The sequence below is a fragment of the Symphalangus syndactylus genome, chromosome 3, assembly GCF_028878055.3.
Source record: "Symphalangus syndactylus isolate Jambi chromosome 3, NHGRI_mSymSyn1-v2.1_pri, whole genome shotgun sequence".
NCBI classification, from domain to species: domain Eukaryota; kingdom Metazoa; phylum Chordata; class Mammalia; order Primates; family Hylobatidae; genus Symphalangus; species Symphalangus syndactylus.
Window position 1 is genome coordinate 131,409,374 of NC_072425.2, and position 70,466 is coordinate 131,479,839.

The window sequence follows — 70,466 nt, forward strand, 5'->3', positions numbered from 1 at the left end:
TCATGGGTCTGACCATCATTACAGAGGAAAGAGAGATGATTTCTTCTATGAAGATAGGAATCATGATGGCTGGAGCCATGACTATGATAACAGAAGAGACAGTAGTAGAGATGGGAAATGGCGCTCATCTCGACACTAACACGTGTTCAAAGGACATTGTGTTCATAGGGTCATTTTAGGCCCTTTGACTAAGTTGATATGGAAATATTTTGTTGAAAAACTGTACAGAGCAGAGCAGCTTTACAAGTCGTCACATTTCTTTATACATTTTTTTAAAGCTACAGTTTAATACAGAATGAATTGTGGTTTTATTACATTAATAACCTTTCACCTCAGGGTTTTATGAAGAGGAAAGGGTTTTATGCAAAAGAAAGTGCTACAATTCCTAATCATTTGAGACACTTTAGGAGGGTGTGAAGTTGTATGATAAAGCAGATATTTTAATTATTTGTTATCTTTTTGTATTGCAAGAAATTTCTTGCTAGTGAATCAAGAAAACATCCAGGTTGACAGTCTAAAATGGCTACTGGTATTTTAGTTAATTCAAAAATGAAACTTTTCAGTGATTCACTTTACTAACATTCTATTTGAGAAGGCTGATTGGTAAAGTTTGGGGATAAAGGCATTGCTTAACATATAATTTAGGTATAAATTCTGTGACATGCTCTTGAGCTTTACCCTAGTTGAACATACATGTGTAGCTCTTACACATACTGTTTCATTCTGAAATTTAGAAATTGTTCATTAAATCACATTTGAGGTATAAGTCACTCAGGAAGTTAAAATATCTCTACACGTATATTTTTACATTAAAAATACAGTGTTAGCATATATCCCCTTTTCAGGAAGAACAAAAATGTCAGTGCATAGTTAGATAAAATGGTAAAATGTTTTACTGAAAGCATACTTTTTTTGGAAAAAAGATTCATGAAGCCTTTAAGTGCTGCTTCTGTCAGTCGAACGTTAAAAACTTTAACATTTTCAAAGTGCCCAGAATGTGTACAAAGACACATGTAATGGAGATTGTACAGGTTGTTTTTTTTGTTTGAACCTTTGAAAGAATTTAATCGTTTTCTAATTTTAAAATCTTGTTTAACAAAAACTTGTATTAAGATACTGTTTTCATTTCATTACAGAATTGTTTATAAAAGTTCATTTGTTGAAAAATAAGAATCCTTTTTAATACCACAGCATTTGTACTGTTCCTTTTTAATATACTGAAAATATAAAAGGAAGGGTGTGTGTTATTTTTTTTATGTCACTGACTTCAGAGACATTGTACACAAGAGTTACTTTTATTCACTGATTGCCTACTGTTTAGAATGTCAGTTCTTTAATTTTGAGCATCCTGAAATATATCTTTTGTACATACAGAGCATGATGTTTCACAATCAGATTTTCAGTGACCCCTCGATTATAGTTTGGAGTACTTTAGTTACCCTCAGTGGTCTCTAGGAGTTAAAGTACACTTAGATTTCCTGTTTATAAATGAATTCAGTTTTTCTGTATCTAAGTAAATGGAGCTATTCAACTACTCACTAGAGAATTAAACAATTTGTTTGCTTAAGCATTTTCACAGAATTTGTTTTCAATGAGATTATTATTTTTGGGTATCTTATCCATATGAAAACTTAGTAGGTTTGTAGATGTTAACAAAGATTAATACTGCATGTTTGTTTTTGTTTGTTTGTTTGTTTGTTTTTTTGAGACAGAGTCTTGCTACGACACCCAGGCTAGAGTGCAATGGCAGGATCTCAGCTCACTGCAACCTCCATATCCCGGGTTCAAGTGATTCTCCTGCCTTAGCCTCCCGAGTAGCTGGGATTACAGGCACCCACCACCACACCCGGCTAGTTTTTGTATTTTTAGTAGAGATGGGGTTTCACCACATTGGCCAGGCTGGTCTCAAACCCCTGACCTCAAGTGATCCACCTACCTTGGCCTCCCGATGTGCTGTACTTAACAGGTGTGAGCCACCATGCCCAGCCTAATACTGCTTTATTACAACGTTATCTGTGGGTCAGATCCTTTCATATTGGTTAACAGATGACCCTGACTCAGAATAATCTTTTTCAACGGCTTTTTGAGGGAAGCTTGTGAAGTTCTGGTGAATCTTCTTTTTCACTTCACTTTCAGTGAGCTGAAAGTAACCAAATTAAATACATGTATTGTGTAAAGGGACAGGACAAGGCAGCCTTAAAAAATGGAATATAGTTGGTGAGACAACTCGGAAGTACAGGTTAAGCATCCCTTATTCAAAATGCTTGGGCAGTGTTTTGGGTTCTGGAATATTTGCATTAATGCCTGCCGGTTGAGCATCCCAAGTCTGGAAATCCAGAGTGCTCCAATGAGCATTTCCCTTGAGTGTCACATCTGTGTTGGCACTCAAAAAGTTTCATATTTTGGAGCATTTCAGATTTCAGATTTGGGATGCTCCGTCTATATTGACAGCTGCAAGAACAGAAAGGAAGAAGAGATTATTTTTGTGGGAGAAGTTTCTCCCATAGTGTTTCCTGCGGAACGCTAGTGTCTCATAAGGTGTTCTAAAAAAAAAAAAAAAAAATCAAATGTTTGGAAGCCATTGTGTGTTATTGTGTGACTTTCTTTTACTCAAAAACAGCACCATAAAATTTCTGACAAGTACTATAGGTGAAGAAACCCCTTTATACTTAACCTAGTATTTTCTACCTTTCCCCATCTAAAATAAAATTTTTTATACCACTTTCTAATTATCTTGTGTGTGCCCACTTTCCCCATACCCACTGCTACCATCTTAGAGTAGGCAATTTTCTCAAGAGGATTATTCCAAGAACACCCTAATGTTTTCCTGCTTCCAGTCTTCTTTCCTCAAATTCATTCCACACTCTTAAGAATTGAAGATGTAAATCTGTCACTCGCCTGAATAAAGCTTCAGTGGCCTCTGACTTAAGTACAAAATTCTCAACTTAATATGACCCCTACTTGGCATCTGCTACTTCAGTCTCCTCTGATGGCTTCACCACTTTAGTTCTCATAGTAACTGTCCTTCACTGCTGAATCTATGCACTACTTCCTTTAGAAAGCCTTTCCAGAGCTCTGAAATCCAGATTCAGTGTCAAGTTATGTATTCCCCAAATATCTTTTTCTCTTATCGTAGCCTTTAGACTGTATTATAATTTTCTTTTTACTTGTCTGTCCCTATAGACAGCTCCATGAAGACAGACCTTATCTTATTCATCACTGCATTCCCAGGATCCAGTGCCTGGCATATATTTAACATTGAAACTTTTTGATGAAAGGAAGAACGTCTGTTAATTGAATAAGGAAAAGGAGGATTCAACACATAAAACTTTGAATAGCCTCTCTAAACCTAAAACATTGCATCCTGAGAATTACATGTCACAGTACATGTATTCTAGAATTCTATTCGTTCATTTTGTCAAACTTCAAAAAGTTTTGGATCTGTATTCATGAATAATGTGTGATTTTGTTTTTATTTTAATTTATTTATGGCAGAGCCTCACTGTCACCCAGGCTGGAGTGGAGTGGCACAATCTCAGCTCACTGCAACCTCCGCCTCCCGGGTTCCAGCGATTCTCTCACCTCAGCCTCCCGAGCAGCTGGAATTACAGGCACCCACCACCATGCCTGGCTAATTTTTGTATTTGTAATAGAGACAGGTTTTCCCCATGTTGGCCAGGCTGGTCTTGAACTCCCAACCTCAGGTGATCTGCCCAACTTGGCCTCCCAAAGTGCTGGGATTACAGGCGTGAGCCACTGCACCTGGCCTGATTTTGTTTTTTAATTGTGTTATCTTAGTTTGGTTTAGGGGTATGGTTCTGCTAGCCTTATAAAATAAATTGGCAAGCTTATCATTTTCTATGCCCCCCGAAAATTTGAATAATAAAGGAATTAGCTGTTTCTTCAAGATTTGTTGAACTCATTTATACAACTATCTGGGTTTGCTTTAGACATAGCTCTTTGATTCCTTTATCAATTTCCTTTATAGTTATCTTTTCAGGTTTGCTACTTTCTCAGGAAACAATTTGGATAATTTATACTTTTCAAGAAAATCAACCATTCCTTTTTTCTGAATATATTGCTACAGAGTTGTACATAGTATTTCTTATAATTTTTGTAAAACTCCCAATATCTCTGGTTACAGTGCAGTTTTAGTTCCTGACAATATATTTTACCTTCCCTCTTATCCTCAGATGAGACTGGCTGTGCTGTTTCGGCATACATTTTACATTTATATATGTTATAAGCCCCACACTACCTTGTTTTTGTTAAAATAGGCAGATTCTTAAATAATAGAAAATTATATATAGTAAGAAAAAATAGGAAAAAAAAATCTTACTATTTACCCACATAGTTACCATTTCTGGAGCTCCTCGTTAGATCCGTTTATCTATCTGGTGTTATTATTCTGCTTGACAGATTTCATGTGGTATTTCCCATAGGGCAGCTTTGCAGGTGATGAAATCTTTTAGCTTTTGTGTATCTAAAAAAGTCTCTTTCACCGTTTTGAAATATATTTTGAAGAATATTTTGAAATATATATTTAAATACATTCTAGATATAGAATTCTAAATTGATGAGGTTCTTTTCTTTCAATTCATAAAAATAGTTGGTCCATTGTTCTCTCGATTATTTCCCATAAGGAAATCTTATACATAATGCGTCATTTTTCTCTAGCTGGTTTTGAGCAATTGATTACTATATGCCTTGACATAGTTTTCTTCGTGTTTCTTGTGCTTCGGGTGCATTGAGCTGCATGAATCTTTGGAGTTTTCGCCTGATTTGAAAACAAATTTAGACATTTCAATTTTTTAATACCAATTTTCCTCTCCTTTGGAAACTCCAATGCATTTATATGAGGCTGCGTGATGTTGTTATATAGCTCTCTGGTAAGTATAAAATGTTATTTTATTTATCTTTTGAAATTTCATTTATTTATAGATAAGGTCTCAACTCTGTCACCCAGGCTGAGTGCAGTGGTGTGATCACAGCTCACTGCAGCTTCAACCTCCTGGGCTCAAGTGATCCTCCCACCTCGGCCTCCCGAGTAGCTGGGACTACAGGCACATACCACCATGCCTGGCTAATTTTTTATTTTTTGCAGTGTAGAGATGGGGTCTTGCTATGTCACCCAGGCTGGTTTTGAACTCCTGGACTCACACAAGCAATGTGATCCACCTCAGCCTCCCAGTGTTGGGATTACAAGCGTGAGCCACCACAACTAGCTTATTTATCTTTTTCTTAGAGACAGGATCTCCCTCTGTTGCCAGGCTGAAGTGCAGTGGCACAATCATAGCTCACTGCGGCCTCAAACACCTGGGCTTAAGTGATCCTGCTGCCGCAGCCTCCCCAGTTGCTAGGACTACAGGAACACACCATCATTCCTGGCTAATTTTTTCTAAAAAAAATTTGTTGCCTGGCTGGTCACTAACTCCTGGCCTAAAAGTGATTCTCTTGATTCTCTTGATTCCCAGAGAGCTGGGATTGTGGGCATGAGCCATCTTGCCCAGCCTAGTACAAAGTTTCTAGAATTATTTTTTCTCTTTTTGTTCATTGTGAATAGTTTCTAATGCTATGACTTCAACTTTACTAATCTTTTCTTTTGCAATGTCTAATTAGCGATTTTCAATATAATCTTCATTTTAGACATTGTAGTATTCCTCATAACTTTTTTGGGAAGATCTTTTTAATGTCTTTTTTCTTTTTTCCTTTTTTTAAATTTCAAGTTATTTACCTGATCATGGATCTTTTTTCATATCTTTGTTGTCTCTACCTACATTTTGAACATTTAAAATATACTTTATAGTAATTTTTAATGTCCTTATCTGCTAATTCTAGTATCTTTGTTGGTTCTGGGTTGGTGTCCCACCCTCCTCATTAGTAGATGTGTTTTTGTTCTCTTTATATGCTTTATAATTTTAATTGTATGCTGGGCATTCTGAATTTTACCAATAAAGTAAAATTATTATAGTATTTGTATTTCTATAAATAATCATGAGTTTTGTTCTGGGACACAGTTAAGTTACTTAAAAACAATTGTGTCCCTTCAGGACTTGCTTTTAAGGTTTGTTAGGTGGCATGTGACAAGTATTTAGTCTTGGGTTAATTCACGCCATTAGTGAGGCAAGTCTCTTGAATACTCTAATAGGTAGATGCCTCATGAGTTATGAAATGTCCCATTCTGGCTAGTGGGAACAGACGCTGATTCTGGTCACATGTGAGTGCTGAGAAGTATTCCCTCTAGTTCTTTTGAGACATCCTTTCTCCATCTTTAGGTAGTTTCTTCAAACCTGTATACTGATCAGCTCTCTCATGAATACGGGAGAAAACCTGCAGGTCTCCGGGAGTTGTCTCCCTGTGCAACTTACTGCTTTTCAGTGCTGTGTACCAGCCATTCCAGCTGCCTTTGTTTCGCTGGACTCTGAGTCATGTCTTCTGAACTCAGTTTGCCAGGCTCTGCCTGCCCTGTCCCCCAACCCCACACACTGCAGCCTAAACATTCCCTCAAGGTAGCACGCAAGGCAATCATGCAACTCACTTCCTTTGTTTTCTGTTCCTCTGGGATCACTGTCCTTTGTTCCTGATGTCCATGGTCTTGTTTTACGTATTTTGCCTTTGTATTGGGTGGTTCAGGCAGGAGGGTAAATCTAATCCCTGTTACTCCATCTTGGGCAGAAGTTGAAGTTAACCTATGGATTTTGATTTGTAATGCACTTACTCTTCTTCATTTTTAATAGTCTGTATTTTTAGTTTTGATTTTTCTCTTTTAACTTTAGATATTCAGAGGAGTCTTTATTTCTAAATGACCCTTTTTCTCCATTCTTCTGCTGTGATTTCTAATTTCATAGCTTTGTAGACAGAGAATGTAACCTGTGTGATAAAAACCCGTAAAGAGACAAACCAGATTGCTGACTGGTTGATAACAGGATTTTTCTAGGTTGCCTGGCAATGAGTTAGCTAGGCTGAACCGCTGCTCAAGCACACCTCTCCAGAAGATGCCAAGAGACTCTAGGCCCACATCCAACCTCCCTGGCTGAGTCTGCCATGCGCTATGTGACTCTAGCGTGGCATCACATTAGTTGCACGGTATTTGCTTCATGATTTCTTTTCCTGACTTCTATAATGGTTTCATGGATGTTTGAAAAAGATTTGTTTTCTGTGTGTCAAAATTTTATCTTTACAAAATGCTCTCTTATCTGATAAGATTTGTAAACGCAAAAGTCAGACTGAGGGGTCATTTAAAAAATAAAACATTTCTATGCATTTTATTTTAATGTAATACACAAAAATATACATTCAGTTGTCTTTTGATGCAGGGCCAGGACCTTTTTTTAGTCTTTAAAAAAAAATCTTGAGTACACTGATTGGAGTTCAGTCTGCTTTCTTGTATAAATCACTACCAGACTGCATTGCCTATGATTTCTAATTTGGGTTTCTTTATGGTGCAAGGCAAATGTAGAGAAACTGGTGGAGTGTTCAAGTTTTCCAAGATTCTCACTCAAATCATTTTATAGTTGTCTTATGCATACCTCTCTGACAACAAATTTCAAAACGATCCATCTTTATTGAATGTTTACAAAGTATTCAACTAGTTTTCTAGAAAGAACTATTTTTTACCTTCATATTTTATTAGTTTACATAATATTTAAAAATAACATTAATAAGATCTGACATTAGAAGATCTGGAATAACTTGACTGGTGAGAGAAAAAGTGGGTGAATATATGAAAGTGGCTAACTCCTCTAGCCTTCGCATGTCAAGGGCATTGGCATTTGTTATAGAAAGAATACAGAACATCAGTTAATCCAATGAATCAGGTATGTGGCATTAAAAGAGCTTCCAATATGATAGATAAGGCTTATTAATTATATTTTTCAAATTCTTGATATTTTTTCTCTTCTTAATCTCTTAATTCTGAGATGATTTTACTTTCTCATTTTTCTCTGAGTATGTCTGTCAGTTTTTGCCTTGTGTAACTCCAAGCTATGCTAGTTGCAAAAAGAAAGAACATTTCTTCATCATGTACTATAAACTTTATCAATGTAAATACCCTTGGCCCATTTTCATTCTTTTAACTTTTAATTCTATTTTGTTTTATATTACTATAATCATTTCTTTATTTTAATTAATATTTGTCTAATATGTCTTTGTCTATTGGTTAATTTTTAGTACTTCTCTGCCATTTGAATTCAGGAGAGTCTCTTATGTTCCGATGTATTCCTGCTATGCTTTCTTGTATGTGTATGTTTGTGATATTGATCACCTTTCTTTGTCCTTTTCCTTTCATCTACTGCAGCATTTCATAACTCTGAGTGCAAACTGTAACCACCTTTCAAAAAAAAATAGTGCCTAAACTTTACCCCAAAATCTCAGAGGAAGAGAGTGATACCAGTATTTTTTTAAAGACTAATATTCTGTTAGGGTTGAGAACTCTAGTATCATACTATTTTTATTCCCATGGTGTTTCCCCTTAAATTCCCAGCAATCACAAACTTGTCATTTTCTATCAATGGATAGACTGAAACAGTTGTATCAGTCAAGGTAAAAATCAGAGAAGCAGAACTAAGAGTGATCTAGAGTAAGAGTCTGATTCTAGGGATTCAAACATTATGCCACTGGGATTGCTGGTGGAGCAATCTGCTGGCCTGCATGTGGTGCTGGGCCTGAAGTCACCGTGGGTCAGCCAGACCAGCAGTTGGGAAGGAAAGGTGAACAAGAACAAAAGCAGGAACCAACCAAAAACTTCTAGAAAAAGATGGAGCTTACATCTGTCTCTCATTACTCCACCTTATGTGACTTGGATGGCCTGAGGCCTGCAGGAGTAACTGGCACCTCTAGCTATAGGGCTGCACATATCTTTGGCCCAGAACACAGAGAAGTTTGAGATGTGGCAGCAGCTGGGGGAGCTGCGGGTTGGGTGTTGCCACATGCCAACAAGGTGAGCCAGGGGATCAGCAACAATGTGTGTGAGGTACCACAGTGCCTGGCACCCTGCCTCAATCTTCCAGAGGGTAAAAATTATGGCTGCTACTTCCCTGTGACTTCCAAATCTCAAGCAAATTTCTCTTGTGGTCAACTGCATTGCAATTCTGACACTAACTGCTTGGAGTTAGGCCAAATTTCACAGGCTAAGGGCTCGGTCCTCTATGAGACTGCTCTCAATTCAGACATCAGCCGCATGCTCAGGGATTCCCAGGCCACCCACACTTCTGGCCAATTGGCTACAAATTCAAGGGTTTCCACTATTTTCTTGGGTTTGATAACTTGCTGGAAAGACTCATAGAACTTTGAAAAAGCTATACTTAAAATTACAGATTTATTATAGCAAAAGAAAACACATCAAAACCAGCCAAAAGAGGAGATGCATAGAGTAAGACCCAGGCAGGTCCTGAAGGTGAAACTTCTGTGTTCACTCCCTGTCACTGTGTATTATCAGCCTGGAACCTTATCCAAGCTTTAATACCCAGAGTTTTTACTGGAGTTTCATTACATAGGCATCATTGAATCCTTGGCCATGTGATTGAACTCAGTCTCTGGTCCCCTCCAATCCCAATCAATATCAGACTGATATCACATGGCATAAAGCCCCAACCCTATAATCATGTGGTTGGCTTTTCTAGCATGGCCAGGCCTCATCTTGAAATATCTAGGGACCCTGTAGAGGTCATCTTTGTAGCATAAGTGATCAGGGCTGACCAGGAATAATAAAGACACTCCTGTCACTTGGGAAATTCCAAGAATATAGAGGTTCTCTCCCAGGAACCAGGAACAAAGTCCAGTCAAATTCTGGCCTTTGTTGGCATTGGTGTACAACACCAACTCTAAATGGAAACTAGACAGGGAAAGGAATTCTGGGAACCATAGTTCCACCTCAGCCAAGTAGACACAGTACAAAGCCACCACAACAGTATTATATCTGTCTCCTCTGCACTCCACCAAGAAAATACCTTTAGCAAACTCTATTAGTCCGTTCTCATGCTGCTATGAAGAGATACCTGAGATCTGAGACTGGGTAATTTATAAAGGAAAGAGGTTTAATTGATTCACAGTTTAGCACAGCTGGGGAGGCCTCAGGAAACTTACAATCATGGTAGAAGGGGAAGCAAATACATTCTTCTTCACAAGGCAGCAGGAGAGGGAAGAATGAGAGCTGAGCAAAGGGAGAAGCTGAGCAAAGGGAGAAGCTTATAAAACCATCAGATCATGTGAGAACTCACTATCACAAGAACACAGCATGGGGATAACCAACCCCATGATTCAGTTACCTCCCACTAGGTCCCTCCCATGACACATGGGGATTATGGGAACTACAATTCAAGGTGAGATTTGGGTGGGGACACAGCCAAGCCATATCACATACCTTCACATTCCTTGCTGCTTCTCTTCCATCTCTCACATAAAGACCACCTCTAGTGCAGTGCTTTAACACAATCGCTTAGATTTTAGTTTCACATTGTCATTAATATTTTAAAACATTATCCCATCTCATCTAAAAAAATTGAACTCATAGAAGTAGAGAGTAGAATGATGGTTATCAGAGGCTGGTGGGGTAGACAGGGAAAGGGGAGGCATTGGTCAAAAGGTACAAAGTTTTAGTTAGACTGGAGGAATACATTCTGGTGTACTATTGCACAGCATGGTGATCACAGTTAATAATAATGTATTATGTGTTTCAAAATAGCTAAAAGGAATTTTAAATGTTCCGAAGATCAAATTCTAAACTCTTATGTTTATTTTAATTATGTGTGGCAGCATTGAACATAGACAAAACTGCTTTTGTGGCTTGATTTATGAAATTCTTATGTTTTATGCTTAAAATAAGAACTTGTTTAGTTTTTATTATTTTGGTAATTTTCTGTCTATAAATGATAATAGCAAAGATGCCAAGGGTATAAATACTTATGCAACAATTACAGTTACATGTAGTTTATATTCTCAGTAAATGAAAAGCCAAATTGAACAGAAACATTGTTATATTTATCTTAATATTGACTTCTGAAATACAAAGCTCTATTGATATACCATTTTAAAATGTATTTATTTGTGTTGCTTTTACAATTTATTTCTTAGAATAGATAATATATTTGTGTGGTTCAAAAATCAAAACAATATTAAAAGGTGTATATTGCGAAGTATTCCACTCAATCCTGTTCCTGTCAGCTCATTCCCTACCAGTTCCCAGTAAGGAATCATTTTCTTAGTTTGTGTCTTTCTACTGTTTCTTTATCAAATAAATTTTCATGTTCTCTATTTTTTTTCACATGGTGCTTTTTGCACTTAATATAACCCAGAGGTCTTGAGTTGTGATTATTTGAATGCAATTTTTATGGATCTGATAAGAACATTTTTCAGGAAATTTGCAGATTATCATTTTATGTGTCTTATTGCTTTGCTTTATTTTGGTATCAGGGTACAATATACTTTCTTTTCTAAAAAACAAATAATAATGTTTCCTTAAATAAACATTAATATTTCTTTGCCTAAGAAACAAGAGAGTGACCCAGTTCCTAGCAGTGAAGGTAAAAATTCATTTGTTCTAATTATCTATTGCTTTTTAACAAGCCACCCTAAATCTCACTGGCTAAAAGAACAATCATTTGGCCAGATTCAACAGGGATGGCTCTTCTCTGCTCCACTTTATCACTGAGGTGACTTAAATGGGGGCTGAAAGATCCACTTTCAAGGTGGCTTACTCACATGGCTATCAAGTTGGGGCTGGCTATTGTCTGGGTGCTCAGAAAGGGCTGTGGGCTGGGTGCTTTGGTTCCTCTCCACGTGGGCCTCCTTGGGCTTCCTCACAGCATGGTGTCTGGGTTCTAAAAGTGAGCATCTCTAGACAGCCAGGTGGAAATACAGCGTATTTTACGATCTAGCCTGAGAAGTCACTTCTAATGTACTCTATTGGTCAAAGCAGTCACAATCGTCTATTTTCAAGGTGAGGGGCCACAAAGCCTACTACTCAGTGAGAGGAATTTCAAAGTCAGATTGTAAGAGAAGAGTGTGGGACAGTAGCTATTGTTTTGATCATCTTTTAAAAATTCAATCTGCTGGCTGGGCATGGTGGCTCATGCCTTTAATCCCAGCACTTTGGGAGGCCGAGGTGGGTAGTCCACCTGAGCTCAGGAGTTCGAGACCAGCCTGACCAACATGGAGAAACCCAATCTCTACTAAAAATACAAAATTAGCTGGGCGTGGTGGCGCATGCCTATAGTTCCAGCTACGCGGGAGGCTGAGGCAGGAGAATTGCTTGAACCCAGGAGGCGGAGGTTGTGGTGAGCCAAGATCATGCCATTGCACTCCAGCCTGGGGAACGAGAGTGAAACTCCGTCTCAAAAAAAAAAAAAAAAAAAAAAAAAAAAAAAAATTCAATCTGCCACACCATTGTTCCAGGACCTGGATTCTGCAAAAAAGAAAATCACCAAAACTAGTTGCTATTGTTTTCTTTGAGCAATTTTATTTTTAATTTTTCCCATTTAGATGCTTAATCCATTTAGACTTTATTTTGGTGTAAATTGTGAAGTCAGGAGCCATTTAAGATTTTTTTCCAGATAACTACCCAATTGCTAATAAAATTTATTATTAATCCATCTCTTCCCAGGCTACTTTTGGGAAATGTTTGTCCACTCCAAAACTCATGTTAAAATGTAATTGTCAATGTAACGGGATTGGGAGGTGGGGTCTTAAGAGGTGATTAGGTCATCAGGGCTCCACTCTCATGGGTGGGTTTAATGCCTTAATAAAAGAGCTTTTAAAAGTGGGCTTTCTCTCTTGGCTCTTTTACCTTCTGCAATGTGAGAATACAGCCTTTTTCCCTTCTGGAGGATGAAGCAAGTAAGGTGCCATCTTGGAAGAAGAAAATGGCGTCACCAGAAACTGAACCTGTAGGCACCTAATCTCAGACTTCCCAGCCTCCAGAATGGGGAGTCAATACATTTTTGTTTGTTATAAATTACCCAATCTCAAGTATTCTATTATTAATAGGAGCACAGGCCGGGCACGGTGGCTCATGCCTGTAACCCCAGCACTTTGGGAGGCCGAGGCAGGTGGATCACGAGGTCAGGGATCGAGACCATCCTGGCTAACATGGTGAAACCCCGTCTCTACTAAAAACATACAAAAAATTAGCCGGACGCGGTGGCGGGCGCCTGTAGTCCCAGCTACTTGGGAGGCTGAGGCAGGAAAATGGCATGAACCTGGGAGGCGGAGCTTGCAGTGAGCCGAGATAGTGCTACTGCACTTTGGCCTGGGCAAAAGAGCGAGATTCTGTCTCAAAAAAATAAAATAAAATAAAATAATAAAAAAATACATAAAATAAATAAATAAATAAATAAATACATAAATAGGAGCACAAATGGACAAAGACATCCCACTTATGTGAAGTGGTGTCATTACCATATTCTGAATTCTCCCATTGTGTTAGGTCTATTTCTGGACTTTATGTGTAAATATTTGACTGTTTACTGCCTAGAACCTAATTATTGGAGGACTTCCCCCACACCTATGCCATATGCCATCACTCTTTTTCAGAATTTTGCTGATTATTACATGTTTATTTTTCTTTTCTTTTCTTTTTTTTTTTTTTTTTTTTGAGACTGAGTCTTGCTCTATTGCCCAGGCTGGAGTGCAGTGGCATGATCTCTGCCCACTGCAACCTCCGCCTCCCGGATTCAAGCAATTCTCCAGCCTCAGCCTCCTGAGTAGCTGGTATTACAGGCATGTGCCGCTATGCCCAGCTAATTTTTTTGTATTTTTAGTAGAGGCAGGGCTTCACCGTGTTAGCCAGGATGGTCTCGATCTCCTGACCTCGTGATCCGCCTGCCTTGGCCTCCCAAAGTGCTGGGATTACAAGCGTGAGCCACCACGCTCGGCCTGTTGCATGTTTTTAAATTTGAGGTTATCATGAGGCTTGCAAATACCATCTTATAACTCATTTTTTATTCTGATAACACTGCATAAACAAACGAGCAGAAAGAAAACTAATAAAAACTCTACACCATAACTTTGTCCTCGCACTTTTTAACTTTTGGTCATTTTTATTTATATCTTATTGTACTGTCTATGTCTTGGCAAGTTGTAGTTATTACTTTTGATAGGTTCACCTTATAGTCTTTTCACTTAAGAGTAGTTTACATGCCATAGTTACAGTGTTATAATATTCTGTGCTTTTCTGGGTACTTCCTATTACCAGTGAGTTTTACACCTTCAGATGATTTCTCATTGCTCATTAACATCCCTTTCTTTCTGATTGAAGAACTCCATTTAGCATTCCTTCTAGGAAAGGCCTAGTGTTGATGAAATCCCTCAGCTTTTGCCTACCTAGAAAAGTATTTATTTCTCCTTCATATTTGAAGGATATTTTTGCTGGATATACTATTCTAGGGTAAACAACTTTTTTCCATCAGCACTTTAAATATGTCATATCACTCTCTCCTGGCCTATAAGATTTCCACTGAAAAGTCTGCTGCCAGAAATATTGGAGCTCCATTGTATGTCGTTTCTTTCCTCTTGCTGTATTTAAAATCCTTTCTTTATCCTTGACATTTTGTAGTTTGATTATTAAATGTCTTGAGGTAGACTTCTTAGATTAAATCTGCTTGGTGTTCTATAACCTTTTTGTGCTTGGATATTAATTTCTTTCTCTAGGTTTGGGAACTTCTCTTTTATTATCCCTTTGAATAAATTTTCTATCCCTATCTCTATCTCTATCCTCTCTTTAAGGCCAATAACTCTTATATTTGCCTTTTGAGGCTATTTTCTAGAACCTGTAGGCATTCCTCATTTTTAAAAAATTCTTTTTTTTTGTCTCCTATATGTATTTTTAAATAGCCTATTTTCAAGCTCAATAATTTTTCTTTTGTTTGATCAATTCTGCTATTAAGATACTCTGATACATTCTTCAGTATGTCAGTTGCATTTTTCAACTCTAGAATTTCTGTTTGAGTCTTTTGAATTATTTTTAAAATTTATCTGATAGAATTCTTAATTCCTTCTAAGTGTTATCTTGAATTTTTTTTTTCATTTCCTCAGCTATGTTGAATTCTTTGTCTGAAAAGTCACATATTTCTGTTTTTCCAGGATTGGTCCCTCGTGCTTTGTTTAGTTCATTTGGTAAGATCAAGTTTCCTGGATTTTTTTGATGCTTGTGGATGTTTGTCTGTGTCTGTGCATTGAAGAGTTAAGTTCTTATTGCAGTCTTCACAGTCTGGGCTTGTTTGTTCCCATCTCTCTTGGGAAGGCTTTCCAAGTATTCAAAAGGACTTGGGTATTGTGATCTAGGCTATATCTGCATTAAGGGTCACCCCAAGCCCAGTAACACTGTAAGTTCTTTGAGACTCATAGAGGTGCCACCTTCGTGGTTTTAGATAAGATTCAAAACAATTCTCTAGATTACCAGGTAGAGACTCTTGTTCTCTCCCCTTACTTTCTCCCAAACAGGGTCTCTCTCTCTCTCTCTGTGCCGAGCCACCTGGAGCTGGGAATGGGGTGACAGAAGCACCCTTGAGACCACCACCACTGGTACTATGCTTGGTCAGACCTGAAGTCAGCACAGCACTGGATCTTGCCCAAGACCCTCTGTAGCCACTATCAGGCTAATGTCCATGTTTGCTTAAGGCTCTAGGGCTTTACAATCAGCAGATGGCAAAGCCAGCCAGGCTTGTGTCCTTCCCTTCAGGGCAGTGAGTTTCCCCAGACTCCAGGCAGGTCCAGAGATGCCGTCCAGGTGCTAGGGACTGTTCAAACACATTAGAAACCTATGTGGTGTTCTGTTGTTCTGTGGCTGGCACTCAGACTATGAGACAGTCCTTCCTACTCCTGCCTCCACTTTCCACAGGCACAGGAGCTTCACCCCATTGCCACCACCACTACAGACCCATGAGGAGTACTGCCAGGCTACCGCCAATATTCACATAAGGCCCAAGGTCTCTTCAGTCAGCTTGTGGTGAATGCTGCCAGTCATGGGATTCACCCTTCAGGGCAGTGGGCTCCTGTCTGGCCCAGGTTAGGTCCAGAAATGCTGTCTAAGAGCTAAGGCCTAGAATCTGGAACCCCAAGAGCCTGCTTGGTGTTCTATCCCCCTGTGGTTGAGCTGGTATCTGAGGTACAAGACAGTATCTTCTTTACTTTTCCCTCTTCTTTTCTCAAGCAGGAGAAGTCTCTCGCCATAGCCGCCACAGCTGGAAATATGCTGGGTTTCACCTGAAGCTGGCATGTCTCAGAGTGTCACCCAAGGCCCATGGTGTAATGTCCATGTGTCACTGCTGGTTATTTAGGGCCCAAGGGTTCGTTAGTCAATAGGTGATATGTCCTGCCTGAACTGCGTGCTTCCTTTCAATGTAGTAGATTCCCTTTGGGCCTAGAGTGTGTTTAGAAATGTCTTCTGGCCCGGAATGGGGGCCTGAAGACTGACTGGTGCCCTACCATACTGTGACTAAGCTGGTATCCAAGATTCAAGGCAAAGTCCTCTTTACTTTTCCTCCCTCTTCCCCTTCTCTCCTCAAGCATAAGGAAGGGGTCTCTTTTGGACCTGCAATCTGTGCTGCCTGGGGCTAGGAGAGGGGTGGTGCAAGCACTCCCTTACCTGCCCTGGCTTGTGTCTCAGTTGGTTGCATGCCTCTGAAGGCCACTGGCTCTGAGCCCACCTCAGCACTAGGACTTGCCTAAGACTTGCAGTTCTTGTGGCCTGAACTGCCTTTCATGTTTAGTAGGGGCCCAGAGCATGTTAGCCCATGTGGCATGGCTTGCCAGAACTCAAGTTCTGACCACTGAAATGGGCTGCTGGGATGGGTGATTCCTGGCTAAGGCTTGTCTAAATACTCCCTCCGTGGGCTTGTGTCAGCTAAGCTCAGCCCAGTTTTGCTTTCTGCTGTGACTGGGCATCACTGAGTTAAGTGAAAAATCTCACAATCTGTGTGCTCTCCCTCTCCCAAGCCATGGATTCTCTCTCTGCACCACGTGGTTGTTGGGGATGGGGGAGGCATGCCGTTTGAAATTGAAAACTATCTTTCCTATCATCTTCAGTGCCTCTTGCAGCAGTATGAAGTTAAAACCAGGTACTTTGAGTGCTCACCTGATTTTTGGTTCTTGTGAAGGTGCTCTTTTTGTGGAGATCGTTGTTACAGTTGGTGCTCCTACAGGGGCTGAGGATGATTGGTAGAGCCTTCTTTTTGGTCATTTTGCTCCACCCCTCTCCTACTCTTTTGAGATTTATACATTCCTTTCCTACCCACCCCCAAAAAAATTCAGTCATATGTTTGCACAATTTTTCATAACTTTGTTTTTATATTTAACTGTTTAATCTGTCTAAAATTTATTTTAGTAATTTGTATGAATTCTAGTTGAACCAGTTCTTCCCCTAGTCAATTTCTCCCACACTATTAAACAAATGCTTTCATTTATCTAATTTTTCAGAGCTCAAAATTGGATTAAAACACTACTTTTCAAGTTTGAAGAAAAATTCAATTATGATTTTGACTGTGATTGTGTGAAGCCTCAAACTAATACAGGAAGAACTGGCAATATAGCTTGAATGTGAATTTAGTGTCCTCTAGTTTATATTTTAAGAATATGATCCCAAATTTGATGATCTGCAAGTTTTAAATTAAAATTTATAATTCATTTTCATTATGAAATAATTCTATTACAATCTTTCAGTGGGTTAAAATATATGTAACATAAAATTGGCTATTTTAACCTTTTTTTTTTTTTTTTATTGAGACAGAGTCTCGCTGTCGCCCAGGCTGGAGTGCAGTGGCGCAATCTCGGCTCACTGCAGGCTCCGCCCCTCCGGGGTTCACGCCATTCTCCTGCCTCAGCCTCCCGAGTAGCTGGGACTACACGCGCCCGCCACCTCGCCCGGCTAATTTTTTGTATTTTTGGTAGAGACGGGGTTTCACCGTGTTAGCCAGGATGGCCTCGATCTCCTGACCTCGTGATCCGCCCGCCTCGGCCTCCCAAAGTGCTGGGATTACCGGCGTGAGCCACTGCGCCCGGCCATTTTAACCATTTTAAGGTGTACAATTTAGGAACATTTAGTGCACTTACAAAGTTGTGCAACTATCACCCTAAAACTTTTTCATCACCCCGAACTGTACCCACTAAGCATGGTAACCTCTAATCTACTTTCTGTCTCCATGAATTTGCCTATTCCAGTTATTTCATATAAGTGGAATAATGCAATACAGTCATGAACCACATAATAACATTTCAGGCAATGACTGACTATATATCATGACAGTCCCATAACATTATAATACCATATTTTATTGTACTGTTTCTGTTCAGATATATTTAAATATACAAATACAATTCTGTTACAATTGCCTATGGTATTCAGTACAGTCACATGCTGTACAGGTTTGTAGCCTAGGAGCAATAGGCTATAACATATAGCCCAGGCATATAGTAGGTTATACCATCTAGGTTTGTGTGAGTACACTCTATGATGTTTGAACAATAATGAAATCGCCTAAGGACACATTTATCAGAATGTATCCCCATTGTTAAGTGACAATGATTGTATTTGTCTCTCTATGTCTTGCTTATTTCACTTAGCATAATGTTTTCAAGGGCCATCCATATTGTAACATGTATCAGAGCTTCATTTCATTTTATGACTAAATAACATTCCGCTGCATGTGTGTACCACATTTTGTTTATCCATTCATCTGTTGCTGGACACTCTGGGTTGTTTCCACCTTTTGACTATAGTGAATAGAAATAATTCTATTTTAATCAACCACTTGGTTATCTATCACCAAACTTTCACGTTTTCTTTCCTAAAGAAATAAATAGGTGATTAGTTTTTGAGCAGCTCTTAGAAACAACTAACCTAAAAAAAATTAAGCAGATCAGGAGTGGTCCAGTGCCAAGAAGTTCTTGAATATATGTATTGTTCTGTTTCCTGTCTCACTGAACTAACTTTTTCAGAAACATAATTCCAAAAAAAAAAAAAAGGGGGGGAAGCATAGCAGTTTTTGAATTGCAAAATGTCCTGTTCTCTGTTGCTATGCCATTGGAGAATTTTAAGAACCTAAAAAGAAGAAAAAGGAATATCTATTAAAAAAATTCTCAGATAGCTGCCAAAATGTATTTTCTGAGGGAGAAACAAATATAATAAAATAGTTTTCATTTATTATTTAATTATAATTATAAATAATTTCATCCATTTATCATAGGATGTGGCTGACACATGAGCTGATGTAACCTTCACAGTAACTTCAAAAAGTAGGGGATAGTTTTTGTTTTTTTAAATCATAAATGGAGGAAAAAGCAATTTAGATAGGTTTTATTACTAGTCCAAGTCACGCAGTGATCAGTAGAGTCAGAATTTGAACGCAGATCTTTCTGACTCCTAAACCCATGGTGAAACACTGAGGTACCACATATTCTCTCTCTCTAGCCCCCATGAACCGTTTTGCTTTGGAAACAACTCTTTATATGTGGCAAAAAACCATAACATTAATTTTTTTATGTTTGTTGTTTTTTATTCCCTATTTTTTCCCCTTGGAATAAAATTATTAATAGACCACTTTGAGGTCAGCGTTGAATTGGAAGACAGGCAATGGGAGATGTCCTCCTGCTTAGAATGTTTAGGATTAGTAATCAAAGTGTTTTCTAAAGTGAAGTACATATTTCTTGTTGCTTTAAAAAATGTATTTTTTATGGATACATAATAGATAAACATATTTTGGGTGTAGATGCAATAAATTAATACATTCACATAATTCATCTTACTGATTTTTATAGGAAGCAAAATAGAGACAATAAATTCCTGGAATGAAATAGTATTGAGGAGTTTGTAGAGTCTGCATTTATGAGAATGCCTAAATTTAGCATTATCACCTTTATAATTTTTGTAAAACAAAATGCAATTAGATGAACAAAAATATATTATTAAAAACTTCAGTTCTGGCACAAAATGGGGACTGAAATTTAGACGTACATGGTAAGCTCTGAAGAGCATTTGATTTCCTGAACATGTTTCTGCTATATTAATTTACTCTCAGTCTATTCTTTATCAATTACAATTTTAAAAAAATAGAAGGCCCATTTAAGCTAATTATGTAGTTTCCCCAACAACTGCGTTTCCATATGAAGACTTTTGTTGTTGTAAAATTTTTCCCTGTTCAATATTAAATACTGTGTTGTTATGCTTATTTAAAATGTAATGCAAGTATTTGAAGATGGTACTTAATTTACCAGGTAGAAATAAAATTACTGTTGTCAGCACTTACATTTGAAAAACATTTTGTCAGTGAAACGTAATCAGTGAATATAAATCAATAAAAAATAATCAGTGAAAAACAGTTCAGTCAAAGGAGAAGATTCCTTTATAAAAATGGTAATTCTAAGGCTTGTCCAATAGCTGTGCATCTGTGCCTATGGTTTTGTTCTTCCAGAATCTTTTGCATATATCCCTTTCTAAGTTTTATTTCTCTCTCCACCTCTTTCATTTCTTAAGCTTTTTCTCTTGGCTGCAATATACTCTTTACTCTTAGCAAAGTTTGTTCCTTTACTACTTTTCTTTCATTCTTTCTGAGATATCAAAAGAGAACATTTATTTCCTGTGTTTTATCAACTTGCAATTCTCTTGTTTCTCAAGCTGCAGTAGAATTTTTCTTCTAGTGAGAAATACAATGACATCTTTTGAGACCTCATCCTGAGTCTAATATCAATGCCTTCACATCTTCATTCAAACTTTCTCTTCCTTTAATTTTGTAAGGCTGCATTTTCTTTAATCTCTCCCTCCCATTCTTACCAATGGGATTTGTTTCCTTTTCTGAGTTATTTTCCTTACTCACCATTTAAATATAGGCACTCTCCAAAGTGAGTTCTGTATGAGTTAGAAATTGGGTTAGGTGGTAAACATAGTGGCTTAATCTACTAGGGATTTTCTTTTACATGACTTAAGTTTCCAGTTAGAATGAAAGCTCCCCTGAGCCACCATCAGGAGACTTAGGTGGTTCTTTTCTGCTTCACTGTCTTCCGCTGTCCTCACAACTAGTTTCATTCTCAAAATGACATCATGTTTCAATATAGACACTGGGGCATCATTGCCAAGCCAAAATTCCAGATATCAGGAAGGGTAAAGGAGCACTTACTTTCTCTTTTTCTTAGAGATGGAGTTTTGCTATGTTGCCCAAGCTGGTCTCGAACACCTGAGCTCAAGTGATGCTCTCACTTAGGCCTCCCAAAGTACTGGGATTACAGCAAAAGAACCCGGCCACGGGAGCATTTTCTCAACTAAATCAACTGCTTTTAAGAAACCTTTTGGAAATCCCATAATTTCATAGGCCAGAACTTAGTCACATGAGCACACCCAGCCACAAGGATGTCAAAGTGCCCAGCTAAACACCAAAAATATGTTATTAACGAAGAAAGAGGTGTATTTGATAGGCAATTATCAAGTCTCTGTCACAATCTGTTTTCTCAAATGTTGGCTACATGATGAGAAGTGATCGGTGTTTATAATTGTTCAGTGGAGTGGGCTTATTAAATAATAATAAGTGACTTATTTATACTACTTATTAAGAACCTACCATGTGCCAGGCATTATGTTGCCATCACAAATATTATCTCAAACTTTTACAATCATTCTTCAAATGAAGTAGTGCTTTAACTATTTTTAAAAGGAGTAAAATGAATCTCAAAAAGATTAGAATGTTTGTTTCTGGCTGCTTTTTCCTTTAGCTGAGTTTTCTCCCAGGGCACTCCTTTTCCAAGAAACAGACTTTAGGCAGGCGTTTTCACCAGTTTGTTCTATATGTGCCAACATGTACACATTAAATTGAGGATCTACTTTATATGCTAATTAGTTTGCAAGCATCAACCTGTTTGAAGAAATACAGATATAAAGTAGCTGAGATAGGGCTTGAATTCAGCTTTGTCTGTCTCCAAAGCCTATTGTCTTTTTTTATTATACATGGCCTACACTGAATATTCACACCTATCTCCTTTTGTCCAATAATCATTTAGATTACTCTAGTTTGATGTCATAATTTCTCATGGAATTAAAACTGGACTCTTCAAAATGATAGAGTTGTCTGAATTTGGCTGCAATGCGAATTACTGATCGATTCAAGTTTGTTATCAAGATACCTAGAGATCACCAGGTAAGTTGGTAGTATGGGAGGTGGTTAAATCTCAATAGCATGTGGGTGCAAGTGTGTGATATCACATTGACAGAAATAACTCGCTGATGTCCCCCACCTGAATAACACAGGATAACTGCTCTCTCCAAAGCCTGCTGCCCAAGCATTTCTAGGATTCCTAAAAAGTTCCCCTGTCAGGACATTGTCTTTGCTTTTGTTGGCAGGTATACTAGAATTCTCACAATGCCACTGTTTCAGTGTGGTTCCTGGTAAAGTGAGCAAGGATGTAGTTGGATTTTTCCTTTAGTGAGGAGTGGTGAGAAAAATAAAGATGGCGCTAGATTGCCCATGTCTAATTTGTGTCCCAAATCTTGATGTTTACTTCACCTTTTTACAGGGGAATAAGAGAAGCCAGGTGCAAGATGCCAGGAATGTTATGCTAGAGGCACTTCCTCCACATGGAAAGAAATATCAAAAGTGAAGAGGAAACATTCCTCTCTGTTCCCCATTCCTGCTACTGCCTTGTGTCAGTTTTGTCTGTTTTAAAAATTGCGCTACCAGAGAACTCAATCAGTGTTGTGTGATACATTATTACATATGCTTTTTATTGAAAGAGCCCTTTTAGAAAACCTGCAGCTCTCTGTCTGCCATTGGCCTTAGACATGAATGAGTCCAGTAAGGACTAGGCTAGGAGACAAATCAACATGATAGTTGCTGTGCTGTCAGAATTATTCTCTCCCTCCCTCCAACTTAGCTTTCATGCTGTACCATGCTCTTTGCTTCTGGCTGATTTTTCCTTTAGCTGAGTTTTCTCCCAGGGAACTCCTTACTTTTCCAAGAAATAGACTTTAGGCAGGCTTGCTTCACGAACAATTTGTTCTATATGTGCCAACATGCACAAATTTAATTGAGGATCTGCTTTATGTGCTAATTAGTTTGCAAGAAATAAAATTCTCAAGGTTAAGATGGGTCTATAGCTGCACTTTTTAGACAACTTGCAATCACTTTGCCTCCAACAGCTTCAGGTATCTTCTCTATGTAGTTGCCTTTGAAGTGCAAGTCTCTATCCCTGCCCTCTTTCCAGCTGCCTGCTGGATATCCCCTTGCAGATCTCCCTCTGGAAACACAATTGCAGTCTTTCCAAAACTGAACTCATCAACTCTTACCTGTTCCTGTTCTTCTCTTTCACTTAAAGGCACAATCATCCTAGTTGCTTAGGTCCAAGATATTCTATCGGTCTGGGATATTGTTACCTACAGCAATTGCTGTCATAGTTCTCTTCTTTCAAGAGCTAACCCAATTTCATCCTCCTGTATATCTTCAGTCAAAGTGAATCCCCTTTCCCTTTATTCCTATAGCACTCTATAATTCTTTAAAGCATTGGCACCATCTCCTTTATATTGTCTTGTATCTCCTATTTGCTTAAAGAAACAAAGCAAATGAGCACCTATTATGTAATGTATACAGTGTTCTATATGTTTTTATTTAATCATCATATAACCCATTTTACAGATGGGAAAGTTAAAGGCGTTTCCTTATCTGTAAAAGAAACAACTCCAAGTTCATAAATACTTAAATACCTATAGTGTCCAGTATAATAAATATCAGTTTAACAGATGTATTTTTTTATAGTTGTAGTCTAGTATAGTGTTGGATACACACTAAATACTCAGTAATTCTTTATTGAACTGAATTGAGAAGAAATGCAATTCAAATTTCATAAAAACTTTTAGAGCATCCATTTTGTACAAGGTGGATTTTTGAAGATTACAAGTTTGGCCACTATTTTTATCCTGCATTTTTACAGTGACAGAGGGTAAAGCCAAAAGATCTGTCATCCTTTATTCCTTCCCAGACCACTGGAGGGATGTAAACAGCAGTTATCAGTTATCAGCAATAAACCCTTATATCAACATTTATCAAGATAAAGTTTCACAAAACAGGAAGAGATATCATTATTAACCAGTGAGTATTCATTGGGTACCTACTGCATATTTTTAAATGCTTTTAAACCATAGGACAGTTTATAGGCATGAGACAGTTTCAATAGTTTGGTGACCACTAACCAGTACTACCAACGTTACTACATGGCTCTATGCTAGTACTATAAAAGTATAAAATAAATATATTCTGTAAATTAAACTCTAGTTTAATAGAATGGTGATAAAGTATATCAGATAAAGTTCCCAAAGAACATAATTGTAACAATGTTAGGTTTATGAACTTCCTGTAACAGTTAACATGAGGAACCAGGGGCCTCTCCTAAGAGAAAGTAGGGAAGTACTTTTTTTCCTTTTTTTCCTTTTCTTCCCCTCCAGAGACAGAATCTCACTCTGTCACTCAGGAGTGCAGTGGCGTGATCACGACTTATTGCAGCCTTTAACTCCTGGGCTCAAATGATCATCCTGCCTCAGCCTCTTGCGTACCTGGGACTAAAGGCATGTGTCGCCATGCCAGGTGTATTAGGCTGTTCTTGCATTGCTATAAAGAAATACCTGAAACTGGGTAATTTATAAAGAGGTTTATTTGGCTCATGATTCTAAACGATGTACAGGAAGCATGCTGCTGCTATCTGCTTGGCTTCTTGGGAAGCCTCAGGAAACTGACAATCACAGCGAAAGGTGAAGGAGGAGTAGGCACATCACATGGCCAGAGCAGGAGCAAGGGAGTGGGTAGTGCCACACACTTTTAAACAACCAGATCTTGCAAGAACTCACTCACTGTCACAAGAACAGCATCAAGGGGATGGTGATAAACCATTCATGAGAAACCCACTCCCATGTTCAAATCACCTCCCACCAGGCCCCACCTCCAACATTGGGAATTACAATTCAACATGAGATTGGGTGGGGACTTGTATCCAAACTATATCATTCCATTCCTTAGAGTGGTGGTTGGAGCCCAAGCAGCTGGACGTAAGGAGCAATGTCTCGAGGCTGCTTTTATTTTCTACCACATGGCCAGGCTGCAGGTTTTCCTTTTATGCTGTTTCCCTTTTAAATATAAGTTCCAACTTATTTCTTTGCTCCCACATCTGAGCATAGGTTGTTAGAAGTAGCTATGTCACCTCTTGAACACTTTGCTGCTTAGAAATTTCTTCCAGCAGATACTCTAGGTTATTATTCTCACGTTCAAACTTCCACATATCCCTAGGATATGGACACAATCCAGCTAAGCTCTTCGCTGAGGCATAAGATGCATGACCTTTGCACCAGTTCTCAATAAGTTCCTCATTTCCATCTGAGATCTCCTAAGCCTGGCCTTCACTGTCCATATCACTATCAGCATTTTGGTCACAGCAATTTAACCAGTCTCTAGGAAGTTCCAAACTTTCCCTCATCTTCCTGTCTTTTCTGAGCCCTCCATACTCTTCCAACCCCTGCCTATTATCCAGTTCCAAAGCTGCTTCCACATTTTTAGGTTCCTTTATAGCAATGGTCCACTCTCGGTAGCAATTTTTTGTATCAAGCCATGTGTGCACTGCTATAAAGAAATACCTGAGACTGCATAATTTATAAAGAAAGGAAGTTTCATCGGCTCATGGTTCTGCAGTCTGTACAGGAAACATGATGGCATCTGCTTCTGGGGTGGCCTCAGGAAGCTTACAGTTATGGCAGAAGGCCAAGGGAGTAATGGCATGTCACATGGCCAGGGAAGGAGCAAGAGAGAGATAGCAAAGTGCCACACTTTTAAACAGCCAGATCTTGCGAGAAGTCACTCACTGTCATGAGGACAGCACCAAGGGGATGGTGCTAAACTCTTAATGAGAAAATCCGCACCCATGATCCAATCACCTCCCACCAGGTACTACCTCCAATACTGGGGATTACAATTCAACATGAGATTTGGGCAGGGACACAGATCCAAACTATATCACCTGGATAATTCTTTTTTTAAAAATTTTAAGTTTATTTATTTATTTTAGAGATGAGATCTTGCTTTGTTGCTCAGGTTGGTCTCAAACTCCTGGTCTCAAGTGATCTTCCCACCTCAGCCTCCCAAAATTCTGGGATTACAGGTGTGAGCCACCATGCCTGGCTGAGAAGGACTTTTAAAGATACAATTTGGGATAATTCTACAAAGGGACCAGGGAAGTGGGTGGTCACTTGTGGATTGATTATCACAGTGATCTTTGTTCAGAAGTTGGGAAGAACAAAACTGGGCTGGGAAAGTCACTGGTAAGAAGGGAGCAATAAAAAATAAAATTAGGGCTGGGTGCAGTGACTGATGCCTGTAATCCCAGAACTTTGGGAGGCTGAGATGGGTGGATTGCTTGGGCCCAGGAGTTTGAGACAGCCAGAGCGACATGGTAAAACCTCATCTCTACAAAAAATACAAAAATTAGCCCAGTGTGGTGGTCTGTGCCTATAGTCTCAGCTACTTGGGAGGCTGAGGTGGGAGGATCACTTGAACTCCAGCCTGGATGACAGAGTGAGACTCTGTCTCAAAAATAAAATAAAATATAAAAATAAAAATAAAAATTAAAAACCATGTAAATATTCACAATAGCCACAGGGTGGAAGTAACAAGAGTGTCCGTTAATGGATTAATGGATACAAAATGTGATCCATACGTACAATGAAATATTATTCAGCTTGAAAAAGGAGGAACATTCCGACCCATGCTACAACATGGATAAACTTTGAGATGACAGTAAGTGAAATAAGCTGGATATGAAAAGACAAATACTGCGTAAGTCTACTTGTAAGAGGTACATAGAGTAGTCAAATTCTTAGAGACAAAAAGTAGAATGGTGGTTGCCAGGGGCTGGGAGTAGTGGTTGGGTGGAGACGGGAGTTAATGTTTAATGGGATGGAGTTTCAGTTGGGAAGATGAAAAAGTTCTGGAGATAAATGGTGGTGATGGTTGCACGACAATGTGAATGTACTTAATGCCACCATGCTTTATACCAGTGGTCCCCAATCTTTTTGGCACCAGGGACCGGTTTCATGAAAGATAATTATTCCATGGATGGGGGTGGGGGAGTAATGGTTTCAGTATGAAACTGTCCCACCTCAGATCATCAAGCATTAGTTAGATTCTCATAAGGAGCACGCAACCTAGATGCCTCGCATGCACAGTTCACAACACAAGGTTTGTGCTCCTATGAGAATCGAATGCCACTGCTGATCTGACTGGAGGTGGGGCTCAGGTGGTAATACTTGCTACCCTGCCCCTCACCTCTGGCAGAGCAGCCCCGTTCTTAATATGACACAGACTGGTATCAGTCTGCACCGATCTGCAGCCCAGGGGTTGGAGACCCCTACTTTATATGGAAAATAGCTAAAATTGTAAATTTTTATATTATCTATATTTTATCACAATTAAAAAAATAAAAATTAAAAAATATGTAAAAAAGAAGTAGTTATCTCTCAAAAGAGGGAAGGGTTTGTGTGTCCTTAGCTATGTTGTGTTAGAAACATTATTCCAGTAGTAAAGTTGAAAAAAATGGTGTTCTTTAAAATTTTAAATACATAATACTTTAAGAAGATAATAAAAAGCCCAATGATAAAGTTTTCTGTACTTCAACTGACTCTACTTTTTTTTTTTTTTTTTTTTGAGACAGAGTCTTGCTGTGTTGCCCAGGCTGGAGTGCAGTGGTGCAATCTCAGCTCACTGCAACCTCTGCCTCCTGGGTTCAAGCGATTCTCCTGCCTCAGCCTCCCGAGCAGCTGGGACTACAGGTGTGCGCCACCATGCCCAGCTAATTTTTGTATTTTTAGTAGAGACGGGGTTTCAGTATGTTGGCCAGGCTAATCTTGAACTCCTGACCTCGTGATCCACCCGCTTTGGCCTCCCAAAGTTCTGGGATTATGGGTGTGAGTCACTGTGCCCGGCGTCAACTGACTCTACTTTCTATGAATCAAGTTTAAAGCTAAGAAAAAACGAAAGAAGAAATGCAGACCATTTTTTATAAAGTAGGCTACAAATGAGTAAAAAGGTATAGCAAAACAATGTGACATCAGGCAATGCAGGTAAAATATATACGCATTGTGCCCAGTAAGTCTTTATGTGTATAATCTGTGCATACCTTTTGATGACCCTTCAGAGTTTCTCTAGGCCCTTGCAGGTGGTGAGTTGGGTACACAAAATCAGTAGAAGGTGAAATCCAGTACCCTACACTTTCCTTAAAGCTCCAATTAGGCAACAAAGTTTCTCTCTCATAAAACCAGCTCACCAGGTAGGATGGACCACAAGCTCTGTAATGAGTACCAATATGGCTTTCAGAAAAATACACAGAGGTTATAATTCAAAGCCGAGATTGATATTTGTGGCAAAGTGGCACTCTGCCACAAATTTGTTACTGAATAGCCAAGATTTAAGAGACTCACAAAATTTGACACTCCAGGGCCTAAAGGTCCTGATGCTGGCCACCTGGACTCCTAGAAATGATAGACGTTATAGCTGTCATTGCAGGAGATTAAAGACACCTGGATCAAAGCCAAAGCAGATGGCAGAGCAGGCAGAATTGTTTTAGTTCATTTTAAGTTAGTTTGCTGCATAGATTTGTTATAGGAGGACAAAATTTAACTTTGAGAACTTTTAAGAACACAGTAGCAAGTTGTCATCATGCAGTCACCTAATAGCTGAACTGAGATGCAGGCCGCGTTTCATAAGGAATAAGGGATAATCCTTGGCCAAATTGTCAGAGGCATTTGAAGAGTAACCCTATCTTGATTAGGGGCTGGGTAAAATAACACCGAGACCTACTGGGCTGCATTCCCAGGAGGTTAGGCATTCTAAGTGCTAGGAAGAGATAGGTCAGCATAAGATACAAGTCACAAAGACCTTGCTGATAAAACAGGGTGCTGTAAAGAAGCTGGCCAAATCCCACTAAAACCAAGATGACAAAGTGACCTCTCATCCTCACTACTCATTACACACTAATTATAATACATTAGCATGCTAAAAGACACTCCCACCAGCGCCATGTCAGTTCACAGATGCCATGGCAACCTTAGGAAGTTACCCTATATGATCTAAAAGCGGAGGAACCCTCAGTTCCCGGAATTGTCCACCCCTTTCCCAGAGAACTTATGAATAATCCACCCCTTGTTTAGCATATAATCAAGAAATAACTGTAAGTATACTCAGTCGCCCATGCCCCTGATCCGCCTACGGGGTAGGCATTCTTTTATTTCTTTACTTTTAATAAACTTGCTTTCACTTTATGGACTCGCCCTGAATCCTTTCTTGCAGGAGGTCCAAGAACCCACTCTTTGGGTCTGGATCTGGACCCCTTTCCCTAAGAAAATGAAGGAAGGTAACTAACTTTGACTGAACACCTAATACGTACTAAATTATTTGTCAGACAAGATCTTATTTAAATATTTCTAAATGATTTGATGATAATGTTAATGGCCTTCTGGCCCCCAAAAGCACACTGCCTCTTGGTCCCAAATAAATGAAAATATCCAGTTTGTGGAATAGAGGGGCAGGTAAGTAAAAAAAGAAAAAGAAATGCAAAGAAGGAAAGACAGACATGAAAAAAATGTCATACATAGATAATCAGATCTTTTCCAACCAACTAAAGTTAAGAGTTCTTTTTTAACTGCGCGGTTACAGCTAACCAAAACTCAGGAAATAACTCCTGGAAGCAAACAAACTTAGCAGTGAAAAACAAGCGCGTCCAGTAACACCCGAAAAACACGTGGCGGGGGTGGGGCATCCGCTCGCAACCGCAGGTGAGACTCTAAGTCCCATCATTCCCTTCGGCAGCCAAGCCAGGCTGTTGAGGGCGAGCCGGCGCACCGCAAGCTGGGACGTGTGGTTTCAGCTCGTGCACCTCCCCGCGGGTTTGCGACGTTTAGCGACTATTGCGCCTGCGCCAGCGCCGGCTGCGCGACTGGAGCCGTGGCTGCTGGTCCCGGGTGATGCTAGGCGGCTCCCTGGGCTCCAGGCTGTTGCGGGGTGTAGGTGGGAGTCGCGGACGGTTCGGGGCGCGAGGTGTCCGCGAAGGTGGCGCAGCCATGGCGGCAGGGGAGAGCATGGCTCAGCGGATGGTCTGGGTGGACCTGGAGGTGAGTGAGGTCGTCGGGGGGCTTGGGGAGGCGAGTGAGATTTCGCGCGTGGAACCGAGGAGCCGAGCCCGTCCTGGGAGAGCGGCGGGGGTCTGGGTCCCAGGTGTGGCAGGTGAGGGCGGCCGGTCAGGGGCAGTGCAGGGCAAGTCCGGAGGCAGGAGTCCTGCGGGTGTTGGGCGCCGTGCTGCGCTGTAGGGCTTCTTTCCACAAGGGAGGAGTCCTCCGTGTGGCTTCCTCTCCTGCCTACCCCTCCGCCCAGATGTGGACTTTTCCTAACGCTCTGGCGTCTCTGGGCTTGGGTCACTGGAGTGAGGGCGGGGGCAGCGGCTCTGTTCCCAGCCTCCCCCAACTAAATCCTTAAAGGACCCCAGGTCGTTAGAGGCAGACGGGACTCCGGAGATGACTCAGCCTTACCCCTCATTCCATAAGTGAGAACATTGAGGCCCACAGAAAGGATTCAACCCATTTAAGGTCGTGCTGTTAGTGAGAGTCTGAGTTGGGACCTGAACCCAGTTCCTATCCCTTCAGGCTTTCCATGCCCGAAACAAGGGCTCCTCCCTCCGTTGAGCCTCAGTTTATATGAAGTGAGGATAATAACAGTAGTTTTTCCATTAGATTGTGAAGATCAGGTGGTGTAATTAATGTGAAAACTTTGTAAACTCTGCAGAGACGTGGTGGTGGTAGTTACCCAACTCTTCCAAAATTGAGTGATGTCAGCACTCAGTTTTACTTACTTTGCATCTGTCCCGGAGTAGAATCTCAGTGCTTGACAAATAGCAGGCCCTTGGTAAATGTTTGTTGAATAAACGAGGACTCCTGTTTAGTACCTTCAGTAGTTGCCCGAGGAGCATTCTTCTCTTCTGTTTCGGCTATGGATTACAAGCTGACTATGTTTGAGGGAATTCTTGTTAAGTAAACTTGGATAAAGGAGGCCAGAATGATGGCTTTGTGTGTGTTATATATTTATTTTTAATTGCAGATGACAGGATTGGACATTGAGAAGGACCAGATTATTGAGATGGCCTGTCTGATAACTGACTCTGATCTCAACATTTTGGCTGAAGTACGTGATGCCAAGTAATACAGTCATACTTTTTAAAGGGCACTGGAAATACAACCATCATTTTTGCAGCTTCTTTATTTAAAAAATAAGAAAGTTGAGGTCTATATGGGTTAAGGTAATGTGCTAGGTCATGGTGGTACTAGAACCAAAGTAATCCATCTCACAGCCTAGTGAAAAATTAATTAAAAATTAAACATTTTTTAATTAACCATGCCAGAAATTTACAGAAACATAAATTCTGTCATTTACTGAGAGCTTACTGTATGTCAAGTACAGTTTCTGTGTGCTTTATATGTCTTTGTTCTTAGTTCTCACAGCAACTGTAAGTTAGTTATTGTTAGAATGCTCATTTGATAGATGAGGACGCTTGAGCATAGAGATGTTGGGTAATTTGTCTGAGGCCCCAGTGGCTATTTATTGGGGGAGCCAATAGTTCAACTCAGGCTGTCTCAGTAAGGTGCTTCTAACAAGTAGAACAGCCAGCTGTCCTCCCATCAGATTTGGTGACTCGTGCCAATGTTTGCGTCTTTATATCATAACCTTGACTTTAACTTGACTCCATATTTACAGTTCTGCGTTTTCAACTAGGACGTGTGATTCTTCTAGATCAGTATTAAGATTTTAGAATTTCTGTTAATGCACACCCGTAAAGTGTTCTCTTGTTGACAGATTGGGCATGATTAAGGTTTTTGCGTGCTACTTCCAACTGAAACATTTAGCAAAACAAATAAAACACACCTGCTGCATTTCAACCACTCATGAAACATTTAATAAGGATGTGACACCATCTGGTAGGGGGTGAAATCCCTGACCCTGAATAATTCTGTTTTATACTGTCAGCAGTATTCACAGCCAGAAACTCCAGAATAGGAATAAAGTAGGGATATTCGTGGAAAAGAGAGTCTTGTTAAAATAAGTTCCTAGAGGGTAGCATTGATACGTTACTGGCACTGGATAAATTTCGTAAATCTGCAGTTAACACTTTTGTTTGTTTTGCTGTGTAGGTAAAAGAGGTGAGGACGTATTTCTAGATGAATGACTGCGTTTGTGGAGTACCAGGGTTATCCTCCCCACATATCAGCTGTAGGAAAATCATGAGACTTTGTATTTCTCATCATAACAACTTTTTTTGACTTTGTATAAATAAAGCCCTGAGTTTTAGATTTGGTTGTTTTTTTCTGTTACTTGGGATTTACTGGAGATGAATAGTGAAGAGAAGTGTCTTTATTTTACCAGCCAAACTTACCCTTGGCTGAAGAAGAGTGTTTCCTTTAGACTGTTGATATAATGTGAAATACTGACAGTTTAATGGACCGGTAGGTTGATATGTACCCTGGAGGAAATTTGGGTATGTATTCACACAGCTGCAGATGAATGCAGCATTTGTAAATGGACTAAGTCAGATGAGGATAAAGATGTTAAAAAAAAAAAAAAAGCTTAGGGGCTATCAGTTCTGCAGTATGTTTTATTCTTTTATAAGAGTCTGAGAAAAATGTTTTATGCTGGTAGAAGAGCAGGCATCCTACTCTGAAAATTTTTCTGTAGGTGTGGTCCCTTGGCTTGCTAAATTGGGATCTAGAATAGGTATCTAGCATTAGATCTGTAGTAGTTTGATTTTTCCATCATTGTTAGTATTTTTTTTTAATAGTATGAGTATTTTTTTTCATTTTCATAGGTTTGGGTTTTCTTTTTCCTTCGTGACTATCATAAAACATCTGTTATCCGAGCAAAATTTTTTGTTTCTTCGCAGAGATTGCCAACACCAGTTTTCTTGTTTGGCTAAACCTCCTTTTTAGTAGTAGGATATCAGGCGTATTTTAATTAAATTCTAGCCATTTCTTTCAGTGATTGTGAACTGTTTTTACCACCTTAGTAGTAATAATACCTTGGATTTATAGAATACTTTTCTACCAGAGAGTTCGAAGCGCTCATATCTATAATTTCTTTTATCCTGTTAACATTTCTATGAGGGAAGGGGTACAGTTTATTATTATCACTATCTTACAGAGGGAGAAGCTAAGGTGACTTGCTTTAATGCCATAGCTACTGTTAACTGCCAGGACTTATCTGAGAGACTCACACTTGGATGTTCTATGAAATGGAGCTGAGAATTTGAGGGCTACTTTGTGTTTTGGATATCAACAATGACCTCTTTAAATTTTTTTTTAAATATAAAAATACTGTTAAACAGTGTAACTATCCAAAGTATGTGTGTAGTAAACTACTGGATTTTTGTCCTGTTCTATTGCTCCTTCTTACTGCAAGTTTATGTATTGTCTTGATATTTTGTATGCTTATAGAAATGCGTTTTCTTTTTAAAACAAGTGTAAATGAAATCATACCTGTACATATATGGTTTTGCAATTGTTTTTTTCCTCTGCAATATAGATACCTTTTTTTTTTTTTTTTAAGAGATAGAGTCTCACCCTGTCACCCAGGCTGGAGTACAGTGGCATGTAGCTCACTGTAACCTCGAACTCCTGGGTTCAAGTAATCTTCCTGCCTCAGCCTCCTGAGAAGCTAGGACTGTAGGGGTGTGCCACCAGGCCCACCTAATTTTTTTTTTTTTTTTTTTAATTTTGTAGAAATGAGGTCTTGCTATGTTGCCTGGACTGGTCTTGAACTACTGGCCTCAAGTGATCCTCCCACCTCGGCCTCCCAGAGTGCTGGGATTACCATGCTTGGCCTAGACACTTTTCAAAATGAACTCATAATCAAGGGTTGACAGACTTTTCTGGAAAGGGCAAGTTATTAAATTGTTTAGGCTTTGAGTGCAGTCACATTTTCTTGTCATATGTTCTTTTTTTTTTTTTAACAATCTTTTACAAATGTAAAAATCATTCTTAGCTTTCTAGCTATTAAAAAAATAGCTGAAGTGTGGGGCCATAGTTTGCTAACCCTTGATAGATATCTGTGTCATCTATTTGTAGGATTTGAGTTTTCAGTGGTGTGTATGTGTTGGTGTGTTCTATTTTGCCTTAATGAACAGTGCTGGAATGAAGGAGGAACACTTTTAAAGTATCCTTATCTCTTACTTTCTTTGATATGTATATTTAGTCCTTAAAACAGCTTAAACTTTCCCTCTGAAAGTAAGGTTATTCCTGTTGGTTCTTGGTGACTGATGGCGTTTCCCATCCACAGGGTCCTAACCTGATTATAAAACAACCAGATGAGTTGCTGGACAGCATGTCAGATTGGTGTAAGGAGCATCACGGGAAGGTAACATTACCAAATAACAGGATTGCTGCTTTGGGGATCAGTAACAAGCTTTTTGCTCCCACACCTGAATCCGGTACCATTGTTGGATGGTATTTTAAAAAGGCTTAGAGAAGATTGCACGGCAAGCCTGGGAAACTGCTTGCTTGTTTACTTTTCATCTTTGGGACCTCTCGAGATCATCTTCTCCTGAATGTCCTCTTTTTTTTCTCTCCTACATTCAGTCTGTCGCGAACGCATTGTGGATTGTCAAGTATTACTCAAGTCAGTCTTTTGGATAAGGTTAGACATCAACTTTCAGAGAAGGGGGATTGCTGCTCTCCTGTTAATAGTTGTTTCTTCCCAGAGGTTAATATCCTTGGACTTTGAACACCATCTTTTTTGACTGTGGACATGCCGTTAACAGTCAGGATCATAACTAAGTTGGCTTGGATTCTTTAAGAAAAAAAAATGGTGCAAAGATGGCAGTTGCAATTTGAACTTGAGCTCTAAAAAGGGTTTATTTGTGGTTATATTTGCCCATTTTAAAAGTGCAGTTTCATTTCTGGATGCCTTTGAAAACTGACTTCACATGTGTTTTTGGTGGGGGGCTGGGGATTCTCTCTTGCAGTCTGGCCTTACCAAGGCAGTGAAGGAGAGTACAATTACATTGCAGCAGGCAGAGTATGAATTTCTGTCCTTTGTACGACAGCAGACTCCTCCAGGGCTCTGTCCACTTGCAGGTAAAATCCAATCCTATGTATATCTTATAGTCTTCCATATGTAGTGGTTCAAGAGACTGCAGTTCCAGAAAGACCAGCTGAGCCCATCCATGTCTTCCACTTAACCCTGCTTTGGGTTACACATCTTAACTTTTCTGTTCAAGTTTCTTTGTGTAGTTTATAGCATGAGTATTGGGAAAATGCCCTGAAACCTGACGTGAGATCTGGGAAACACAAACTTACTCAATAAAAATTTCTCCCATATTTTTATGATGGAAAAATTTCACATGCACAGAGGAGTGGATTTAGTAATTGTTAACCTTGTGTCATGTTTGTTTTATCTATTTTTTGTTGGACATTTTAAAGGAAATTGCAGGCATCAGGACACTTCATTCCTAAATACTTCATCAAAACTCCTAAGAATAAAGACATTTTCTTATGTAATACAATGTCATTGCATTGAAGATAATTAAACATTATTCAGTATCATATGATATCTAGTCCACAGTAGATGTTCCCCAAAATATTTGTTTTTGAACCAGGATTCAGTCAAGGCTCGTGCATTTCATTTAGTTATATTTCTTTAGTCTCTTAATGTAAAAGTTTCCACCTATTATTTTTCCCCTGTGACATTGACTTACCCTCTAAAGAGACCAGGCCTGTTCTACCAGCATTTTTAAAGGGGTGACATTGCCAGAGGGAAGTTCATGTTTCTCTGAAGGTATATGTGCCTTTGTATATGTAAGTCGATGTGGTAGCTAATACTGTTCTTAAACATTTTTAAAAATAAGTTTTGGCATTTAGTACTAGAGCATATATTGTGTAAATGTTTCCGCCAGCCAATGTGGCTGATATCTATTTTAAAGGTCTCATTTAAAATTTAGTGTTTTTAGTATAAGTTACTTTTTGGAAACATAAATATGCATATGATTTGTTTAAAAATTTGGATTGTAAATAAAGGTTTATCTACCTATGTGATTCAGTTAAATTTTTAGTGTTAGTGGTATGAATTTTGTGACACTGGGAGAAAGTTTGCATATCTGGTATGACCTTAAAAGGTAACAAATAGATTTGTGCATTACATCAAGCATGTGGAATGATAGATTTGTCCTTCTGTTCATGAGAGGTCATTTACAAATTTATAATGAGCTAAACTGACTAAGTACTTGGAAATCTGTACTTGTAAGCTAATCACATTTACCCAAACCTGTTTTAGAAATATAGAGGTGCTTTTAGGAATTGTTTGAATTTTAAAAAATCATCTCCATTTCAAATACATTTTATGAATTTTGATATCCTGTTGTATACTACTAGAAATATAGAGACGCAGTATGCTTCGTGTCTTTCTAGGAAATTCAGTTCATGAAGATAAGAAGTTTCTTGACAAATACATGCCCCAGTTCATGAAACATCTTCATTATAGAATAATTGATGTGAGCACTGTTAAAGAACTGTGCAGGTAAGGGCTATATTTGGGATCCATTAAATTACCTCATTTAGCATGTTTTAATTGAGAATTTGTGGAAAGTAATTGGATAGAGCTGTAGAACTAAGGCTGCCAAGTGGGTTCATATCTTCCTCATCCCATTCTTGCTTGTATAGGACCTTAACTTATCCTGGACTGGTGAGAATTGGGAGAAACAATGTCAGACATGTTCCCAGTAAATTAGCCAATGCCTGGCACAAAATAAGTGCTCAATACGTTTTCTGGATTGATTAATATTATATGGAAGTCTTCTGACTGGGAGCATATAGATGAAAAACTCTTAAGTACTTTAGAAAGTAGTACATTGACATATGTGTAAAAAACACACCCTAAAAATATACTCTATGATGACTTCTATAGTGAAAATGTGCATATGGACTACTGAGGTCACAAGGGACGCAGCATCTAACTGCTGGAGCAAGAGGAAGAGGAATGGGGAGTCAGAGAAACCTTTACGTAGCAAGGAAATAGCTTTGAAATTGAGATGTGAAGAAGAATGGAAGTCTTCCAGGCATTTTATTGAGGAGGGAGCATTCAGAGAGAGCAGACAGAAGTATAAGAATGTGAGGGAGCAGGAAGCTAAGGCAAAATGTGTTAAATGAATCCCAAACCATTCATTAATGTTGGAGTGCAAAGCATGAGGTTGGAGAAAGTGGGAGGTGGTTCTAGGGCCTCAAGGGCTTGCATGCCATGCCAGTGAAGTTCACTATGATCTTGCAAGGAATGGGGTTTCTTTGAGAAAGTGTAGGTAGAAGAGTGAGTGATACGATCGTTCTGATTTGAAGGTGGCAAGAAAAGTGGTAGAGAGATAGAAAGGAGCCTTTTCTGCCATCTTGGAGAGAAGAATGAACTGGAGAAAGGGCAGGGCATGGAAATGAGGGGCTTGTATGATAAAAATGTGAGAGGGTCAGTTGACACTCAGTGTTCGAATGAGGTAGTGTGAAAAGGAAGAGGTATAATGTGATTCCGATGTTTCTAGTTTGAGCAGCTTTGGTGGATGATGGCAGTGTTCAAATAAAAAGGAGAAGAGGAAGAGTAGATATGGTGGATGGGGCAGGGGAGGTGCTGAGGATGGTGGGTGTGTTTTGATATATGTTGAATTAGAAGTGTCTGGTAGATTTTTAGATGGAGATATCTAGTGGGCAGTTGCATATCCATGACAGAAACTCTAGGGAGGGCTGGGCTGGATTTCCAGATTTAGCAGTCTTATACACTGATAAGCTTGCTCATAGAAAGTATATAGAAGAAAGAGAGGAGAGGGTGGAAGATAGAGGCCCCGGCAAAGAAGCAACTTGAGAATCATGACTCAAATGCCATTTTCAATGTTAATTGATTACTTGAAGGAGGTAATCGTTCAGTGTATTTGAGACAGCTTCCTTTGAGAGTTCCATTTCTGCTGTGTGTAGACGCTGGTATCCAGAAGAGTATGAATTTGCACCAAAGAAGGCTGCTTCTCATAGGTAAGTTTGAGTTCTACCAAGCGTTTTTCCAGTCTGACACACACTAACTCCCAAATTCCTGACTGCTTGAAATAATGTCCCTTAACTCTTTTTTCTCAGGGAAAAGATAAAGTTCAACTAGCATAAACATAACATTCTTTTACTGTTAGGAATTATGGTCAGGATTCCAGCGTTCCATTCTGAGAGGGTTATGTAGCCTTTGTTGCTGTTTTAAAACTCTTAGATAGCTTGGTTTATAGGTATAATGAAACAATCTGTAATCTTTCTAGTAATGAGCCGTGTTAACTTTCTTCCCACAGAGGATATGGACTTGCAGCCTTTTGAAATTAGAACACTTTTTGTGTGCAATTGTGTAATATAGTTGCCTACTTTGACACTTGTTATAGTTTTTCTGATTGTTTCTCTTATGTCTGTAGCCTTAGGTACAAGTAGACAAGGAATTTAAAGATCTTGTATATTTATGTGTCCCATACTGGTTCTTTTCTTTTTGATTTTGTAGTCTTTCAGGAGAAACATGAAACCTGGTGGGAAGTTTAGCAGCTGGATTCTAAGAGTAGCACTTATTAAACCATTTACTGAACCCCTACAATGTACCTTGCACAGTTGTAGGCAAATAGAGAAAGACCAATCCCTAAAGAGTCTGGCATTCTTACGTTATTTTATTGAGTGTATGTAGACTGTAGCACAGACATACAGGCCTAGACTACCTTATCTGAAACAGCTGGGGTATGTTTTGGATTTCAGAATTTTTCAGATTTTAGAAAGGTGATACTACATCTGTATTGTTTATTATCTTGTAGCATCCCTAACAAGGTTTGAGAAGCAGCCCATAATAAAACACATAGGTATTCTGCAGTGAAACGTGTATATTCACACCAAATGGCATAACTAATGATGACTGTCAATAGCCTCACATTAAGATTGCTCAGGTTTTGCTACATAATAGGTTATGTAAGTACTGTGGGTTTTCAGGTATGTTTTGGATTTCAGTTTTGTGGATAAGCGATTGTGTGCCTTTATTTAGCCAGAGGCTATAATTTTGGCAGCTTCAGCTCTGACATATATCCAAGTCCTGGGAAGAAAGCAGATGGTTGCCTTAGCCACACAAATAATTGTCATAAAACTCTTGCACTAAAATTTGTGCAGGGAATTCTCTAGAAGTGGCCCTTGGCCCATGATTCAGAGCTTATTGATTTACTTGCACACTGTTCTAATAATCTTGGTTACCTGATTTCTCAGACTACAACAGATGAGAAACAACATGTTCGAAGAAAAGAAAGGCTCTTAGATGGAGGCAGGCTGCCACTGATTATAGCACAAATCACCATGAGAGAGGAGGTAGATCCTCTGGTATGGTTAGGTACTGTTTGATAATTGATGTTTATTATGATGACTGAGTCATGACTACGTTCAAGTATGTCAGTCTATTTTGTTCAGGGACGTCATCAAGTATTGGGCAGTGTTTCTCAAACTGTGTTCCATGAGCTGTTTATAAGTATTCTACAAATGTGGTCGATTAAGTTTTAGAAATACTAAAATTTATTAATTTTAGAAAATGAATATGTTAGAAATATAGGACAGCTTCCTTTTGGGAATTCATAATACACATTAGTATATTAAATGCTTTGCAACTTTTTACTTCAGTAAAAAGTTTAATCTAGTTTTTCCTAAACTTATTTGACCGTGGAATTATTTTTTCTCCCTGTGGAACATGTCACCATCTTATGGAACAATTCGGGAAACTTTAATCTTTTATATTTTACACATTTTTTTGTCAGAAGTTTTTTAAAAAACAAAACATTTAAAGAAAATTGCTTTTCTGAAATGTTCTACTTTTGATGATGCTAGACAGTGACATTCACAGTAGCACCCATTGTTCTTAAGTCATTTTTTAAAAGTTGTACTTTTAAAATGATTTTCATCTCCTGGTTTTGGACAGTTCATTCATTGTGGTATGTTTGCTTATAGGGCACTTGATGACATTAGTGAAAGCATCAAAGAGCTTCAGTTTTACCGAAATAACATCTTCAAGAAGAAAATAGATGAAAAGAAGAGGAAAATTATAGAAAATGGGGAAAATGAGAAGACCGTGAGTTGATGCCAGTTGTCATGCTGCCACTACATAGCTATCTGGAGGCAACTTCTGGTGGTTTTTTTTTTTCTCACGCTGATGGCTTGGCAGAGCACCTTCGGTTAACTTGCATCTCCAGATTGATTACTCAAGCAGACAGCACGCGAAATACTATTTTTCTCCTAATATGCTGTTTCCATTATGACACAGCAGCTCCTTTGTAAGTACCAGGTCATGTCCATCCCTTGGTACATATATGCATTTGCTTTTAAACCATTTCTTTTGTTTAAATAAATAAATAAGTAAATAAAGCTAGTTCTATTGAAATGCAAACCTTTTTGTACCATCTATTCTTTAGTAGTTTAATCATTGGGAAAAGATGGCTTTTTCTTTTTTAAGTGGTATGGCTAATGTTTAAACTCTTGTAATGCAATTAGGAATGGGTTAATAAGTTCATGTCAAACAGGAAGTGAATATGTTTTGCTTTAGAATAACCGCGGATAAATTTAAAGAAGCAGATGTTGGCTCGTTGTTAGAGTTAGTTATTGAATTAACAGCACTGGACTAGGCTACTCTGCTACATTCAGGAAATTCAATTCAGACGGATTCTGTAACTAAGGTTTATTGCAAGTAATAATTAGGGCTTATTTGTATGCACAGCAGTGACTGCATGGTTTACAGAATGTAAATAGCTTGTTGCCCTAGTTCTAATGGTCAGTAAGTAGCTGAGAAAGGATTTCAATTCGAACATACTAATTCCTAAGTTTACATATTCTAGACCACAGTACTAAGGTGATTTCCTAGCCAGAGTGTGCAATAGAATCATCTGTAGAACACATCTCATTGCTTTGTGCACTTCATTCTGACAAATTCCCCTTGAAGACAAATCAGAATTGGGAAAGGCCCACAGGTTACTTTCCTTTCCTTGAGAACCACTAGGTGAGAAGACTTCTGTGGTGATGTCAAATTACATTTCTATTCTGTTACAGATATGAATATGGTAGCGTGATCCTGATGTGTGATAGTTACAGATAGATCACTAGCTAGTAGATCAGAATAACCCCATAATATTTTCATCTGAGTAACATTTTAACATGTACTAAGTTGTGTTACCTATACTATAGCTGTATCAGTGGAGAGAGGGATTGTAGTGTAACTTTTTCCAAATGAGTGAATTAAGACTGAAATTCATGAGTCTACTAAGAATGAATTTATGAAAACATAAGTCTGCTGATCTTTTTGACCACTTCTTTCTGGAATGGCATGGGTTTTCGCTCATGCACCAACTTCAGTGGCTTGGAAGGCAGGATTGGGTGGTACGGTTGACCCTTGGACAACACAGGTTTGAACTGCAGAGGTCTACTTACATGCAGATTTTCTTCTGCTTCTGCCACTTCCGGGACAGCAAGACCAACGCCTCCCCTTTCTCCTTCTCAGTCCACTAATGTAAAGATCATGAGGATGAAAACCTTTATGATGACCCACTTCCACTTAATGAATAGTAAATTTATTTTCTCTTCCTTAAGATTTTCTTAACATTTTCTTTTCTGAGAGCTTACTTTTATTGTAAGAGTGTAACATATATATTGTTCCTTATGTTTGTATAAAAAACATATTATCTATTACATATAACATACAAAATCTATGTTAATTGACTATTTATATTATCAGTAAAGCTTCTGGTCAGTAGTAGGCTATTAGTAGTTAAGTTTTGCGGGAGTCAAAAATTATACACAGATTTTTGCCTGCACAAAGGTTTGGCACCCCAACCCCCATGTTGTTCAGGGGTCAACTGTAGTTAAGAACAGGGCTCTTGAATCAAACTCTTAATTCAAGTTCAGGCTCCTGACATACTGAGTGACTTTGGCAAGTTGCTTTTCTAAGTCTCAGTTTCCGTATCTGTAAAATGAGGTTAATAACGTTACTTAATGAATTGTTGTTAGAATTAATTTAAATGCTATTCATACAGTTCTGAGCTCAGCACAGTGAGCATCTTGTAATGATAGCTAATGAATATTGGTAATAGAGGGTACTATGATTAGTTATGAGGCTGGAGGCACTATCTTAAATCAGCGTTCACTTAATGCCTATGACTGCCTACATTGTGCTGAGGACTGTAGTAAACTTCACTAATGGTGTGACCTTGACTTGGTTTAGTGTTTCCAACTAAATTTGGCAAAAGGGTCTCTGCCCTTACTTGGCTTTCAGGAATGTTAAATTCTAATGTGATGATAGATAAGAAAACACTGGGCTTAAGAAAGGTTCGTAGGAACCAGATACTGCTATTAATGCCTCAAGGTTTCTTCCACACAGCTAGCTGGTTTATTCACCAGTTTAACTGTTCAAGCCAGTTTAAAAATTTTTAACTCCTGGTGTTACTGCTTTAATGCTGTCTTCTGTATCTTAATTGTGTAGCTAATTCTATTGTCCTTTAATGGAGCTTGTGTTGAATTTTAAGAAAATAACTGGCAGCCTGTGAGTTAAGCAAAACCAGTCTAGTACAGGTATATATGAAGACATGCTGGTTCAGTGATTAGTTCATTATTTTTAAGTTAAGTTTAAATTTGTAGTGCTGGTATTTAGGATTTCACAGGGGATTCCTGAAGCTATGAAGTAATTTCTGTGAAATGAACTGCAGTGCAAATTGGTTTAAATAGAACTACAGCTTGAAAAATGATCAGTATATTTGCTTAGTAGAGCTTGCCATTCTAGTGCTCTTGGGAGGCCTCTCATTTGGTGGTTCGTTCTGTGCAGTAATTGTCCTGCAAGCTATGTTCTTAGGATCGTCCAGATGTATTTCCCCCCATTAAACTCAAGGTGAATGAATCAGTACAGATGCATTTTGACTTACAGTGGGGTTACATCCCAGCAAACCCATTGTAAGTTGAAACTATTAAGTAAAAAATGCATTTAATAAATTCAGCCTACCAAACATGTTAGCCTAGCCTACCTTAAATGTGCTCAGATCACTTACATTAGCCTATAGTTGGGCAAAATCATCTTAACAGAAAGCCTATTTTATAATAAAGTGTTGAATATATCATGTAACTTAATACTGTAAAGAAGGTGAAAAGCAGAACCGTTGTATGGGTAGTCGAAGTACGATTGAAATAGTATGAGCAGACTGGTGCTCTCGCCAAGACACTGAACAGCAGTGCTGCCTCCTGCACCCAGAGTGTTTGCTATTACCTGACCTAGAACATCTGGAGCCCATAGATCCTGAAGAGCAGCTTTTTGAGGAATGCAGGGCTGTCCTGGATACTTAACCTCCCTGGTTCCAGAGAGGTTTTGTGGATCTGGGGACAGACCCCAGTAACTACCTACCTGTTAAAGAGTCATGCAATGGAACAACTTCGACCAAGCTCTTGGAAAGACAAAGAAAACTTTGTACAATGCCGTGTTGAAGCACTCAAGTGAGAAGAAAGGAAGCTTCTCACGCTAGAAGAAATCCTATTCTACCAGCCTGATATATTGTGCTTCCAAGAGGTAGAACAGTATTTTGAAACCTTCCAACCACTCCTCAGGAGGCTGGGTTATCAAGGCACATTTTTTTTCCCCCAAGCCCTGGTCATCTTGTCTAGGTACAGAACACAGCAGTGGACCAGACAGCTGTGCCTAATTTTTCCTCCAAAACCAAATCAAGGTAGTGAACAGTGCCAATATTAGGCTGATGGCCATGACATTGAAAACGAATCAGGTGGCCATTGCACAGTTCCTAGAGTGCAAGGAGTCAGACCAACAGTTCTGCATCGGTGTCACCCATGTAAAAGCACACACTGGCTGGGAGTGATTTTGATCAGCTCAAGGCTGTGACCTTCAGAACCTGCAAAATGTCACTCAAGGGCCAAGATTCCCCTTGTTGTTTGAGGGGACTTCAATGCAGAACCAACACAAGAGGCCTAGAAACACTTTGCCTCCCCCAGCCTCAACCTGAATAGTGCCTACAAGCCCCTGAGTGCTGGTGGGCAGTCAGAACCCCTATATACTGGCAGGAAGATCTGGACCCCAGGGGAGGGCAGGCACACCCTGGATTACATCTGGTATTCTAAACATGCTCTAAATGTAAGGTCAGCTCTTGATCTGCTCACCAAAGAACAGATTGGATCCAACTGGCTACTGTCCTTCAGACCACTGGTCTCTGGTGTGTGACTTCAGATTTAATGAGGAATCTGATGGACTTATATTAACACTTGTTTTTGTCTTTTTAATCACAAGAGTCTTAACCAGGGATGTTTCAGGAAACTGAAATAGGATAAGAAGTTGCCTAATGAAGGATAGAAACATGGGAAGTTTTTGTCATTTCACTTTTTATATTTCTAGCATGCCCTTGGGAAAGGATCCCATTAGTTCACAAATCTATAGCAAAAAGGTTTTTGCTTTTGCACTCCAGTTTTGGCTTGTATTGTTTTATTTTCCTTAGCATTACATTTTGATTGCTTAAGGGCATTAAATTGGCTTGTTTTAGCTGGGCACAGTGGCTCATGCCTGTAATTCCAGCACTGTGAGAGGCTGAGGTGGGAGGACTGCTTGAGGCCAGGAGTTTTAGACCAACCTGGGCAACATAGCAAGAGCTTGTCTCTATTTCTTAAATACATAAATAATTAAGAAAAAATGGCTAATTTTGAAGCTTTTTCAGTTTGAGGATGCTATAAAAACTCAGAATTGCTTGAATCCTCCATAATTAATAAGTATATAGGAGCAGTTTCTCTAGATAGCATGTCAAGGTATTCGTGAGTTAAAGAAATGTCAACAAGGCCAGGTGTGGTGGCTCATGCCTGTAATCCCAGCACTTTGGGAGGCCAAGGCGGGAGGATCACGAGGTCAAGAGATTGAGACCATCCTGGCCAACATGGTGAAACCCCGTCTGTACTAAAAATACAAAAAATTAGCTGGACGTGGTGGTGCAGGCCTGTAGTCTCAGCTACTCGGGTGACTGAGGCAGGAGAATCGCTTGAACCTGGGAGGTGGAGGTTGCAGTGAGCCAAGATGGGGCCACTGCACTCCAGCCTGGCGACAGAGCAAGACTCCATCTCAAAAAAAAAAAAAAAAAAAAAAAAAAAAAAGTCAACAAGATATGCATGGAGATATTTAAAAAAAAATTCACATAAAATTAAGTAACAAATTATAGCATTATGAACTTTTTAGAACCATGCAAGACACAAATTATAGAGAAAGTAGTTTTTGATAATTTTCTTAAAGCTTAAAAATATTTTCATTTGGGCTTTAATAAAATGTGTACAAAGAACTATTTAGCCTGAAGGGGGTTTTGTTTGTTATTTAGGTGTAAGTAAGTATCGGGTCTCCTTCATACATTATAAATAGTCTTTGCTGTGCCTTCATGTTCCCCATTATTGTATTTCTCGAAGAGATTACAATTAGTTTTCAATTTAAACACTGTTAGTATCTAAGCTTTTTCACTGGAATAATATTGGTATACACTTGAGGTCACTCAACGTCATCATTATTGGAATGTGCTTCTCACAATAGGTTATTTACAAGCTGAATGTGGTAGTGGCTAAGAAAGTCAGTAGGACTACTTTTCAGTGATGGGAAACTTTCTGGAAAGCCTGTTTGTTAATGGGCTGTCATTGACATTTCCTAAGATAGCCAGATACTGTGGTTCCAAACATCTACAAAAGAGAATGTAAAAAGTTAGAAAGGTAACGTAGAATTCTCTCCCGTTGGTAATAAAAGTGGTAAAGATAACAGTTGAAGCCTCTTTCAAACAAAATTACCTATTGGTATTAAATTGATAAATATTTTAACCCATGAGTCATAAATACTTAAAATTAATAAATGGTCTCTTAAAGCTAAAAAAAGAAACAGAAAAGTCGTAAGTCAAACTGTAAGTTGGGGACCGTATGTCCTTTCCTGATAGTCTAAAGTCAGTGTTCTTTGAGTGCTCTTAGCCATGGTACTGAGTATGTGGGCAAGAAAGATCTCCATTTTTTTAGCAGTTTAGCCATAGGAGAGGAGAATGAATCCTGAGACACCTGTGTTTTCTCATTTACAAAACAATATATCTCTGTTAAGAAACCAGCTTACAAATTTAAAGGGAAATTGATAGTTTGCTTTGCGTGAACTGCTGTTCTTGTATGTGTATGCCTTGAAGAACAAATAATAGTCGTAATGTTCAAGTGCAGTTTTGTCATATTGATTGCTTTGTCGTAGTGCATGAATGTCCCAGGTTCACTCAAATGCTGTAACATTTTGAAAAATTAAGTAGCAGGGACAATGGAAAATTGGTTGTTGCAAGGATAAGCCTTATGTAGCAGATTGATGAGGGCAAAAACTGTTCTATTTCATATCTGCTTATGAGGACAAAGGCTGTTATGTTCTATATCTGCTGATGAGGACAAAAGTTATTATGCTAGGTATCTATTGATAAATACAATTGTCCCTTGGTATCCATGGGGGATTGGTTCCAGGACCTCCTGCAGATACCCAAATCCATGGATGCTGAATTCCTTGATATAAAATGGTGTAGTATTTACATAAAACCTAAGCACATCCTCCTGGATACTTTAAATCATTTCTAGATTAGTTATTGTATAATAACAAGTACAATATAAATGCTATGTAAATAGTTGTGTTAATGTATTGTTTAGGGAATAATGACAAGGAAAAAAGTGTACATATTCAGTACAGACACAATTTTTTAGAAAAATATTTTTGATCCACAAATGGTTGAAGCCACGGATGTGGAACCCGCAGGTATAGAGGGCCAGCTGTATGCTGAATGTCTATTGTGAAAATTAGTTGAGTTTTAATTATTTGAACAAAGCATTTAATTTTATGTGGCTCATAGTGAAGTATAGATAGCCATGGTAGTAAAATAAATGAAGAATTCTTCTCTGGTTGAGCAATTTTCTATTGTGTAAAGGACTGCTGTGGCTTCAAAATTTCTTTATCTCTATAAAAACAACCCCCAAAATTAACTGGGCATAGTGCGCTTGTAGTCCCAGCTATCAGGAGGCTGAGGTGAGAAGATCACTTGAGCCTGGGAGGCTGAGGCAAGAAGATTTCCTGAGCCCAGGAGGTCAAGGCTGCAGTGAGACATGATTGCCCTGCTGCACTCCAGCTTGGGTAATAGAGTGAGACATTGTTTCAAAGAAAAAAAAAATCGTGGGGGGATTGTAAGTTTTCATTCCACTAGAACACAAGCATTTCACAGTTGACATGTCAAGTTGAATGCACAGGACCTGAGACAGCTTGGTCTTCAGGGTAATTTAATCAGTTTAGCAATTTAATCACCCAGGTTATACCACTGGCTAGGCTACAGCAAACAAGTCTGTGGAGCAGGTGCTCCAAGAGTGTGGAACAAAATATGTTATTGTACAAATGAAAGCGTACTGTGAGCAGCCTGCAGAATCCTTGGGGATCCAGGATAAGAAACATGATTTTGGTTATATGACAGTGTAACTATACTTAATGTGACTGCACTGTACCCTTAAAAATGACAAAAAGGTAAATTTATGTGATGTGTATTTTATCACATACACACCCATACATGTGCACACACAAAGGTGCATAATTTTCCATGATCCATTTTCAGAATGATTCTGTTTTAGGACCAATATGTAATGGGACCAGCTTGGAGGAACTGAACTCTGGGACCCTTGCTTGTGCCCTTAGGAAGAGTAAATTCCTTTTGTTTCTCAACGTGGAGTAACAGGAAGTGGACAATTTAGGGAGGTGCTTTCTTTTCTGTCATCATCAAAGTTGTATAAGGAATTGCAGTTTTGGTTTACAGATAAAGGAAATTTAACAAATTAATACGTTTTAGGAGCATGTTGCCTTCTTACCTCCACATTTAGTCATGAAATGGGGAAAGAGATGCTGCTGAATTCTGAGTTAGGTGTACTCCTTGGATAATCTAAATTAATAGGCCCATGTAGGTTGCCTTGGAACCTAGCCCTGTTTTGTTTCTGTGGAAAAACTTCCATTTTGAATTCCACTTAAACAGCTTACAATTCATACTGAGCAATAGAATTGTTAAATTAGAGACTGCATGCAGTTTTATACTTTCACTCATCTTGGTTATACTATCTTTCCCCAAATCATTTGTTTTTCTTATGCATTTTCTTATCTTTACCCTCCTATGGGCTCTAAGATACCTTGTTAGATCATTCTACCTTATTCTGTCATCAAATTTTTTTGTGAAAATGATAGCCCAATCATTTTGTTTATAAGTAACAGCTAGCAGACAATTTCAGAATTGAAGGATAGCATAGATCTTAAGGACACTATGAAGAAAAATCTTAGCTTCGCTAAAGTGGAATAGGAGCAAAGGTTGCCACTGTTCAGCTATTTTTGTTGAAATATGAGCTTCCAGAAATGTGGGACTGGCATTACATGCCTCAGGGCCAACTCTTCCTAGAAAACCTTGTTCCTTCTTTAGGCCATCAATATTTGTTTAACACAGCTTTGGGTTTTGTGAATAGTACATTTTTTTAAACATTATTTGGGTACTCTCTAGAAGTTGCCAACCTTTATTTTGCCAAATACGGATGTTAAAAACACCACCTGCTATCCCCATCATTTCATAAAAGAAAAGACATTTTAAAACACAAAGGACAGAATTTCATAATAAAGGACAGGCACTTTAAATTGAATACATTTAGTGTTGTGAAAAATTCAGTTATGTCTGTATTTTCTACATAAAAATCCAATAATGTTCTTTAAATTGATTTAAAAACACTCAGACTTCATCTGGGGCATATATCAGTCCCTCTGTTGGAGTTTGGGACTCTGGTGTATTTATGCCTGGGACTTTTGTCTGAAACCCTCTCCTGCAGCATCAGAAGAGAGAGAGAAATGACATGCTATACTACTAAAATTATTCTTGTTTTGCAAGTTATTAAATGAAAGCACTTCAGAAATCTCGAAAAAAGCCTTGTAGAATCTAGTTTAATAAAATTATACGGTCTGTTAATGATCAGAGCATTAATGAAGATACCTTGTTCATGTGTTTCACACTACTGCTGACTTTATACAGTCTTTCTAGGAATGCTGCAGATTCTTTGGTTATTTGACCTTTGGTTTTCCACTTTTGATGTTCTGAAGTGGTTAATTGTGACCTTTAGCCATGAAGTCTGATGTTCAAACATTGCTTTTCTGAGGATGGATGGGGAGAAGGAACAGGTATGAGTTTTAAAATTATTTTAGAGTTTCAGATATTATCTGAAAATTTTATAAATAATTTTATTTGAATTAAATCCTAAATCTAGTTTAGGTTTGAATAATATAGATATGTGTTTCCTGTGGTTAATACCAGTTTTTTGAGAAAAGCATGACATATGCTTTTATACACTGAGTTACTGAAAGACTCTTGGAAATGGGATGTTGTAGACAATTGATTTTTAAAAAGTTCTCAAGTTATATGGGAGAATGGTCCATGCTTTGGAAATTTCTTCTTTGAAAATATATAGCTTAAACTACTTAAGTGGGATAGCACACACCCAAATTTCTGCAGAATTAAATTAGATATTATTTGATAGAAAATTTTTGATTAAGAATTCATTGTTTTACTTAATTCATACTTATTGAGGATTCTAGTTTGTGTTGAGTATTGTAAAAATTAGGGATCTAGCAAGGACTTAGACATATCCCTACCCTCATAGAGTTTATGTTCTAATGAGCAAGCTAGACAATACATAAGTAAATAAAGAATTGTGATATGAAACAGAAAGATGCTGTGGGAAAGACAAATGATGGTGGGTGCTGAGGAGGAGAAAGGCTACTTTAAAATGGATGGTTAGCGCAGGTGCCTTGATAAGGTGACAGTGTAGTCCAGGAACATGGGAAGAAGGCTGTAGGAGGCACAGAGAACAATGGCCTTGTGGTAGCGAATAACTTAGTGTATTCTTGGAACTATCAGAAAATCAACTTGGATGAAGCATGGTGAGCTAAGAAAGGGGACACGCTAGGCTCTAATAGGGCCCTAGTAAATGTTCGCTTAGTGAATGAGTAAATAGATGAGTGAAAGATTTTTACAGTCTTAATTCTGGCCAGTACTTATTGCAGATAAAGAGTAATGATCAATCAGGGATAGATATCATTGAGGGTGATGGGCCAACTGGTCAACTCAGAGACTCTAGAGCAGCATCTCAGTTGGTGCCTAAATTTTAGGCTTCATGCTACAGGCCCAGAAGTTTGATTTCAGTATATCAACAGTGGTCTAATCCCTTGAGGAGGAACTTATTCCAACCAAACACACAGGGACTGATGTGTTAATTCAGAATGCTGATCAATTTACATTGAGATCTTATTTTCTAATGACCAAAATACCATATTAATGTATGTTGTAGGGAGCATTCCTTTTTCCAGCGTGAGGGCACTGGCAAATTGAATTAGTAACCAGAAGCCCACTCAGTAAATTTAGAAGAGGATCAAGATCTTTGGGAGTATTTTGTGTGGGTCAAGTTGATGCTGGATGAAATATCCTTGCTCCACAGTGAAGAATAATATTACAAGTGCATGTATTTTTTTGTAGGTCATTTTTTTCTGATTATAAAATAACAGGTGAATACCTTAGAAAACAATTCTGCACAGAGAAGACCATTGTTAATATTTGTAGTTCTCTACATCAAGATCATGAAGATAATTTATATAAACTTTTATTTGCTTTTTATTTTACTTTTGCTTTTCACGTTTTGGTTTTAATACATCTGAAGTCCACATTTGGAGATTATGTGAGGTAAGGATCCAACTTAATATTTTCCAGGGAGTATACCAATTTTCCTATCCCCATTTCCAAAATATTTATCCTTTCTCCACTGGCTTGTGATATGACCTGTATCATACACCAGGTTTTCATATGGGTCTCTTTCTCAGCTTTTAAATTCTATTCCATTAGTCTTTGATCATATGCTACTGTTTTTCTTATTGTGATTTTTGTACTATGCCTTAATTTTTTAATAATGCCTTTTAGTTGGATGGTAATTATCTTGGGTTTTCTATGTGGATTATCAGGTCAGCTTCAAATAATGAACACACTCTCTTCTCTTCCAATTGTTTTAACTTGTTTCTTCTTCTTGTCTTATATTAGCCAGAATGTCATATAGTATATTGAGCAGTAGCTATGGTGGTGGCGTTTTTATCTTACTGGACTTAAAAAGAAGTACATCAAAAGTTTCTCCCTTAATTATGATGTTTGCTATAGGGCATTGATAGATAGCCTTCAAAAAGTTAAGAAAGTTCTTTTCTTTCTAGCCTTCAAGGTTAAAAAGTTTTTAAAAATCTTAATTGAATGTGAACTTTATCAAATGCCTTTCTTATGTCTATTGAAATAATCGTGTATTTTCTTCTTTAATACATTCCTGTGGTGAAATATGTTAATAGGTTTTCTGATATTAAATTATCTTTGCATTTCTAGAATAAAACCTAATAAGTATTATTAGTGTTATTTTTCTCAAACACCTGATTGGATTCTGTTAGCTCATATTTTATTGAGTGGATTTCCTTCTATGTTTGTTAGTGAAATTGGCCTATAATTTTCTTTGCTGTCCTCATCAGATAGTTTTAAAGATTGTACCAAACTGAAAAATGAATTGGGTAGTTTCCACAATTTTTCTAATTTTGGCTAAATTTATATAACATAGAAATACTCTGTTTCAGTTCAGTGGGACTCCCTGTAAGATCATTGGGTAACACTATTTCAATTTTTCATGGTTGTCTATTCAAGTTTCCTATTTTATGTTATGCTAATTTTATTGGTAATATAGTTTTTCATTCTATTTATTGTAGGTTTTCAAAAATATTTGGCTATAGGCGTTTTATAATAAAACTACTTTTAAAGTCTTTATTATAGCTATAATTTGTTCCCTTATTTAAGTATATTTTGTTTGCTTGCATTCTATTTTTATTTTGTTAAACTGTTATTTCCTGAGGTTATCAGCAATAGTCTTTTTCTAGAAGAAGCTTCTGATAGTATTAACCTTTTTTTTTCTATACCATTCCATTATTTTTTCTTGGGTTCTATCTTTTCTTATTTTCTTTCTTTTTGTTTCTTTGGGTGTACTCTGTCTCTTGCTTATGTCTTCAGTTGTGCTTAGTTATTTTTCAGCTTTTCCTATTTTCTAATACATGTATTGAGAACTAATAATTTCCCTCTAACAAACTTGTCCTAATGAGCTTACACATAGAGCACTGTCTCCACGAAGTTGAAGTTAAACCTTCTTTTCAGGCACATGATAAAGAATTACAACAAATATTAGAAAATTGGAATCATTCAATGTTATGAGAACAATGCAATTAAGCTACAACTCAACAATTAAAGAGTAACTTGAAAAATTTTATATGGTTTCAAATAAAATTCAGGTCATAAATCAATTTAAATAGAAATTAGAAAATATTTTAAATTGAAGGATCATGGAAATGCTACAGATAAAAACTTTTAGGGTGCAGCTAAACAGGACTTTGAGGGAAAATTATAGCTATAAATCCTATATTAGGAAGGAATAAAAGTGAAGAGAATGTTAAAGTCATGAGCAAAAATTAATGAAATAGAAAATGAATATTCAGTAGAGCATGTTCAGTAGAGAATAGCAAGTAAGCTAAAAGGAATAATAAAACTGAAACTTTTGGCAAGATGGCTCAGGGAAAAAGAAGACGTATAGCCAGTATCAGGAATGAAAAACATTCAAGTGCTGCAAACAGGGAAAAGATAAGAAAATAATGTGAACGACCGGGCGCGGTGGCTCACGCTTGTAATCCCAGCACTTTGGGAGGCCGAGGCGGGCGAATCACGAGGTCAGGAGATCGAGACCACGGTGAAACCCCGTCTCTACTAAAAATACAAAAAATTAGCTGGGCGTGGTGACGGGCACCTGTAGTCCCGCTACTCGGAGAGGCTGAGGCAGGAGAATGGCGTGAACCCGGGAGGCGGAGCTTGCAGTGAGCCGAGATTGTGCCACTGCACTCTAGCCTGGGCGACAGAGCGAGACTCCATCTCAAAAAAAAAAAAAAAAAAAAATGTGAACAACACATAACATCAGGCTACAGTATGACAACCATTTCATACCTATTCCAATGTCAAAAATCAAAGGTTTGACAGTACCAAGAGTTGGAGAGGATGTGAATCAGTCGTATCACACAGTTTGTTGGTGGGAATGTACATTGATGCCGCCATTTTATGTGACAGTTTAGCATGATCTTAATAGTTAACCATTTGTATGCTCATCTGCCAAGCACGTCCACCTCTAGGTTCAGGAGAAACTTGAAAATATATGCTAGGAGAAATGTACAAAAAGTTTATAGCAGCATTATTTGATAAAGCAGAAACCTGGAAATGATTCAGATGCCCATGGACAGGGGAATGGATAAAGCACATTCTCAAGTGAATATTATATGGCTACAAAATGATTGAACAATATCTATATTCAAAAATTCTACTACATAAAATTGAATGAAATAATTAAGTTCCAAAAGGTCAAATATGCTTAATATTCGTGAAATAATTAAGTTCCAAAAGGTCAAATATGCTTAATATTCAAAGAGCAACTTAAACTAAGCCACATACTCTTCAGGAATATATCTATATCTGTGTGCATATCTATTATTTATAGAGAGACATAGATATGAGTGATTGCAAGATTCAGGAAATATTTTGAGTGTGGGAGGTGGGGGATGGGATGGAGGGAAGATCACATAGCTGTATAAAAATGTCAGTTTTCTAGTTCCTATATTGGGTTCACAGTGTTTATTATTAAAAAAAAAAAAAGATGGCTTATATGAACCAATGATCGGAGTGTTACAAAGCAAGGATTTTGAGGCCGGGCATAGTGGCTCATGCCTGTAATCTCAGCACTTTGAGAGGCCGAGGCAGGCGGATCACCTGAGTTCAGGAGTTTGAGACCAGGCCTGGCCAACATGGCGAAACCCCATCTCTACTAAAAATACAAAAATTATCTGGGTGTGGTGGTGCGTGCCTGTAATCCCAGCTACTCGTGAGGCTGAGGTAGGAGAACTGCTTGAACCCAGGAGGTGGAGGTTGCAGTGAGCTGTGATTGGGCCACTGCATTCCAGCCTGGGAGACAGAGTGAGACTCCATCTCAAAAAAAAAAAAAGGATTTTGAACTCAATAAATATTAAAACATCAAATTAACATATTAACATTCTAAGGGAGAAAAATCATATGATCATCTTAATAGATGCAGGAAATCATTTGTTAGACGTCGCCACCCATTTGTGACTAAAGGAAAAAGCAAACAAATTAGGAATACAAGGCAATTTACTTAAACCTGGCAAGGGGTATCTACAGACAACAATACTGCAGACATCAAACATCACTCTTAATGGTGCAAGTTCATAGCATTCCCAAGACTGAGGAACTTGCCAAGGATGGCTACTACCAATTCTGTTGGTCATCATACTGGAGCTAGCCCACATAGTCAATAAAGAAATTAAAGATATTAGGACTGGGGGCAAATAACAAAACTCCTCCATAGATGATTTCATTATCTACATGGAACATCCAAAAGAACTGTATACATATTTACTTTTTTTTTTTTTTTTTTCTCAGACAGCGTCTTGCTCCGTTGCCCAGGCTGGAGTGGAGTGGCACAAACATGGCCTCACTACAGCCTCCATCTCTTGGGCTCAAGTGATCCTCCTGCCTCAGCCTCCAGAGTACCTGGGACCACAGGCACACCACTATGCTTGACAAATTTTTCAATTTTTTGTAGAGATGGGGTCTCGGCATGTTTCCCAGACTGAAAATATTTTTTAGAGATAAGAATTTGGAACGTTAGTTGGATATGAAAACCACTACTGACCATCCTCAACCTACAATGGTTTGACTTAGTTTTTTGACATTATAATGGGTTTATTGTGGTATTAAATGCATTTTTGACTCATGATATTTTCACATTACTTTAGGTTTATCAGGACATAACCCCATTGTAATTCAATTGTATGTAGTCTGTATACAAAAATCAGTTGCATTTTAATATACCAGCAGATATCAGTTAAAAATGAAAATTTAAAAATATACCATTTACAATAGCATAGAAAAATATGAAATACATAGGAATGAGTTTAAAAAGCTATACACACATGTACACATGAGCACATAGCATAATGGAAATGACTAATAAGTTCAATTGCATTAATATGAAGAATTTCTTTTCTCTAAATCTACCATAAAGGCACAAGTCACAAACTAGGTGAAGATAATTGCAAATTATATAATTGACAAAAACTCATACCTAATATACAAAAATATTTCCTACAAAAAAAGAAAAAAGAAATCCAATAGAGAAATGAAGAAAGCATGAGAACAAGTACTTCATAAAAGAGAAACTTGAATGTCCAATAAACAGGAAAAAATGTTCACCTCATTATTAATCAGGAAATTCATATTAAACTACAATAAGAAATTTATACTCCCACCACACTGGCAAATATAAAGTGTGATCATATCTGGGGTTAAGAATGTGAGTCTTAAGCACTTACTGGTGAGAATGTAAATTGGTTCAACTACTTTGGAGACTCATGTGACATTACTTAGTAAATTTAAATGTGTGTTCATCCTAAGATCCAGTGGTTCTACTTCTAGATATTTAAAGTAGAGAAAGTCTTACACATATACACAAGAAGACAAGTGTGAGGATATTCATAACAGCCCTAAAATGAAAATAACTTCAGTATTTATCATCAGTAGAATTCATAATTAATTGTGTTTATATGATACTGCAATAAAAAGATCTGCAGCTACATGCAGCAACATGGATGACTTTTACAGACAATTGTGCAAAATAAGCAGGCTACAAAAGAATAATTCCATATGATTTCATTTAAATAAAATTAAAAGACCTGACAAAGCTAAGCAATGTATTTTTAGGGTGTACATAGTGGAATGATTATGAAGGAAGGGCATCAAAATCAGGATAGTGGCTTATCTTCATGAGCGAGGAAGGGTATGTGATTGGAAGAGGGCTACGCAGGAAGTTTCTAAGGTTTTGGCAATATTTCCTTCACACTAAAAATGTGTTTACCCATGTGTTTGCTTTATTATCTTTATCCTTTAAAATACACATGTGCTTTATTTCCATAGTTATTTATTTTACAATAAAAATACAATTATGTAGTCCCAGCTACTTGGGAAGCTGAGGCAGGAGGATCATTTGAATGCTGGAATTCAAGGTCAGCCTGGGCAATATAGCAAGACCCTGTCTCTAAAAAATAAATGAAAAATAAATTTAAAAGTTTCAATGTGATAATGTATGAAGAACTTAACGGCATGGCGCATAGAAAATAATAAATATTTATTATTGTTTTGTTATTAATATCAAAATGTTTCCCTCTATATCTAGTTATAGCTGCAGCCCATACATTTTTCAGGTACTGCTTTTATTTAGCTTGAAGTCTTTAACAAATTTCCCTCCTGCTTTAAAACAAGTATTATTTAGTAGACTATTTTAGTTTTCAGGCATATAGGATTGTTCAATCAATCTCTCTCTTTGTCTTATAATAGTGCTGCATTAGACTCAGAAGATGTAGTCTGTATGAAGGTAATTTTTCTGACAGTTATTGAATAAATTTATTTGTAGCTTGAAAAAAGAAAATGTACTTAGATGAATAAAAAATACCTTTGTTGAAATTCCTGCAGTGAAAATAATTTCAGTATTGTAATTCTGTAACTCTCTACTATTCCTTTCTCTATTACAGTCTTGATTTTAGTATCTCTATTTCTGAAAACCCAAGCCTTCTTAGTATTGTAACCATGATGATACTATATAAAAGACTATGATTTTGTGTTTATGTGTATTGTTTAGTATTAATTTATACCACCACCAGCAGTGTAAGAGAGTGTCCGTTTCCTTGTCCCTGGTGAGCAGCATTGGATAATATTTAAAAATAATTTTTGTCAATTGGATTTTTTTTCTGTTACATTTATTCCTTTACTTGTTAGTAAACTTTAATTTCTTGAATATATATATATATAGAGAGAGAGAGAGTCCAATTTTCATTCTATGTGAATATTTATGTACTTTACTAATTTTCTATTGTGAGAGTAGTGTTTTTGGTTTATTTTTTTCAAAAATTAATTTGTAAAACCAGTTTATATATTTAGGATGGTATCATTCCTTGTTGCAATTTTCTTCTCCCCAGTTTGGAACTGGCTTTAAAATTTCAACTTATTCTTTTTTACCTATCGTCTTTTCTTCCTCTTCTTCAGGAGCAAATACTCCCAGCCTTTTCTTCTTATTTCATGTAGAGCAGTTTAGTCTTCTTTTATTGCAGGGGGAAGATGGTCATTTGGCCGTGATGATGTGGCCCCGATTGCAGAATTGAGTTGGAGGCCGAAGCATGTGAGCTCTGATCCTTGCCAGTTCCGTAAGTCAACAAATAACACATCCATTTAGACAGCTTCCAGACAACAGATAGCTGTGAAATATAATCTCCTTTATGATACAATAGTGATCCTAAATTTAAGTATGTCAAGCATTTATAACCTTCTGACTCCTTGCAAAATTTTATCTCAAGTGATTTCAATATACTGTGCATACTTTATCAGGCAATCTAAAGGTAAACATCTATCTGTAGTGAAAGCATAACACTGACGTTTGTCAAAGGTCAAAGATTCAGAGATTTAACTTATTAATAAATCTATAAGCTGTTAGTATTTTTATACTGTGGTGGTAAGAAAATTTGCAGGATTTTTAAAAACATGTTTTAGTTCTTACCAAGAGTTCCTAAGTACATTGTTTTTCTAGTAAAATCCAGTTTGTTCCAAATTTTTGACTGAGAAAAGCTAAATCTTTTCTTTTTGGGAAGAAAAGTTCAGTTTTTAAGGAGATCTAGTCCTAAAAATATCAAGGATAGAGGCTTAGGAATTATGTAAGCCTCCACAGACTTCCCCACATTCCCCAAACTACTTAAGATGATCCCCAAATAGGACCAGCCCTAAATGAGCCCTGGAAATAGGGAAGAAGGCTATCTGTATGCCTCAGTACTAGGGACCATCTACTTACTGTCACACAGGAAGAGTTATGCTGAAAGGGGACATTAGAACTGGCCTGCAATGTTGCTTTTTCAAAACTATCGGCGGGTGCAGTGGCTCATGCCTGTAATCCCAGCCCTTTGGGAGGCAGAAGCAGGCAGATGGCTTGAGTCCAGGAGGTGGAGGCCAGCCTGGGAAACATGGTGAAACCCCATCTCTACAAAAAATAAAAAAAATTTGCCGGGTGTGGTTGTGCGCACCTGTAGTCCCAACTACTTGGGAGGCTGAGGTCGGAGGATCACTTGAACTTGGGAGGCAGAGGTTGCAGTGAGCCGAGATCGTGTCGCTGCATTCCAGCCTGGGTGAGAGAGAGACACCCTATCTCGAAAAACAAAACAAAACAAAACGAAACAAAAAAACAGATCCCTAAGAAATAAATAGAAGAAATTATGGGAGAACCTAATGATAACCCTTCATTTAGAGCAAGGGTGTCCAATCTTTTGGCTTTCCTGGGCCACATTGGAAGAAGAATTGTCTTGGGCCACACATAAAATACGCTAATACTGATGTTAGCTGATGAGCTAAAAAAAAAAAATTGCAAAAAAATCTCATTATATTTTAAGAAAGTTTATGAATTTGTGTTGGGCTGCATTTAACGCCGTTCTGGGCCACAGGTTGTACACGTTTGATTTAGAGGGGTGAGAGCTAGAGGTGGGGTGGGCTTGGGACAGAAAGTGAGCTCTCTCTGCTGTGAATCAGCAGCATCTGAAGCAGTGGGCTGGGAGACCCCAGGGTAAGTATGGCCACATTAAGTAGTAGTCTGTGGCAATGGGGCTTCTGACATACCACTGGGCTTTTGCATGGTGCAGTGGCTAGTGGCCCAGAAAGGAGAAAGGGTCACATAATAATTGCCACAGAACAACTTATTTAACAAATGCTGATGTAGCCTTTATTACCTCCCAGGGATTGTTTTAAATTATTGGTTCTTAACTGGAGGGGGTTTTGCTCCCCAGGGGACATTTGGAAACGTCTGGAGATATTTTTGTTGGCACAACTGGGAGGAGACTGCTACTGGCATCTAGTACGTTAGAGACCAAGGATTCTACTGAACATTCTAAAATGCACAGGATAGTCCCCACAACAGATTATCAGTCCCCAAATACAGTGTCAAGATTACAAACCCTGTTTCAAATATTTAATAAATATTAACTCATTTAATCTTCATAGCAACCCTGTGAAAGCTGCTCATTTTTCAGGTAAGGAAATGGAGGCAGATAAATAACTTGCCCAGTGTCATATCTGATGGAGACTCCAGGCCAAAGGGAAATATGCATGTTTGAAAAATGCAAACATTCTAGAGAAGAGCAATTACTACTAGCCTAAATAAAATTTAAGGTGAAATGATTTACAGACGGTAATTTTTTAACAAAAAGGCATAATTCACAATGAAAATAGTTATAAAACTTTGGACACTAGTATAACCCTGAAATATATAAAACAAAATCTGTTAGAATGTAAGGAGTAATTTAAATACAGTGCTAGCTTTTTTTTTTTTTTTTTTTTTTGAGGTGGAGTCTTGCTCCGTCGCCCAGGCTGGAGTACTGTGGTGCGATCTCGACTCACTGCAAGCTCCGCCTCCTGGGTTCGTGTCATTCACCTGCCTCAGTCTCCCAAGTAGCTGCGACTACAGGCGCCTGCCACCACGCCCGGCTAATTTTTTGTGTATTTTTAGTAGAGACAGGGTTTCACCGTGTTAGCCAGGATGGTCTTGATCTCTTGACCTTGCGATCTGCCTGTCTCGGCCTCCCAAAGTGCTAGAATTACAGGCTTGAGCCACCGCGCCTGGCCACAGTGCTAGCTTTTTAAGAATAGCTTTATTGAAGTATAATCAACATACAATAAACTGCACAAATTAGAAGTATAAAATTTCATACTTTTCTTTTTTTTTTTTGAGACGGAGTCTCGCACTGTTGCCTGGGCTGGAGTGCAGTGGTGCGATCTCGGATCACTGCAACCTCCGCCTCCCGGGTTCAAACAATTCTCTTGCTTCAGCCTCCTGAGTAGCTGGGATTACATGCACCCCCCACCATACCCAGCTAATTTTTGTATTTTTAGTAGAGATGGGATTTCACCGTGTTGGCCAGGCTGGTCTCGAACTCCTGACCTCCTGATTCTCCCACCTCAATATATGTCTATGCCTGTGAAATAATGCCACAGTTAAAATAACATTTCCACCATTCCAAAAGTTTCCTCGTGCCTGTTTATAATCCCTCCTTCCACCCATTTCATGCCCTTTCTCCAATTCTGTCAACCAGTGATCTTCTTTCTGTCTTTATAGATGAGTTTGCATCTTCTAGAGTTTTATATAAGTGAAATTATGCAGCAGATACTCTTTTTTTGTATGTATTCTTTCACTCAGCATATTTATTTTGTGATATCCATGTTTTTGCAAGTATCAACAGTTCATTCCTTTTTATTGCTAAGGAGCATTTCATTGTATGGATATACCACAATTTGTATATCGATTTACCTTTTGATGGACATTTGGGTTGTTTCTATTTTTGGCTATTATAAATAAAGATGCTGTGAACATTCATGAACAAGTCTTTGTATGGACATATGTTTTGTTTCTCTTGGAAGAATACCTACGAATGGAATGGCTGGGTTATATGGTGAGTATGAGTTTAACATTTCAGGAAACTGCTAAACTGTTTACTAAAGTTATTGTTCCATTTTATATTCTCACCAGCTATGTGAGAGAATTCCAGTTACTCCATATCCTTGCCAACATTTAATATGCTTACTCATTAGGATTTTAGACATTTAAATAGGTGTATAGTGGTGTCTCATTGTGATTAGATAATATATTGTGGTATATTTATACAATAGAGTGCTATTTAGCAATGAAAAGGAATGGACTTACATGTGGAATCCAAAAAGTCAAACTCACAGAAGCAGAGAATAGAATGGTGGTTGTCAAGGACTTGGGGCAAAACGAATGGGGAGATGCTGGTGAAAGGGTACAAATTTCAGTTAGACAAGATGAGAAAATTCTGGAGACCTATTGTACAGATGGCGACTATAGTTAATAATGTTTTGTATACTTGAAAATTGTTAAGATATTAGATATTTAATGCCCTCACTACAAAACAGTAAGTATGTGAGGCAATGGATGTATTAAATCGCTTAATTTAATCATTTCACAATGTATACATATACCAAAACATTACATGTACACTGTAAATATGCATAATTTAAATTTGTCAGGTATACCTTAATAAAATGGTGGAGGTACAAAGAGAGACATCACCCTCCACAAAAAAGGAAAGAATACTCAATAGTAAACCTGAAATTTTGGAGTTCTGTAGGAGGAAAAGTGTATGAATAGTACAATAAAGTTATTGTAAGAAAAAGAAAAAGGAATGGCTACTGACATGTGCAGCAATATGGGTGAAACTTCGAATACTATGCTGAGTGAATGAACCCAGACTGGGAGTAAATACTCTATGATTCTATTTATATAAAATTCTAGAACATGAAAATATTGGGTAACCCAATTCAAGTATTGAATTCAATACTTGAACAATTCAAGTATTGTTATCTACCTATGTATAAAAGAAAAAGAATCCCTTTGTTTTTGTTAGAGCATGGTAAGTTGGTTTGGCTAAAAAGGACAAAGTTCTCGATAAGTAAAGTATTGCTTTGCCTTTGGTGATCAGAGTGATCTTAACAAAGAGTGGTACCTAGTAAAACAGATTTACATCCCTCAGTGTTGCACGGAAACCTTTAACATACCTAAATATCTATGGACTAGAATTCCTGCTATATCTGCTGGCCGTTGTTTGACACTGCCCCCTCCCCCACTCCAAGTAAGAAAGAGGTTGTAGTAACACCATTTGTCACACACACATAGTTCATCCTAGATTCACCAGATAATGAGGGTGGACATTTGTGTTTGGTAATTGCTTTTACCCAAAGCAATAATAGTACTTCTCATATCTCTGTGACAGGGAGGTAGTTACAATTTGGAGCCAGATACTTAAATTAATTCTCACGGAGTCTCGGAGATAGGGGCACTGTCTTCCTTGATGTTTACATTTCAAAGAGATGGCTTCCAGGTCCTTGAGAAAGACATTCCTTGGTTGTAAAGCTGGCAAGAAGGTTTGTTTAGCTTTTGAAAAGATTTACAGCTATCTCAAAGAATTTACAATTGCAAATTTTCTAAAGGAAATGCTCCAGGAAAAGGTAGAGGAGGTGTCTTTCCCTTTCTCTCCCTTTTTACACCAGGATTTTTATTTTTTTATTTTTTTTTGGATTTGGATTTACCCTTACAGTACTTATAATCTGAAATTCCTTGAATGTGGTCCAAAGTATATTTCTGTTCATTTGATCTCACTGGAGACTAGAGAAGAGTCTCCAAATATAATTTAACTTTGAAAAGTAAGCTTTCTCCTTCAGGCCACTAATTAACTTACTCCAATTATTGTTATCCCAGCCGTTTCTTGGTTTGTTCACTATCTCAACAAAGGAAGGCATTTTTAGGTAAGTTTAACCAACCCTGCTTTGGAGAAAGCCCTTCAAATTAAGTTCTCTTTTATTCTGGCAATGCCAGTGAATATTAAATGTCAGATGTTGTGCCTATTGTCCCGGGCGCCAGGGACAAATGGTAAAAAAGATAGGCATGCTTCTGTTCCCTCTGGAGTTTATGTTCTGGCAGGGAATGAGACATTTAACCAGTGGTATTACCAGCAGGAGCCAGTGCCATGAGTGTGACTCATGGAAAAGCACAAAGTGCCATCTATAGGACAATATTGTGAAATGTCCTAACCTAGAACTGCAAGAGGTCAAATTATGGAGGGCCTGCAAACCTTAATAAAGATTTAGGATTAAAAATTCAGTGCCTTGAGCCTGTTCCTAGAGCCTTTGATTCTTTGGGTTTGGTGCAGCTCAAGAGCCCATACTTTAACAAGCTCCTCTATAGGATTCTGATGCAATTAGTCCCAGTACTTTCCTTTGGACACTCTGGGCTATAAACCCTTTGAACGTTTTAAAGCCAGAGATTGGTATAATTGGATTTGAATGGATTGATGGAAGGATGGGGCAAGAATGGTTGTAAGGGATTTAGGGAGCTACTGTAGTAGTTAGGCAAAGAATGAGGGTAGCTTGGACTAGTGGGCATATAGAGAAGGGACATCTATGTCACTAAGCATTTGAGAAATATTTAGGAGTGGAATAGGATCTTGTGATTGTTTAAATGTGAAAGGAGTTGCTGAGGCAGATGAAGGAATCAAGGATGACTCCCAGGTTTCAGACTCGAGTAATGGGCTGGGTGGTGGTGTCATTTTCTGAGATGGTGAACATTGGGAGGAAGAGCAGTTGGAATTGAGGTATAGGAAGGAGGAGTTAATATTTTGGACACAGAGACAGCCATGCAGAGATGTTTAGTAGGCAGTTAGATCCAGCAGTTTGAAGCTTAGGAGAGAGGGCTGGAGTTTGCATGTAGATTTGAGAGTGGACAGCTGAGAGATGGCAATTGGAGGGCAATGGATGAGACCCCACAGTGTTAGTTTGTTTTGCATTGCTATAAAGGAATACCCAAGCCTGCATAATTTATAAAGAAAAGAGGTTTATTTGGCTCACAGTTCTGCAGGCTGTACAAGAAGCATAGGGGGACATCCACTTCTGATGAGGGGGTCAGGAAGCTTATAATCATGGTGGAAGGTGAAGAGGAAGCAGATGTGTCACATGGAGAGAGAAGGAGCAAGAGAGACATCAGGCTTTTTAAAATAACCAGCTCTCCTGTGAACTAATGATAACTCACTCATTACTGTGGGGAGCACACCAAGCCATTTGTGAGGAGTCCAACCCCATGACCCAAACATTTCCCACTAGGCCTCATCTCCAACACTGGGGATCACATTTCAACACGAAATTTGGAGGGGGACACACATCCAAACCATACCACCGCCCAAAGAAAGCCTCTAGATGGAGAAGGAAAGAAGATCCAGAAGGAAGCCAGAGCAATGTCAGACTATGTTTTGGTCAAGGAAGAGGAAGAAGAGCCAGCAGTAGATACTAAAAAGGAACAGCTAGGGAGATGGAAGGAAAACTGGGAGATTATGGTATCCATGTAAATACCTATGGAGAATGGTCCCTAGTGATTTTCTGTATTTGTAATTTAGCCAAGGCACATTCAAAACATTGCAGCATCCTTTCCAATCACATATTCTGGAGGGTGGATATTCTTAGTGCACATATATGGTTCTATTCCAGGGACCAGTCACACTTACGCTGAGCACTTAAAAAATATTCTATTCTTTAGGATAAGAGAGTTATTACAGCCACAAAGGCTATCAAGTCCCTCTCCTTCCAAATGTACATCTCTCATGTTTTCCATCTCACTTTGGTGTCTGAACTTCTCAGGAGCAGACCCTCAATGGCCTTTTGACTTGTAGATGAAAACATCGATAGGAAAGGGTGATGACAACGACTGGGTTGTCTCTTGCTACCAGGTCAGTATCTTGGGTGATATATTCGTATATTCATCTTTTAGGTCAGATGTGGTGGCTCATACCTGTAATCCCAGCGCTTTGGAAGGCTGGGGTGGGTGGATTGCTTGAGCTCAGGAGTTTTAGATCAGCCTGGGCAACAGGGCAAAACCCTGTCTCTATAAAAAATACAAAAATTATCCAGGCGTGGTGGTGTGCACCTGTAGTCCCAGCTACTCCAGAGACTGAGGTAGGAGAATCACCTGAGCACTGGAGGTCGAGCCTGCAGTGAGCTGAGATGGTGCCACTGCACTTCAGCTTGGGCATCAGAGTGAGACCCTGTCTCAAAAGAAAAAAAAAATTCATCTTTCAGTGAGAAACTCTTCAGAGTGATAGATGGGAGTCCATGTCTTTTCCACTGAATGTGAATGTCCTGCATTTTGAGATACATGATTTTTAAGTAATCTAGTTCCATAATAATTTTTTAAAAATTAATATTGATGAAAAATAAACAACAGATTTTTTTTTTCTCAAAGGAAAGCATCTATCACTTTAAAATGTGTGACTGTATTGGCCATATATCTGCTAAATCTTGCAAGTGTATGAATAGGGTGGTATATAAATAAAGTAGAGCTCAGGGAACTGTCTAGCCTTCACCCTATCTATAATCCCTTGGCCAATCACTTGGCCAAGTGGACAGAGGCATGTGTCTATAATCCCAGTGGTGGGATTATAGACACATGCCTCTGTCCACTTGGCCAAGTGATTGGCTCAGGGGTGGCCACATGGCCCATACAGATTTCTTTCTAGGATAGATAAATGAATGTTGGGGAGAAAATTCTTTCTTTCCTATTGTGGTTGCTAAACTAAAAAGACGTTAATCTGGTCCATGAGCAGCCACCTTTCCTGCTGCATGTGAGAGCTTTTCTGAAGAAGGAAGGTGGCGCACAACCAGAAGCAAAGTTGAGAAATGGAGAGAGATGAGCTCTGATGACACTGTGTGAGAGGCGAGTCTAGCTGTCATTTTGAATCCCTTATTTACCAGTTATGTGATAATGACCTTTCTTACCTAAGCTAATTGACTTACTTAAGCTTTTACCATTAGCAACTGAAAGTATCCTAATTAATACAGCGACCGTTGGTTAAAGTATTCACTTTATTGTTGTGGGAGACCCTTATTAAATACCCTTTATGGACCTGAAGCCCACTATCCTATCCCTCTGCAATTACCATAATAAAAAAATAGGATAATTAATTTGCGACTTTTTAATTTTAAGTTACTTCAGAACGGTATGCTCCTTTTCAGGAAAATAATTATATTTATTAACAACAAGGGAGGGCAGTATTCGCCAGGTTCCTTTGAGAAACCTCTAGAGATGATACTTGCTTGCTGTTTTAATGTTTTAGCTAGGGGACGGAGAGGGACCTGCCTCAAACAAAATACCAGAGTTATGATTGGATTTGTCAAGATCCCTTTATTTCTATCCCAGGGGATAAATAAAAGGAGGCAGAACCCTTGTGCTGTTATGTCCACAAAACTTGGGTGTTTAACCCTCAGGACCAGGTGAGTTCCTAGCTTAGTGTGGGGCAGTGGCAGAAAGGTTTCCCACCTTTGACAGAAGGCTTAAAACTGTGATATAATATTTGAATAATACTTGGTGTTGCCTGAGGAGAATGATCAGAGAGCTTTGATTGGTCTTTTGTGTCTTGGTGTCCTGAAATTTCTATCTCATCGCTTAACCGGTTTCAAAGTAAGCCTAGCACAGAGAAGGAACTCATCTCAGATTTTGGTAAGGTTTTAAAACACATAAGATAATTTAGTTTAGAGCATTGTTGCCTAAAAAGAGCAGTACACTGGCTCAGATAAATTAAAATGGCAACAATAGCACTTTCCTTAGAACGTGTGAAGAGGGCAGATACTTTTAATGTTTTGTGTGTGTGAAAAAGGAAGTGAAATTTTAAAAATAAAAAATACAAATCTAAAAGGTGAATGACACCTGGTAAGAACAACATAGATCACATTTAAGGAAATTCATAAAATTAAACTTGAATTTTAAAGTTAAGTTAGAAGACATATAATTTAAAAACCTTTGGGAAGTAGTAAATCTACTGGTACAGTGTAGAAGTCTCCCATGTAGTAATTCAGTTTCCTTTTCAAATGGTCATTGATGGCATTTAATTCTGTCTGTTGGCAAATTTTTGAAATCTATCTCCCTTCTTTTTTTTTTTTTTTTTTTTTTTTTTTTTTTTTTTTGAGACGGAGTCTCGCTCTGTCGCCCAGGCTGGAGTGCAGTGGCACAATCTCGGCTCACTGCAAGCTCCGCCTCCTGGGTTCACGCCATTCTCCTGCCTCAGCCTCTCCGAGTAGCTGGGACTACAGGCGCCCGCCACCACGCCCGGCTAATTTTTTTTGTATTTTTAGTAGAGACGGGGTTTCACCGTGGTCTCGATCTCCTGACCTCGTGATCCGCCCGCCTCGGCCTCCCAAAGTGCTGGGATTACAAGCGTGAGCCACCGCGCCCGGCCGAAATCTATCTCCCTTCTAAAGGGAACTGAGGACTTCATCTCAATTGTGTACTTTTCACTCACTTTTTCACTCTCCGGTAAAACAAATACCCCTCATAAGCAATATTCAACACCAGGATGTTTATACACCACCCTTCCTATACACTTGCAAGTACCTGTAGCGAAAGATTCAACCATCTTTTCCTCCTCCCTCGGCAATGAAGGAGAATAGCACAGGTACCATTAAGAATAGCCATACACAAATTGAGAGAGGCTTTAATCCATCTTTCAACTGAAATGTATGAAAGATGGATTAAAGCCTCTCTCATTTTGTGCTCCTGAGCAAGTGGTGGCTGGCATGCACACATTTATTGAGTGCCTGTACCGTGTCAGTAGCTATGCAAGGTTGAGAGGATACGGAGTTGAAAAAAATATATTTCCTGCTGTTAAGTAGTTCACAGCTTATTGTAAATTCAAATACAAAACACAGCAGTGTTATAGGCTCCTCAGCATGGAGGCTGAGGTTAGGAATGCAGCTGTTAGCTCCAAAACAAGACAGTTGGCTGACCTGGGATCCACATTCAAGACACTGGCCTTGTCAAAATTGCAGTTTAATAAACTGAGTTAAGCAACTAGAACTATCTGTTCAGTCTCAGTGTTACCCTGAGTACTCATGAAAGAATTTCAGAAGAAATTCCTAGGCAGTTTCCTCTTTACAGACAAAGCAATCCTAACATGACTTTTTATTTGGGATTTAGAGCATATTTTTCATTAGTTTTGACTATATTTTCAACATTTACATATCCTCTTTCTCCCTTCCTCCCTGCATAACAGTCAATTATGTTTCTTCAGTTATTCATCCCTGTTTGAAAGCAGGTGCAAGGTGCCTTAGTTAATACAGCTGCAACTACTAAGGTCTTGCATGGCCACCTTAGCCCCATAATGTCATCAACTACTATCACATTTGTCTAATCTGTCAATCCCATGCCTTCCACCACTGTATTTTGAATCTGAGTACACTAAGACTTTCTCCAACACTTCCCTACTCTGTATGCGTGTCATTTCATAAGAAGCTTTGTTCCCATAGGAGGTGTGGTTGCCTTGAGAGATCTGAGAATGTACAATCAATCCACAGAGATTTTTTTCAGCCAATTGTTAGTTGTAATTTCACATCATTGGATTACAACAATTAGGTTCCTCCCACTGCTCCCAGCATCCAGCTACTAATAATTCTACTCCTCCTTCACTTCCTAGAGCTTGTCATTCACAAAGTTTCTACTTAGGAAACCTTGCGAAACTTACTTTATATTCTCTTTGCTTTTCATTTTTCATTTACTACTACCCTAATCTATAGTTTGTATATTCCTTATAAACATAATTTACGAAAGCAACAGTAAGATTTTACAATTTCAATAAATAGATTTGTTAAAATACTTAAATTGTTCAGGAAATAGCAACTGACATATCTTGAGCCAGACTGCTTTGGTTTAAACCCCAGCTCTGCCACTCGTTGGTTCGGCTACTCATTTGGACTCTTTAAATGTCTGAAAAATGAGTATAATAATAACATATAGATAGTATTACATAGTGGTTAGAGTGAGAGGATTCTGGCATTGGGTTCAAATCTTAGCTCTGTCACTTCTTTGCTGTCTAATCTTGATCCAACTTACGTAAGTTTTCTAAAGCACAGTTTGCTCTTTTATCCAAGGATAATGATAGCACCTGCCTTAGGACATTGTTGTATAAATGCGAGGCCTTAAGCCCAGTGCCTGGCACATCTTAGTACTAAACACATGGTCGCTGTTCTTAGGAAAAACACATAACAGAGTTAAAATTGATCAACTAAAACTCAGATATATAGCTTTCTAACTTTTCTGTGTCTGGCTTAATATTGTTCCTGTTGTTGATGGTGTAGGGGAAAAAGTAAAAGTTCCCATCCCAGGCTATAGTCTATTACAGTTTAAGCGGGTATCTTTCAGATGACTCCCACATTTCTTTTGTTGGTAGAATGGAAAGTCTTAGAGGATTCCTCTCCCTGCCATACCCCTGTGATCACACTCCCTTCCTTCTTCTCTTTCCCTGATTGGTCTCTGGGCAGAGAAAGAAGCTTGCATCACCTCGTGGTAGTAGGAGTTCCATCCCAAGAGGACTGTTCCGCCGCTGGTTCCCACTGACCCCTGGCTGGTGTGTAACTCATGCTACCTCACCTTTGAGTGTCTGATGCTATTCTTTCTGTATCTACCACTGATGTTTTATGGAACGGAGAACTTGGGAAAGTTCTCCATCATGTCTCCCTGATGAATGAGCCCCCACTGGGCTCCTACTGATGCCGATGACCTAATGTGACTCAGCAGCACTCCTCTTCCATACCCCTCCCCTATCCCTTTGTATTGTTCAACTCTGCCGTCCTTTCCAATTGACTAATGGAATTATATGTCCTGCAAATTATTCAGTTATTAAAATTCCAAGTGGAAAGTGAAATTCAAGTCCCCCCTTAACTTTTGGCATCACCTCAAACTATCTGGGATATTTTTATTGCACTTTCCCTAAGTTTGGGATGTTGGGGGTAGAATTTAGGACGTCCTTGATGACTGCGTGTGCTCTCTCCCTCTCTCTTTTTCTTTCTCCTCTCTGGGCTTGTTTTCCCAGTGCCCAAAGGGTCTTCTACTTTTCCTCTCTAGGTAGCCGGAATGCCATATCTGTTTTGTTGTCTACTCCATGGCTTTTTGTAAGATTCTGATCAAGTTGGCCAGACTTGACTCTCTTGATTTATGATCTACAATATATGAAGGGATATTAGAAACCCCCTTTATTCTCCTTAAAAAACAAACTAAGTTAGCTTTCACATCTTTTCTGTTTCTGCAGGCTAGAATTCTGGTTTGAACATGTAAACTGAGCAACACTTCTCTTTCCACCTGAAATGATGAATATTGTTGATTAGGTAGGTGGGACTTGCAGGATAACATGACATATGGGAAATGAAATTTATATCATTTTAGTATTTCAACAATATTCTTATTTCTGTTTGTTTATAGAATGATAAAAAAGCAGAAAAATAATCATTCATAATTCCATCTCCAAGACATAGTCACTGTTAATAGTATTTCCTAGCTAGGTGCTAACTGGGTGACTTAGAGCAAGTTAATTTATCACTTTGATCCTTAGTGTCCTTTTCTGCTAAATGGGAATAACTCTTCCTCCTTCTCCCAGAGAGGGTTGTTTTGATTCAAAATGATATTTTTTTAAATTTCAAATTTTTGTGGTAACATAATAGGTGTATGTATTTATGGGGTATATGAGATATTTTGATATAGGCATACAATGTGTATTAAACACATCAGGGTAAAAGGGGTATTCTCCTGCCTCAGCTTCCCAAGCAGCTGGTATTACAGGTGCCCACCATCACGACTGGCTAAT

At 38.4% G+C, this 70,466-nt stretch overlaps 2 protein-coding genes and 1 pseudogene across 3 annotated transcripts in view; all 3 read left to right on the forward strand.

Annotated features, from left to right (window-relative positions):
- RBM7 (RNA binding motif protein 7) overlaps positions 1-1,581 on the forward strand; it is a 9,064-nt gene extending 7,483 nt beyond the window's left edge. For both annotated transcript variants that reach the window (XM_055273210.2, XM_055273209.2), the window contains exon 5: positions 1-1,581. This exon is cut by the window's left edge and continues 224 nt beyond it. In XM_055273210.2, coding sequence (XP_055129185.1) covers positions 1-139 — 139 coding nt within the window. In that variant the 3' untranslated portion in view covers positions 140-1,581.
- Positions 1,582-29,798: 28,217 nt separating this feature from the next.
- On the forward strand, positions 29,799-40,442 carry REXO2 (RNA exonuclease 2). Its single transcript, XM_055273215.2, has 7 exons — positions 29,799-30,112; positions 31,092-31,175; positions 34,317-34,394; positions 35,002-35,113; positions 36,443-36,551; positions 37,985-38,038; positions 40,007-40,442. Exons 1-7 carry the CDS (start codon positions 29,966-29,968, stop codon positions 40,134-40,136), a joined length of 714 nt encoding a protein of 237 aa, XP_055129190.1. The 5' UTR covers positions 29,799-29,965; the 3' UTR covers positions 40,137-40,442.
- A 1,877-nt stretch (positions 40,443-42,319) lies between these two features.
- On the forward strand, positions 42,320-53,698 carry LOC129478574 (nocturnin-like; annotated as a pseudogene).
- The last annotated feature ends 16,768 nt before the right edge of the window (positions 53,699-70,466 follow it).

What these genes read in the sequence shown, in the direction of transcription:
- REXO2 (XM_055273215.2), top strand. Translation starts at nt 29,966, where the DNA reads ATGCTAGGCGGCTCCCTGGGCTCCAGGCTGTTGCGGGGTGTAGGTGGG. An exon ending in ATCTCAACATTTTGGCTGAA is followed by an intron (nt 31,176 to 34,316) that starts GTACGTGATGCC and finishes TCCCATCCACAG; the next exon opens with GGTCCTAACCTGATTATAAA. An exon ending in GTAAGGAGCATCACGGGAAG is followed by an intron (nt 34,395 to 35,001) that starts GTAACATTACCA and finishes TCTCTCTTGCAG; the next exon opens with TCTGGCCTTACCAAGGCAGT.